At 38.1% G+C, this 55,596-nt stretch overlaps 4 protein-coding genes and 1 long non-coding RNA gene across 9 annotated transcripts; all 5 read left to right on the top strand.

Moving 5' to 3' along the window:
• Positions 1–9,509: 9,509 nt before the first annotated feature.
• On the top strand, positions 9,510–11,533 carry LOC144704656 (uncharacterized). The gene is made up of 3 exons (XR_013581883.1): positions 9,510–9,658; positions 10,740–10,813; positions 11,394–11,533. It is a non-coding gene; the product is annotated as an uncharacterized LOC144704656 (long non-coding RNA).
• An 833-nt stretch (positions 11,534–12,366) lies between these two features.
• On the top strand, positions 12,367–17,805 carry LOC144704849 (uncharacterized). 2 transcript variants are annotated; one of them, XM_078577406.1, is made up of 6 exons: positions 12,367–14,525; positions 15,649–15,727; positions 15,799–15,975; positions 16,363–16,461; positions 16,524–16,766; positions 17,254–17,805. In XM_078577406.1, exons 2-6 carry the CDS (start codon positions 15,671–15,673, stop codon positions 17,602–17,604), a joined length of 927 nt encoding a protein of 308 aa, XP_078433532.1. In that variant the 5' UTR covers positions 12,367–14,525; positions 15,649–15,670; the 3' UTR covers positions 17,605–17,805. The 2 variants fall into 2 exon arrangements, with proteins under 2 accessions (XP_078433532.1, XP_078433534.1); XM_078577408.1 differs by having other exon boundaries at positions 15,658–15,727.
• A 245-nt stretch (positions 17,806–18,050) lies between these two features.
• On the top strand, positions 18,051–21,149 carry LOC144704457 (uncharacterized). The gene is made up of 5 exons (XM_078576885.1): positions 18,051–18,071; positions 18,113–18,224; positions 20,379–20,449; positions 20,529–20,774; positions 20,866–21,149. Exons 1-5 carry the CDS (start codon positions 18,051–18,053, stop codon positions 20,911–20,913), a joined length of 498 nt encoding a protein of 165 aa, XP_078433011.1. The 3' UTR covers positions 20,914–21,149.
• A 3,922-nt stretch (positions 21,150–25,071) lies between these two features.
• Positions 25,072–29,418, top strand: LOC144704132 (uncharacterized). The gene is made up of 6 exons (XM_078576394.1): positions 25,072–26,236; positions 27,340–27,402; positions 27,498–27,674; positions 28,064–28,162; positions 28,225–28,467; positions 28,928–29,418. Exons 2-6 carry the CDS (start codon positions 27,349–27,351, stop codon positions 29,273–29,275), a joined length of 921 nt encoding a protein of 306 aa, XP_078432520.1. The 5' UTR covers positions 25,072–26,236; positions 27,340–27,348; the 3' UTR covers positions 29,276–29,418.
• Positions 29,419–29,869: 451 nt separating this feature from the next.
• On the top strand, positions 29,870–33,157 carry LOC144704131 (uncharacterized). 4 transcript variants are annotated; one of them, XM_078576391.1, is made up of 7 exons: positions 29,870–30,080; positions 31,071–31,139; positions 31,235–31,411; positions 31,990–32,088; positions 32,170–32,412; positions 32,511–32,878; positions 32,976–33,157. In XM_078576391.1, exons 2-6 carry the CDS (start codon positions 31,080–31,082, stop codon positions 32,862–32,864), a joined length of 933 nt encoding a protein of 310 aa, XP_078432517.1. In that variant the 5' UTR covers positions 29,870–30,080; positions 31,071–31,079; the 3' UTR covers positions 32,865–32,878; positions 32,976–33,157. The 4 variants fall into 4 exon arrangements, with proteins under 4 accessions (XP_078432517.1, XP_078432519.1, XP_078432518.1 ...); XM_078576393.1 differs by having other exon boundaries at positions 29,871–30,080; positions 31,044–31,139; positions 32,511–33,008; XM_078576392.1 differs by having other exon boundaries at positions 29,871–30,080; positions 31,058–31,139; positions 32,511–33,008.
• Positions 33,158–55,596: the final 22,439 nt, after the last annotated feature.

Genomic DNA, 55,596 nt, shown 5'->3' on the forward strand with positions numbered 1-55,596 from the left:
TTTTACATTCCGCTCAAGCCAAGCAACTTAGAAGTTCAAACAGGGATCAAGAAAAACGATTAAGAAATGCAACTATCAACATCCAAAATACACCAAAAGTTCAAATACAAAGAAGAAAAAAAATACCAAATAGGTTGATCTAAGATGGAGCTCCTCTCTGTCTTGCAGCTGTGATAGAGCACCATCAAGAATGAGCTCCCCCTCTCGAAATTTAGCTTTTATACTTAGGTTACATGGTAAAAATCACCATTTTACCCCCATTTAGTAATTAATTTTTATCTATCAATGTAGGCTGGATCTGAATGATCCAACCATACAGATAGAAAGAGGGGATCAAGATGAGCAAATCCATAAAAAATCATCTCAATCGGACTTGAGGATCAAAATTTTATTAATAAATGAATTTTAAACCAATTTAATTCATTGGATTTAAATTCATTTATTTATTCATTTCTTTTTTTAGCATGCCATGACGTGTCGCTCTGTCATTGGCTGGCGCATTTTGAATTCTCTTTTTTGCAGAAAAGTCCTTTAAAAAGTTTGGAATTTCTGCTGGACGCCCCCCAAAAGTAATTGTGTATATGCCCCTTGCGCACTCTCTCTCCTTTGGTTTCTCCTAAAAACATTAAAACAAATATTAAATAATTGCAATAAAACCCTAGAACAGTTTAAATGATATCTTTACGGCTGAAACCATGACTGAGAGCTGTTTTTGAGGGCATCATTACAACTAAAATTTACGAAAAGCCCCTCAAAGTTTGAAAATAATCTTAATACTCATTTTTTCCTTATAAATATATCCTTTTTTCTTCATAAAAATGCATTTCTTCCTCAAATAAATCTCAGAAAAATCCAATAACATCCTAAAAAATCCTAGAAAATTCTAGAAAATTCCTTGATTCATCCCCATACAAATAAATCTTGAAATTAAATATTAAACCTGCCATTTTCATTTAAAAATAATTATTTCAAGCTCAAATAAACCCCTTAAAATTCATAAAATTAACAGAAACTAGGAAAAAATCAGAAATCTCTTGAAAACAGTATTTTCATGTAAATATATGATAACAAACCCTTTTAATCTTGTTAAATGCATTAAATTGTGCTAAATTACTTGAAATAAAAACCGAAATTAGGGTGTTATCAAGATCCAAAAGTTTCGAATTGAAAATACATGAAATAATGTTTTAGATGTTGGATATCAGAATTCAATATCCAACATCAAAAACCGATGTCGTCATCTTCACCCTGAGATGGAGGTGGATGATGACATTGAGACGGATATCGATATCGAATATCATCACTCTATCAACCGTTATCTGATATCGATATCCGATATCCATGTATCGAAAAAAATGGATACCGAAAATTCCCTTTTCGGTATCCAATACAGCGTCCCGATTAAAGTGCACGGACACAGACGGGACGGTTTTTCATTCGTGGACAAAAAATTCATCTCGTCTAGGGGGTATGGGCAAATTTGTGGACGAAATTCGTCCGCAGGAGAAGATATATAGGTTACTTCTCCAAAATCCTTTCATGGAGAAGATATTTGACAGTTATTCTTTTATGGAGTATAAAATCCCTACATCATTCTCAATGAGTAGAAAGTACTCTACATAAAGAATATGATAATTATGATTGTATTTTTTGCTCCCACTGGTCGTCATGTATATTCTGATGGCTCCTTCTTCATTCTCAATGAGACATGAGATTTGATCACTCTATCAAAACTCATATTCTAACTTCAGAATGTTTGCTTCAATCCATAATTGGATTCTGGCAGCTTGCACACTCGGATGAATAATTTTAGGTTGTATCGTATACACCTTCATCCATTTCTTGATTCCATAATCATAGTGTACATCTATGGCGAGAACGATTCCGGTGGGCTGTATCATGGCAGATAGTGTGAACCCTTACTCCATGAATTTTTCCTTTGAACAATTTCAATTTTTCCATCAGCACCTAATCTTTATCAAAATATTACTTACTCGTAATGGGTACCATACCCTTCAGAGTGTCGACCAAGTTCAAAACTTGGTTGTGATGTGTGAACCAAATTCCAGATTCCATATGTTATCGCTCATTCCAAAAGTTGGAATAGCCTCTTCATATGTTAGAGATCACCATCTCTTAGATAGAGTATTTTAACATAACTCAAAAACATGATGTCCAACATTATGATTGAGTTATCCAGTCATTTCTACTCAACATATGAATTTCTTTCAGTATACTTCTGAACAAGTTTAGGACTAACTCCTCATCCAATGAGGTTATGATATTTATGGATCTGAAATTCCTTCCGCAGGACGATGGGATGAGACGATTTTGTCCTATTGGACGAAAAAGTTGTCCGTCTGAAAGACGAGGATGATGGACGGGCAAATGTGGGACGAGGACAATTTGGTTAATTGGATTAAATTCCCAAAATAACGTATGGTTTTTAAATAAAATATGGAAAAGCCATTATTTAATCCCTAATTAATAAATAATATAACAAATCTTAATACATGCCATTCTCATCTTAAATCATTGGATTAAATTGGCAGATTAATGTATGGATTTACAGTAAAACTTGGAAAGGGCAATATTTAATCCCTACTTAGTAAGGTTTATAATCAATTTCTATACATGCCATTCTCATCATATTAAATTCTGTTTATTTTTTAAATTCATTGGGTTTAAATAATAGTTTAACCTCTAATTAGGGTAAATTAAAATTTTCAGAATGGCAACATTAATTGGATTATATTCTCAAAGAATGTAATAAAATTATAGTGAAATGAAAAAATGTCGTTACTGCCCCCCTGCAATGTAATGATTTTTTATTACAAATTAGTCCCTTTGCTATTTAATTAATCAAATTTAATTGTGGAGTTTAATTAATCAAATTTAATTATAAATATGGAAAAAGATCTCATTGGTTCTCTCTGTAGAGTTCATCAGGAGAATGTAATAACCAACAAATTTATACAACTTCTTGGAACCTTAGAGGTAATCCGAATGATATTTAATCGGAATTTATCTGGTCATTAACTTGTAATTGGCGATTATCCCTATAAAAAGATGCCTATTTTATAGACTTTGTAAAACAGTTGCTATATTTGGACAATCAGAGCCAACCCTCAATGGAAACATTATACTTTCTAGGCCACTTCTGGAAGATCTGGTGGATGAGCGCCAAGGAAATTAGAAAAACAACCATATAGAAGATAATAGTGGTGTGGAAAATCCGAAAGTAATCTGAACCCAAGTTTTTTTACCTGTTCTTGAGAGAGAACTCCAAGAAAACCCAACTAAAGCCCTTAAATCATAACAGCTATAGATATTTTTGAAGGGAAAGTTAATTAAATTATGGAGATGTTTTTGGCGTCCATTGATTGGCAGAGAACAGAGAGAAAATGACCTTTGTCCCACAGAATTTCAGAGTTTTTTTGGGAGAGGACGGCAGGAAACCCAATCCAAGTCTCTAAATCATGATGGGTATGAAGGAAAACTAAATATTTCGTAATGAAATAACTGCATGGGTGAAAATCGAGTAGGCAATAATAGTTTTGTTCGCTTGAGTAAAAGTAACAGCAAAAGAGCATCACCAATTCACCATATGGGAAGATGTTTGAACGATGGCTAGTGAAAAGGCAAGGTGAGGTTGAGTCTTGGGAGAGGCCATGAGGTGAAGCGAGAGGACTCTTCAAAACCTGAAATTAATAATAGCCCAAAATTATTCAAGATTAGCACAACAAAAAAATGAATCAAAATAGACGACTTAAAAGGGGAACAAAATTATATGACGAGAGTGTCTCGCATGGAATCAAGTTTGCTTCATCAGGCGCTTTGATCGAGATGTGTCAAGCATGGAAGATATGAAATAAAGATACTATTTCATGGAATGAAATAGAGATACCATCTATGCATTATATGAATATGGAGATGTGTCAAGCATGGAAGATATGAAATAAAGATACCATTTATGCGTTAAATGAATATGAAGTGCTAATAGGTCAGTTTCATGTGTAGGATTTTAAACCAATAAATTTATGGTAAATGAGTGCACGTCCGTCTGCAGTCATCTAAAATGCAAAAGATAAAACGGAACTCTGTTACATGGAATGAATCAGCAAATGAAATAGAGAGAGGGTAACGAAGAATCATAACTTACATTAATCTTTTGAGTGTATCAGCAAATGAAACCTGTCCACTGCGATCATGTTGTTCCCCCTACTCTGTTACATGGAATTGAGAGATTCAGGAAAGGAAACATGCTTACGAAAAGTTGGAAAGCGATAGAACATAACGCACCAGCACTCAAGCTGTCATCATCGTTAGAGTCATCATCGGGAGTCAAAGGAGGCCCATTCTTCACGATGGAACCATGTGCGAAGCATCATGAGCATCGCAATGCTCTCTACATCCAAGCGTGATCTTCGATACATTGTGATGCATCGGCCGACTGAGAAAAGCCGCTCCACCGGTGCGCTGGTCGGACTCACGGCCAGAGATTGGAAAGCATTTTTTGTCAAATTCAGAAAGTACCGCGTCCCAACATCTTCCACTAATATAGAGGATTGTCCTCCTCCTCCCTGCATGGGATGTTTAGATACTTATCTAGCCCTTGCCTTGGCGTTGACCGTGGTCCATGGCGACTACACAGACGCGTATATTGCCGCTTGGACAAAACATATTGTGTCAAATGACGATTTTCCTACAACTCTCCCTGCTCTGAGTCACATTCATCTGCTTTTATAGTAGATGCATAGTCCAAGAGACCACCAAGATAGGAAAGCACACTTTGGCGACATGACAGATGCACAAATCTAATTTAGAGAATGGGTTCAATGTCGCCACTATAGCGACGGTATTATTGCCCCAAACTACCAATGTGTAGTGCATCAACTTGTTATGCATAGCACCACACGCATACTGCAGGGCATCCCGTCATTAAGCATCCAATGATGCCCCTGCTTTGTTCGTAGCCTGCTCAAGGTGATTCTTCAGCTCTGCGACCAATGACTCTACTTCACTAATTGGCAGTTTCTTCGCCGAATATACAAAGTCAGTTCCTTGGCACAGTGGGCCGAGGATGCCCAAGTATTCATCAATCAACATCCAATTCTCCTGACATAGGCCATAATCTTTAGTACGTCGAAAGGAACCTCACATCCCTATGGACCAGAACCTCTCTCTTTGCAATGGCACGCTCTAACATAGTGAAAGTGGAGTTCCACCGTGTTGGGCAGTCAACCTTTATCTTGTTAGAATCCGAGAGCTCAAACATTTTGTACATATCAACATATTTCTCAATACGCTGCGTGGATCCCTGAATGACATTGAAAATGGCTCTCACATGTGAAACTGCTTGTCCTAAAGGTGCAACTGTCACCGCACTATCTTCGTTGACCTGTGAATCGGTTGGGTCATTCGTGTTCAACGGTGTACCAGGGAAAAGATCTCAAACACATAGTGTATTACTTCCAGGAGGTTCTGGATTGCAAATAACCTTGAGTCTGACCTGGACTACGAGGTTCAGCACACGGGCAACGCATGGTACATGTTGGTCCATAGTGCATTGGGGGTTTACAGTCTTCAGTTGATCCACAATGGAGGCCATCATTGTTCTGTTGTTGTACGCATTGTCCGTGATGATGGCACATAGCTTTGACTCGATGTCGTATTCATATGCCACTTCCACGATGATCCTCACTAAGCTCACACCACAATGGGGTCCCTTGATCTGTCGCAGACCAAGAAGAAGCCCACAGAGCTTCCAGTGGGCAGTGACTCTTAGAAGGGCGAGGTTATTTCCGGATGTCCAAGCATCCACGGTAAGTGAGATGCTAGAGATGTCGGCAAACATCTCCACCAGCTTCCCTTGGACTTCTCTGTATATCATTTCACCGTCATCTTGACCGCATCCGGACCAGGGATGTTCCCGACCACCTATGTCCCGTAGAACCACAGTCTTTAGAAAGATTTCTTCTTCACAAGACGCTAAGGAAGATCATTGTCGCAGATGAACCTAACAATCTCTTCCTTCGTCCGTGCCTTGGTGATGCCGCGTAAGTACAACTTGTGGGAGAGTATTTCGTACTAGAGAATGGTTCTCTGCTTCATCTTGAGTCCCTTAATTACATCATGAAATTTATAGTGCATCTTCTCCACAGGTCTCCAAAATATGTTTGTGCTCTTATCTTTATTCCTTTTGATGATGACCTTACGGTGGGGTTCTCTGCTTGACATAGCATGCACTGGTACTTGTCCGGGGCAACTTCAACAAATCGATCTAAAACTTTGGACCGATTGCATCTTCCGCTACGAGTTGAGATGTTGTCATCAACCTGTATTGGGATGCACTCCGCGGACATCGACGGTGTAGCTCTAACTGTCGATTTTGGGGTATAGCAGATGTAGACTCCATTACTCTACCAAGTTAATTCACAAGACACAATCATTTGTATTATACGTGTCACTTACATTTACAATTAAAATCCATTGAACTGGAATTTAAGAAACAAATAAGAATCACAGGAAATAATGCTGTTGTATTACTCTTAGCAACTAACATTTACAATTACCATGGTTGGTTCACTAACATTTATACCAATCCTATAAAATCATAAATCTTTCAAAAAAGGGCAAGCAACTTAACACATACTTAAAAAACATTTCTGATTTTTTAACCATTTAAAGTTTTAATAATCCTAGGACAAATTCAATTAGTTTACTTAAGCACATGCCTTCATAAAGCTTTGTAGAGTCCTTTTCATGATAAATAAAGTCATAACCAATAATATTCCTAAAGTATAATAATACATGCAACTCAAAATTTCAAAACACCACAATCAATATCAAAACTAATAGTATCAAAATTAAACGATACAATTCTTGAAAGAAAATAAATCCACCAAAAGTAGATAATCAGTATTTGAACAATTTTATTCTTATGTCATAAGAACCGGCTCTTAACAAATAACTTATTTAAAACAAAACAAAAATTGACCAACATACAAACCACCAAAGAACATACAAACCATCAAAGAACGCGAACAAGAATGTGCATACCTGATTACAAAAAAATTTCAGTCCCTAAATAGACCACAAGAATGGGGAGCCAAGGCCACTCACCCGGCCGTACCCTCAGAAGGCGAAGACTGCATAAGTCAGAATGAATTAATAAATTAAATTACCACAACATCATTACATTAATTGTCGATTTTACATGGAAGTAGTTCATTCTTAAATTGTCGATTTTAATAATGAAAGATCAAAGTCCTACACATCAGTTCATCCACAACAAACATTAAACTTATATAGAATGAATTAATACGTTTAATTTTTTAGAGAAAAGTACAACGCAAAGAGAAGATAAGCGGGCTACCTCTACCTCTGGTTTATGATTTCAGGAGATAATGCATTAAATGATTTGAGAAGGTATGGCTCCTTATGTATTATCCCAGATATATGAACCACAGAAAAAGAAGAATTAAAATAGGAAAAAGAGCTCATGACTAAAATCAACCGGAGCCATTTAGCCTGCATGTCAAGTTTCATAAATTGAGAAGTGGACGAGGAATAGCAAAACGCAAAAAGCACTACATGACTAAAATCGTCAATTTTAATAATGAATGATTAAAGTCCTACACATCAGTTCATCCAGAAAGAACATTAAACTTAGATAGAATGAATTAATACGTTTAATTTTTTAGAGAAGAGTACAACGCAAAGATAAGATAAGTGGGCTATCTCTACCTCTAGTTTATGATTTCAGAAGATAATGCTCTAAATGATTTGAAAAGGTATGCCTCCTTAGAGAGCCATACCTAAGGCTGACCATTTATCAAATGAGATATAAAAGGCAGTATTATCCAAGATCTATGAACCACATGAAAAATAAGAAATAAAATAGGAAATAGGAAAAAGAGCACATGACTAAAATCAACCAGAGCCATTTAACCTGCATGTCAAGTTTCATAAATTGAAAAGGTGAGATTAGGAGATGAATTAAGGATTTGAGAAGATAATGTGTTAAATTATATTTAAAATGCTCCAACGATAGTAAATAAATAGTGTTCGCTTATATGTCCATCGGATCTACCCTATCTCTTTTTAGAAGTTAGGGTTGAATACACCGAAAATTATTCGCAAATTATTCAGCAAACTAATACAAAAGCAAGGTGTAGAATACATTGGATTACACCGCTCCATAGAATACCGATTTAAAAAAAACAAATAAAGAGAGTGTCGAACAGGTGAAAATATTTCTTTCACAACATACTGGACGTTGGAGAAGTGGTGGAGGATCGCCCACTGCTGGAAAGGGGTGGTCTTCTTCTTCCTTTAGAGAATATTAATATATTATATTTTTTCGTCCGGGACGATTTTTAACCTAGACGGGACGAAAAATCGTCTCATAATTGTTGGACGGGACGGTTTTTTGTCAGTGGACGAAAAATCGTCTCGTCCTTAGTCCATACGCTAACAATGGACTAGGGATTGTCAAACGTCATCCGTCACGTCACACATCACCATGATGGACACGTGACGGATGACGTGACGGTGACGGAATGCATATGGCGTGACAGTGACTGTGACGCGTGACGGGATGTACGTGACGTTGACGTGACGGTGACGGGATACCCCGGACGCGTGACATGACGACAGGTCCGTCACGGATGACGACCGGACGGATTAACATAGTAAAATAAATATTATAAATAATAACATAGTAAAATAAATAATATTATATTTTGAATATGCTTATTAATATAGTAAAAATAAATATTATTATTTCCGTCACCGGTGGCGGTGACAGCGTCATGATGACGCTGACGTGACGGAACGAGGAAGAAGGGACGCATGATGAGTACGTGACGGAATTTTTCAAAATCCTAAGATGTAGGACGCGACTAATTTCGTCCCCTCCTTCATCCATATCCGGGACGATCCGGAACTATAGTCCCAATACCGTCATCCGACTCTGGTATCTAGGGCTGGAGGACGGAAACGGATGACGGAAATAAACGGACGGAATGTATCGAAACGGAATTCCGGTCCGATATCCGTTTTTCACGAAAATTTTCGTCATTTTCGTCATTCGTTTCCGTTTGGTCATCAACAGGTTTCCGTCATTCCTCTGTTCTATCATTCGTCTATTGACGTAAACAGAACGGAACGGGCGCTTCGGTGACGGAAAAGAAACCACCCCCCCCCTCGTGTCTCACGGGAAACACTCTTCCCCACCCCCTTCGGCGGCTCAGCGCTATACATCCGGATCGTCCCGGACGAGGACGGTGGACGAGGACGGGATAAGCTTCGTCCACGTGACCGTCCGGTGAGTCCCCCGGGAAGAAGGATGGGACGATATGTCGTCCGCATCGTCCCGTCCTGCATACCCTGGGACAATGTTTCGATCCGTCCCAAGGCCCTGGGATGAAATTAAAATGAAAAAATGAAAAATCATCGCGCCTGCCCTAGGTTTTTAGAAATCGCATTGGCGGGACTGCGTGTCTGCGTATTGGTGTCTGGCGACTTGCCAGTGGCGAGCACATTCTTGGCTTGGAGAGGTGGAACCAACCTGCTGGAGCACGAATCGGCGAGTTCGACGTCTTCTTCAAGATCCTTCGAGCTCGTGACAGGGACGCGGAATCGTGCCGGCAAGGTACGTATGTATTGGTATTTCTATCCGATTTTTCTTTAGTTCTTTCTATCTAAAGTTTGACCTATCTATGTATCTATCTGTCGATCTTTCCTTCTATATATCTAGCTATCTATCTACCTATCTGATTTTCGTTTTATATATCTATCTATTTATGTACTTTTCTCTTTGGATCTCCCTCAAACTGTCATTTTAATTTGTTAATTTTCTCTCTCGATCTCTCTCAATCTCACGTTTTAATTTGTTAATGTTCTCTCTCGACCTCTCTCAAACTCTCTCGATCTCTCTCAATCTCTCATTTTAATTTGTTAAATTTCTCTCTCGATCTCTCTCAAACTGTCGTTTTAATTTGTTAATTTTCTCTCTCGGTCTCTCTCAATCTCACGTTTTAATTTTTTAATGTTCTCTCTCGATCTCCCTCAAACTGTCGTTTTAATTTGTTAATTTTCTCTCTCGATCTCTCTCAATCTCATCCATGTTTGTGCCTGGAAGAATGAGGATGGGTTTATCGTTGCTGATGGCGGGCCGATGATGTGTGTCTTGGAAATCAGATGAAAAGGCCAGATAATGAAGCAAAATTGTCCACAGGCGGTCAACGCTATCAGTTTGATTACGATTCCGATAATGAATCAAATTATTCATTATCGGAGATACTGACTCTCCTTGGTTCTTTTTCGACGATTTGGGGTTTAGCTTGTGGTGGACGAGGATGAATTTGTTGTCATCACCGCCATCCCCGGATCGACCCATGTTTGGGCTCGAACGAATGAGTTTTAGCAATGATTGTTCAGTATTAACCGATGGATGGTTGTGATGAGGATGACAATGATTTCATCATATAATGGGGAAACTGTCATGATAGTATGTGAAGACGTCGGCTAAGCATTTGTAGACATCTTGTTTCATTGATGAAGTCAATTTCCATAGAGTATTTCAATATATTTGGCTTCTGAATTCTCATTATTATTCTGTTTGAATGAGTACTTTGCTAGAAATCTAATTTTTTGAATAAATACGTGACCACATATAACTCCATCCAAAATGAATTGCAATAAACATCTGAGTATATCATCATTATCTGCAGGTCGGTGCAGGCGTAGGGGTTGGCTGCGGCGTGTCCTTTCTTCTAAGAAGCGGTGCTTGATTACTACGTGTCCGGTACTGTTTCTACTTCTTCTATGTGTGCACATTGGTTCATCTGTCCTTCTCATATTTCTGTGTGTGGATACCCTTCCCTTTCTCCTCGATCTGGGCTTCCCTTTCTATCTTTACCTCTCCGACTGTCTGAAACTTTTTTATCTACGCATCTCTCTACTTATCTACCTCTCTAAATTACTCTCTTTTATTCTTTCTCTTTCTCTCCTCGATCTGGGTTTTCCTTTCTATCTACGTCTCTCCTCGACTGTCTGAAATTTTTTTCCTCTACACATCTCTCCACTTATCTCTCTCTCTAAATTTCTCTCTTTTATTCTTTATCTCTTTCTCTCTTCGCTCTCTGGTTCGCTCTCTATCTACTTATCTCTCCATCTCTCTGAAATTCTTTCTATCCAGGTATCTCTCTACTTATCTCTCTCTCTAAATTACTCTCTTTTATTTTCTTTATCTCTATCTCTCATCAATTCTACATCTACATCTCTCTGAAATGTATCTCTCCGTCTCCCTATATCTCTTTCTATCTACGCATCTCTCTACTTATCTCCCTCTCTAACTCTCTATCTTTTATTTCTATTACCTGCAGGTTTTTTAACTCAACGTCGACTAGTTTTGCGCAAGGGCGATGGATGGGGGCACGACGTCCGCCTCATCCTTCCGTCCCAGTTCCTCAAAAATGATATTATTTTCTCTTTCACCCACACTGTTTCTGGACCTTGTTCTTTCAACATTTAATCTCTTTTAATGTGGCGAGCACTTTGAAAGTTGGGCAATTGTTCTGAATTTTAAAATTATTATGAAATTTCCTTAGCTTCGTTCTCCAGTGCGAAACGCAAATGAATGATAAATCACTGAAAACCTTGAGTGAGATTGTAATATCGTATATAATTATCAATATTACACTACTCATGACAGAAATCTAAGAGATTTCTGTATTATCGGATTTAGGTAAATTAAAACAACATGAGTTTTGATTTCTTATTTATCTAAATATTTTCGTGGAGTTGAAGTTCAATGCCACCTTTATGTAAATGAAATAGTAAATAGAGGAATGCAAATTACTATTAACATAAATTAATACTAAAAAGGGGCTGATGAGCACAATTTATTAAAAATCAGCCTATATTCGTGTTCAATCTCAATGGCATTCTCGCAGAGAAAAAAAATTATGATTAACATCAATTAATGATGAACACAATTTATTAATAATCAGACTATCTCTTCAAGAAAAAAAAAAGAATAAGCAGACTACATTCATGTTTAATCTAAATGGCATTTTCGCAGTGAAAAAAACAAAAAAAAATTCGTCCAATTCAATCGTCCACCGTCCAGACATCCCGGACGGACGAAGTTTTCGTCCAATGAGACGAAAAGTTGTCTCGTCCGGGGTTCTCCGGACGAAAGTTCGTCCCAGGTTTCGTCTAGGGACGACAGACGGACGAAAACTTCGTCCCCGGACGAAACCTTCGTCTCGTCCGCGTCCCGGATGTATACTCAGCGCTCTCCCCCTTCGGAGCTCTTCAGTCTCTCCCCTCTTCTCCAAACCCCTTCGGCGTCTGTCGCGGCTCTAAGTTTTATCTTCCCTCTTCTTCCGGAGCCCCTCTCCCCCTCTCCGTATCTCGCCCCTCTCCCTCTCTCCGTTTGTCCCTTCTCTCCCTCCCGAAGCATCTCACCTCCTCTCTCCGATCATCGCATCTATCCCTCTCCCCCCTGAATCAGATTGCAGATTTTGTGATGCATCTTGGAGTCTTGAAGAAGGAGAATAGAGAAGAAGACAAAGGCGTGCTGTATAGAAGAGATTAGGGCGTTATTGTTTTGCCAGCGCTGGGATCAGTCGCCGGCATCTGTAAAGAACCCTCAATTGCCTTCCCCAAAGAAGCCTTCCTCTCCAGATCTTGCCACAGGTCGATGCCTGCTGTGCACACGACTGCAATCCCAGGAAACAATCCGCATAAGAAGAAGAAATTGACGAGATTTGAAGAAGAAATTTGACGAAATAAGCGAGATTTGAAGAAGAAATTTGAAGAAATAAACGAGATTTGAAGAAGATAACGAAGAAGAAGGAGAGGTTTGAAGAAGAAATTTGAAGAAGAAGAAGAGGTTAGAAGAAGCAATTTGAAGAAGAAGAAGAGATTTGAAGAAGCAATTTGAAGTTGTGGAGTGAACCTCCGGCTCCGGCGAAGGAAAGAAAATTCTGACAAACATTTTCGTCAACTGATACTGTCATCCGTCGTTTCCGTCATTCGTCCGTAATTTTCGTCCTCCGTCATTCGTCACAGATGACGGATGACTAATGACGAATGACTGATATAGAACCGTTCAGTCATCCTACAATTGATGCGAACGAAAACGGATGCCGAACCAGAAGTGATGGATGACGAAATCGTCATCCGTCCTCCGGGCCTACCGGTATCGGATAGACTAGAAGGACGCCCTAATGCACTACAACTCTTTCTCTATAAATACAGGCCGACGGCCCGATTTTAGACTAGTCATGAGCCGCCACTGCGCAATCCACAAGAAAGGCTAGATCTCACCGCTCGTGTGTCGATGAAGGGTCGTTTCTCTGCGAATAAACTCTGTTTGATTGTCGTTGCTGCGGTTTACCTCTCATAATCATTCGCTGTTTTTGATTTTCAAGGATTGCCGGCGCTGTTTTTCTGATCAACTGACTTCTGGAGTCCAGTTTTTCCGGTTCCATCTTCTTTGAAGTTGCTTTGATCTTCAATGGGTGTTTAAAGCGGATTGTTTCTAGTGATCTTCATCAGGATGATGCTAGTATTCTTGGTCCGTGTTTCTGAATCTATGTGAATGACACGGTACTTCCAAATATCTGACTCTACGAATGCAATTCTGCCGATGTTCTTTTGTACTTCGAGATTACGCGAGCTGTCCGAGTTCCTAAATGTTAATTTATTCTCTTTACTCACAATCCTCATCTCTTCCCGACAGCATATGTTGTCATTTCTTTTGTTTATCGAGACAAGTACTGTATTATCTTTTTGTTCGAAAAGTTATTTGTTTTATTTTGTTGATGTTGCGGTCCCGATCATCTGTTGAGATGTGATGATTAAATTAATCGGTCCGTGTTTCAGAACCAATGTGACTGAAAATTAATACCGACGTCTGATCCAACAGATCGATCCTCACCTCAATTTCATATTTCTTTCCCGTCAATGATTTCACGATCCCGCTCATCATCACTTTGGCTAGAATTGTCAAGAACTTTTCTCGAATGCCTCTTTTCAATCATAGTTTAATTATTTTCTGATCTCTGAAGTTTCATTTCAACGGATTTCCTCGACATAGAACTTTTAACCGCCCTGACCACATCTATCTAACTTTGTAGCGAATTATTATACAAATATTTTCGATTTACATGGGAAATTTCGCTACCGAGAAGTTAAACCAATCACCAACGCAATTGAAGATTTCGAATAGAGTACTGTTGCATAATGTATAATACAATAAACGCCTGAAGAACGTTAAATCTCATTAAATAACAATCAGCCACGGCGAGTCTCACGAGGTCAACGCTATCGGGAGCAGCCACAGCCGTCCGATCGATTATGGATTTACGATCGAGCGGTTGGTCCGATGGAGTTTCGAAATAAAAGGTTCTTGAATCTCTAGCTCTCCGCCGTTCAGCGCGGAGACCCATCAGCTTCGAAGGACTGAAAGAAATCCATGATCGAGCGATCCGCATTGGCGCAGCGAGGTGTGGCCATTAAATACTCAGCGTGATTCCTTCTTTCACTGGACTCTTCTTGGTTTTCCGTTCAATTAGGCGCTTCTAATGCAGACTCTGAGTCATCTGACTTCTCCTTGCTTTTGGAATCTAATTAGCTTTATTTAGCTTTGCGCAGCGATTAATTTTGTCGTGATCTTCCGTGCTTGAGAAGATAAAGCCATTTTTCATTGGATTTATCGGACGAATTTAATTCAGCCGTAAGATCGAATTCATACCCATAATTTGGTAACATTTTAGTTGCCAGTTTCTAACGTGCTGCATGATCGCCGGTTATTTGATTAGGCACGAATTAACGAGATTGCATTATGTTCTTCCAAGAATGAATGGGATGGAATTAACTTAGTTATAGTCCCCGACAGATTAATTTAGGATTGCGTTCGTGGGTAATTTTAGGACCATTAGTCTTATATCCCTTTTCACTGGAACAAGTAACTTCCAAACGTAAGAGACCGTTTTTAGATTTGGAACGAATTATCGAGATTGCATAATGTTCTTCCAAGAATAAATGAAATGTAATTAACTTAATTATAGTCGCTGAAGAATTAATTTAGGAATGTGCTCTAGGGTAATTTTAGATCCACGAATCTTATATTCCTTTTCAGTGGAACAAGTAACTTCTTAACCTAGGAGACCAACTGTATCAGGGATTAACAAATTACTTCCAGAATGTGATTGTAGCGACCGAGCGAATTGAAACAAAGTGATGCTTTTGGAGATCAGTGATTATTCAATAAACTGTGATAGATTTATGGCCAGGGAAATAATTTTTTTGAACTAAAGTCTTGCCCGAAATCAGCAGAATTTGTGGAACTGGATTCCTACGAGAGTTCGGAATGGCCGCTACTCTTGTTAACAATAAACGTAAAAACGCCCTAATTAGATTTTGGAAACCTCTAACAGTGTCTATGGACCGGAGGTTATTCCTTCCCATCCTCTTTGAATTTTCTAGAACCTAAAATCCCCTGACTTTTGACGTGGACTGCCACTTCTTATTTTGAAGACTTTCCTACTAATTTACCGAAATTTATTTTAAAATTCACCAATATTAGAAATGTGTTTTTTTTGTTTTTTAAATTTTGCATTATTTAAGCGCAACTAGTCAGCACTTAAGCATGATGGATCATACTCATTCGAATGGTTGCCAAGTGCCTGAAGACCAGCAAACGAAGGTAATTCCAAAGCTCTATTTCTGTTCAAGTGAAGACCATTATCTTTTCCCTCTCACTCCTTTTTACAACAGATTGATGAAATCCGAAAGCTGTTGGGACCGTTGCCAGAGAAATCGTCAATCTATTGCTCTGATGAGTGTATTGCGCGATACTTAGTAGCCCGGAATTGGAATGTCAAGAAGGCACTCAAAATGCTTAGAGAAACCTTAGCTTGGAGACTCCATTACAAGCCCGAGGATATCCGCTGGGTAAAAAAAAATCTATTTCAAATTCCACAAATTAAGTTTTGAAAATACCTTTTTCTCCGAATATTTCCTTTGATACTTGCCGCCCGAAGAATTGTGTATTTCTTGTTCTTACTGGATTGTGTAATTATTCTTCCATCATACTTGTCTTTCAATCAGTATCTAGTCATTTATCTTTTTCCAATACTTTCCAGTCTTATCCACCAGTGAAACACTTGTCACCAACTAACCAGTTGTGTTATTCTTATGCTAAATGTATTATATCCCATAGTAAGGTTAAAAATTACTTAAATTACTTCTGTCATCTTTAGGTTCTAACCAGTGATTGGTGATTTAATTTCTTCAATCTTTTCCACTAGTTACCCACTGATCCCATATTGCTTGGTGTAGGAAGATGTTGCCGAAGAGGGGGAAACAGGGAAGATCTACAGAACGAGCTTAAAAGATAGGTACGGAAGGAGTATTCTCGTCATGAGGCCGGGGTACCAGGTTCGTCGCATTTGTACTTTAAACTTATTCTTTTTCCTTCGTCTCATTGATATAGTTTGCAGAATACAAAATCAGTCAAAGGGCAAATTAGGTACCTGGTTTATTGCATGGAGAACGCAATTATGAATTGTGAGCCGGGCCAGTCTCAGATGGTTTGGTGGATTGATTATGATCGATACAAGGTGTCTAATATCTCCTTTAAGGCGACCAAGGAGACTGCATACGTGCTGCAAGAACATTACCCAGAGAGGCTCGGCGTTGCCATTCTGTTCAATCCCCCCAAATACTTCGAGCCTTTTTGGAAGGTGTGATTACTCTCTCTTCCTCTCGCTCTATATATATTATAAACGTATAAATAGTTATTCCCAAGCCTTTGAAGTTGTTAATGGGCTTCCACAACAAGGCGCTGATTATCCGTTTTCCACTTTTCATCTCCAATTTCCTTGTGGCTTCAAGAACAATCTTTCTTGAACCCTTTTTCTCTCTTCTTCTTGCTCTGATTCCTAAGGCTTTAATAACCACATTCCATGATCGTTCCCTTTCTCTCTTCCTCTGATTTCTATGAATTTACTAACCATCTTCATTGATTCATCTCTCTCTCTCAGTCTAATTCATTTCCCTCTCTCCTTATTCCTTGAGCCATTATAATATTTGATGGGCTTTTATCTGTAGCAACCATTCATCTATCTCTCTAGCATAAACCCCCCTCTGGATCAGTAAAATCTAGGATCATCACGATCTGATTGCTGATTAATTTCTGATTGCGAAGGCAGTTTCTTTCTGCAATTGCAGTTGGCCAGGCCCTTACTAGACGTAAAGACCCGGGAGAAGGTGAAATTCGTCTATTCAGACGACCCTACCACCACAGAGATCGTTCAAGACTTGGTGGGTATCGACAGTTTTGACTCCTTTGATGAATACGCCGCTCGTCTCCGCTTCGATTTTGATGAATACTCCGCAAGGATGCGAGAGGACGATATCAAAGTTTCCTTGTTTTGGAAAACAAAACAAGTCAACGGGTCTGTTCTTCCAAGTTTCTCTGACTTTGATGAGGATTCAGAGGAATCCTCCAGGAGAAATGGAGTGGTTGGCTCGGAGATCAAGTCTGAAGGAGAAATTGTTGAAATTAATGGACACGGGTGAAACCGTCTAGGAAGGTACCCAAACGTGAATTAAAAACATTAGCGACCGCTTTAAGAATTTACTTGTGTACTTCAAGTATTGCTGTATTTTATGTGTATGCACCCTTCCAATTTGATCATATTTATCTGTTGTAGATTTTTTTATCCAAATTTCCTTCTTAGTTATTCTTGGTCAACGATAAGGTGTCATATTAATTGTGTGTCAGCAATCCAATCGTGAATCTCCCGATAAGCAAAAACGCTTGTAGCCACTTAATTAAAATATTCCTGGGTTTTAACGAGCACTTTACTTTCTGGTTTCATTGTGATTTGTGACGTTCAATGTGTTCATATAGTTTATTAAACGCCAAAGAGTCGGATATTCCCTTGATAATTTAAGTTCGTCGACTAAGAAAACAGCAATTGGGTGTCTCCAGCAAGGTCAACAGAATCGGGCAAGGCGGTCTGATGACAGCCGTCCGATCAATTGTGGGTTCACGATCATGTGATCGTAAAGTAAAGTAATATAGTTCCGAAATAAAAGCTTCAAGCATCTCAAAATCACTCCAGCGATCAGCGTGGAGGTCGATCCAGTTCGAAGGGCTGACTCTGGTGCCGAGCGATCCGCCATCGACGCAGAAGGTGCGTATTTAAACACATATATATCTTTTTCTCTTTCTTCCGTTCTTGGTTATCCGCTCTATCCGGCGATTTTAACGAAGACTCTGCAAGCAATTCCCGATATACTTTGATTCTCGAGTTCAATTAGATCTTGTAGGTTTCGTTCTTTTGATAATTCTTGTGTTTGGGGATTTTAATCATGATTTAAGGTTGTCGAAATGAAAAAGTGACGATTGTCGTCCATGGGAATTATCGTGGCAATTCAATATAGCTGGTCGGTCCTATTCAAACCCATTTTGGGCAGATAGGATTTATTACTTTTTGCATGCTGCCTATTGCCCTTTTTTGGATTTGGTAAAGAATTAAGGGGGTTTTTATGGTGGCTCGATGACAGTCTTTTAACGATCCTCTTATGGATCAGCGAAAACAAGTTGCTTCTAGCACAGACTGAAAAGGGTGATGGATCAATTTTGGTACGAGTTCATGGGTAATTGTTGGTTATCTGTGTAGGTGTAATCCTTTTATGTTACTCTTAAGTGGAGTGACTTAGTCTCATCTACAGGGTGATTCAGAGGAGTCTATGATAACTAGATATCAGACATGATCATACTTAATAAACGAGTTGAAAAAGGGCTAACTGAATACTGAAGTAAAATTTGTAAAATATTTCATACTGGTCATTCCAAAAAAATTTAGACGGATTCAAACCTAGCAATGCAAATTTTACTACACCACAACCGCCTTTTCCAAGACGCAATTATGTTTCAACCATAGTTCGGGATAACTTAGAGGCTGGTTTGCTACTAAACAACATGCTCTAGACCATTTAACACGCAAAGGAGATGGATATTATCTATCTAGATTTCAAAGTTCTTTAACCGTCGTTCGAGAGTGAAAGATAAAATGTACCAATATTACTCTTAAAATTGTTGGCATGAAGTTTTAATTTTTATTTTGTCGATTTCACTACTAATGTCGCGAGAAAAAGCCTGATTTTATGTAGACATCTTGGCCTATTTTTTTTGAATTTTGTATTATTGTTAGCGCAACTTATCAGGGATTGAACATGAATCCGAGAGATCACCATTCTAATGGTTGCTCATTGACTGAGAACAGCAAGCCAAGGTGAGTCCAAGACATTATATGTATCATTAAATGAATATAATGACTTCATCTTGATGCCTTCTTTCTCTTTTCCGTCTCTTTCCATTTTACCACTGATTATCGAGATCAGAAAGCTTTTGGGACCACTGCAGGAGAAATCATCAATTATTTCCCCGATGATTGTATTGCACGATATTTGGTGGCCCGGAATTGGAATGTCAACAAAGCGATCAAAATGTTAGAGAAACCTTAGCTTGGAGACTCCATTACAAGCCCGAGGAAATCCACTGGGTAAAAAAAATATTTTCCAAATTTCACAAATCATGATTCAAAAAATACCCCTATCCGTAGAGTAGTTCTTTGTACAAAATTATTTCAACAGATTCATCTGGGAAAACCTTTACCATTCTGGCTGTGTTCTCAACAGTTGGTCAAGAAATGAACAAAGCAAATCTTATTGCATCATGCTGGCCCTGATATTTGTTTTCAACAAATGTTCTGGGTTGGCTAAGCAGAGCTGCGAGCCACCACACTCCCTGGTTTTGGGTCTAAGCTTTGTAGCCAACTAATTGGTTTCAAGATTTTTTTCCCAAACTTCGATTATCCTTCTATCATATTTGGGTCTCAACAGGAGGCTCGGGATTTGATAGTGTCCTGCCTTGATCTGTACTTGAGACGACAAAGAATCAAACAGGTACTCCAAACCAAAAATCCAGAAGATGATCTAGTCTTGATTCAAATTGCAACCAGAGAAAAAGAAAGAAGAAGAATTGAGCAAGAGTAGGAATAAGCCTTGTGCGATTAGGAGATCTGCTGTCCCAGCCTCAGCTGCTCTCGGCTCTCTGGATGGGGAATAGTTCTTGAGTTCTTGAATGAACCAAGAACTCCTGCCAGACTAGCATTTATCGGATCACGGCACGGCCCCATTTATGTTCATGTGCTGCTGCCAACCTGTTTTGCTGAATCTTTCTCCTCTGATAGGTTCTGGTAAAGAACCTAGCAGGATCATTTTTCTCAGTTTTTTTCCTATATTTTCCTCCTCCGTTTGTTGATCCCCCTTGGCTGATGCAGGAAGAAATCGCAGAGGAAGCAAAAACAGGGAAGCTTTTAAGAACAAAATTAAAGGACAGGTACGGAAGGAGGTTAGTCTCTATAAACTATTATAATTCAGTATCTTTCATTGTGCCATTGCCGATAGTGTGAATGTGGTATGGTTTATAGAATACAAAATCAGTCAAGGGGCAAATTAGATACCTGGTTTATTGCATGGAAAATGCAATTATGAATCTCTGCAGCCCGGCCAGTCACAGATTATTCTGTTGGATTGATCATGATCGATTCAAGCTGTCTGATATCTCCTATAAAGCCACCATGGAGACTGCGCATGTGCTGCAAGAACATTACCCAGAGAGGCTCGGTATCGGTATTCTGTACAATCCCCCCAAAGTCTTTGAGCACTTCTGGAAGGTGTGATTATTCTGTCTTTCGATCCTTCTCTCGCTATAAATACTCTTAATGCTTAATCTTCATCATGATTAACGAAGCCCTTGTTTACCAGCAAATAGGGATCGGCATGCGTCATTCGTCACGTCACGTGTCATTGTGAGGGAAACGTGACGGATGACGCGAGGGTGACGGTGACGGTTTTAGGGTCCGTGACGGTGACGGATGCCGAAGTGGTCGTGACGGGAACGTGATGATGATGGGGTGTCCATGAGGCGTGGCCCGCCACGGATGATGGCCGTGATGGAATTTTTGAAAAGTTCAAATAGATAGAAAATACATATAAAAATCATTATTTTTAATCTTTCTGACGGCTGAGATTTTGCCACATGACATGGACATTTTGATTTCCTGGCATTTTGTAGAGAAGTCCCTGTTTTTTTCTCGCCCAAACTGACACCACCTATAAATAATTGGAGATGCCCCCTCATTAAGGTTTTATTCACGTCACTGGTGACAGTGACGCCGTCACGGTGACGGGCATGTGACGGGACGCCCTATGGAGGGACGCTGACGGGAACGTGATGGTTTTTTTTTGCATATGCTGGGACATGTGATGGGACGGTGACATGATGAAAGTTTCGTCACGTCACCATCCGTCACGTTTTGTCATCCATTCTGTCACGTCTGGAGCATCACGTCCCATTCGTGGCGTTCCCTATCAGCAAATTTGAGCTATTCAGGTGTATGTGTATTCCTACTCATTCTTCAATGTTATGCCATTATAACCTTTCTTTGTGACTTTATTTTTAGACAAATAAAGCCCAGATATGATGGAAAAGGTGAATACTATCAAAGGAGACCAAAATGATCTTAAAACATAAAGAGCAGTTTAGGGTGTTTACGCCCCAACTCCCCGTTTAGTTCATATCATCTTTATTTCTCAATACTTCATACCCACCGTGAATAATTCTCTCACACATGATTTAGCTCCATCATGATATAGATATATATTAATGTGATATTGTCAATGGTCAGTAATACTACTAGTTTTTGAGTTTTCTCCGAAATTTATGTCCTATTTCTATTCCTTTGAAATACTTCATTCATGAAATAATTTGGTTATGATGCATAAATAAAGATTAGTTTGAATACTCCGACATCACATCATAGTGGACTAGAACATAAAAAATACTCTTAGTTGAGAGTTTTCACAGAGTTACCAGTAAAAAAAAAGGGTTAATATCACGTGACAGTCCAAACCACGTCGAAAGTCTGCGATCTAACCATAGCTTTTTTTTTGGTACGGTATATCCCAAACTCACTAAGTCGTCTGCGATATATCCGGGTGATGACATGGAGTCCATCATGGCTGCCAGGTGGATCGTCGACCAGTTTTTGACCTGGCGGAACCCACTTGGCACCCACGCTTGACTCCACGTCATCACCGGGATATGTCGACCTGCCAAGGGTTTTCCAGTAAGAGAGAGAGGGGCATTCTAGAGAGAGAGAGAGAGAGGTGGGCTAGAGAGAGAGAGAGAATGAGAGAGAGGTTCTAGAGAGAGAAAGAGAGGTATTCTAGAGAGAGAGGCATTTTTTAGAGTGAGAAAGGGAGAGAGAGGCACTCTAGAGAGACCCGACCAAATCGTATCGCGCGAGAGAGTGCGGGAAATTTATGAACAGAGAGTGGGGGGGGGGGAGAGAGAAAGAGAGCAAGAATGCAGTCCGAGAAAGAACGTCTCCCGGGGTACGTTTCTCATTCTAAGAATGCATTCTTGCCAGAATGCAACACGAGAAGACGTTCCAGAGATCGGCGTCTTGGTATAAGTTCGTGGAAGAAGTACCAGAAAGAAATTCCTTGAAAGAACATGGAAGTCTCATCTGCGAAGATCGTCGTTCTCCTCGTAAATCTGCAACGAAGTCGAAGAGATCGTAGAAATCTCGTCTCCGAAAATCGTCGTTCTCCTTGTAAATCTGCAACGAAGTCGAAGCGATCGGAGAAATCTCGTCTCCAAATATCGCCGTTCTTCTCGTAAATCTAGAAGGAAGAGGAAGAAATTTGAGAAAGCTGGCTGCGAATATCGTCGTTCTTCTCGTATTTCTGTAACGAAGTGGAAGAGATCTTAGCTCAGGTGGCGAAGAGTGACGTTCTTCTCGCCAATCTACAACGGAGCAGAAGATATCTGAGTTATTCTGAGGCAGAGATCGTCGTTCTCCTCAGAAATCTACGATGAAGCCGAAGAGACCTGAGCAATGCTGCAGCGAAGATCGTCGTCCTCATCACGAATATACAACGAAAATGAAGAGACCTGAGCAATGCGGCTGCGCGGATCGTCGTCTTCATCGCAAATCTACTCCAAAGCGGAAGAGTGATCCAAGAAATCATCGTTGTCCTCATCGCAAATCTACTCCGAATTGGAAGAGTGATCTGAGAAATGCGGCCGCGAAGATCGTCGTGCTCATCGCAAATTAACACCGAAGAAGAAAAGTGATCTCAGAAATGCAGCAGCGAAGATCGTCATGCTCATCGCAAATTAACACTGAAGTGGAAGATTGATCCGAGCAATGCGTCAGCAAAGATCATCGTCCTCATCGCAAATTTACAAAAAAGTGGACGATCGATCTGAGCAATCATGCTGCGAAGATCGTCGTCCTCATCGCAAATCTACAACGAAGAGGAAGATTGATCCGAGCAATGCGTTAGCGAAGGCGTTCACATTCCCCATCGCCACGTCATCTCCGCCGCCCTCCGCCCCGACATCCCATAACTGCTGCCGCGCCGCCCGAGCGCCGCCAACCTCCCCCCTCATCAGCATCCTCCACAGGACGGCAGACGGCGCCGAGCCGGCAGCCACCTCTGCTGCCGCCGGTGCGTCACCGGCGCGGCAGAGCGCGTCGACCACACAGCTGTAGTGCGCTGCGCCCGGGTCGAGGCGATGCTCCGACCGCATCCTCTGCAGCAGCCGCAGCGCCTCGTCCATGCGCCCGGCGTGGCTGCAGGCCATCAGCGCCGCCAGGAAGGTGACCGGATTCGGCCACGTCATCTCCCCGAACAGCGCCAGCACCTCGCCGGCGTGGCCGTTGACGGCGCAGCCAAAGATCAGAGCCGTCCATGTGGCGGCTTCGCGGGTCGGACAGCGGTCGAACAGAGCCCGGGCCTTGTCGATCGCGCCGCACTTGGCGTAGAGGTCGATCAGGGAGTTGGTGAGGAAGAGGTCGGGAGGGGTCGAACGGCAGATCGAGAAGGCGTGGAGGGAGGAGCTGAGGCGGAGGGCGGCAAGGTGGGCGCCTCTCTCTAGCCTGTACTCTCTCTCTAGCCCGCCTCTCTCTCTCTCTCTCTCTAGAATGCCCCTCTCTCTCTTACAAGAAAACCCTTGGCAGGTCGACATATCCCGGTGATGACGTGGAGTCCAGCGTGGGTGCCAAGTGGGTTCCGCCAGGTCAAAAACTGGTCGACGATCCACCTGGCAGCCATGATGGACTCCACGTCATCACCAGGATATATCGCAGACGACTTAGTGAGTTTGGGATATACCGTACCAAAAAAAAAGCTAATGTTAGATCTCAGACTTTCGACGTAGTTTGGACTGTCACGTGATATTAACCCAAAAAAAAAAAGAGTACCTCAACGATTCTGGCAAATAGATGTACTTGTGATATAAAATGAAATTTATGATCCTGAAATTGGATTTATATCGTAGAACAACATAAAAAAATTACACTTCAAATCTTAATTTTGAAACATACAAACATTAATGAAGTACAATGAATCGGAACATTTCCTATGAAGCAGCTGAGCATTTATAGTTGGATCTTAGCTTCATTTGATCATATATTGTCAGTAATCTTGATGGGCCAGTTTCATAATTTCAATAATATTATCCAAAACTGGGACATAATCACTGAAAGTACCCCTGAAAAGGCAAGGAAAGAAGAGCATTTAGATTAAATCTCCTTGAGGAATGTTTTTGGGATGATGTGGCTGGAGTTCTTAGAATTATGGTTTGAGCTATGTAAATGATGTACCACTTCTCTTCTGCACTCCCTTCAATTGCACAAAAAAATGTACCATCACCACTGCAACTAAGAAGAATAACTCAAGGTTTTAAAACATTACAATATCCAATAATCTATGAAAATGTCATCATTCATATTCATCTCAATAAAGTTTATTAGTTTATGAAAAGCACCCCAGTTCAAAGTTCTGTTGGGAGAATTAGCACAAGGACGCCCTAATGCACTACAACCCATCCTCTATAAATACAGGCCGACGGCTCGTTTTTGAAATGTTATTCAGTTGCCATAGCGCAAGCCTCTGAATGACAAGATTTCGCCGTATATGTGGCGGTGAAGAGTTGTTACTCTCGTGATTTGTGGAGAAACTCAGTTTGATTGTCGTTGTTGCTGTTTATCTCTTAGAATCGTTTTCTGTTTTCGTTCTCGAGATTGACGCTGCTGTCAATCTTCTCGACTGATTTCTGGAGTTCATTTTTTGGATTTCACTTTGATCGATGGTGATTTGATCTGCAGTAGGTGATTCTAGCGGATTGTAGCCATGGATCTTCATCAAGACGACGATAGTTTTCTTGGTCCGTGTTTCTGAATCTATGTGAAGGACACGGTACTTCCAAATGTCCGATTCTGCTAATTTAAATCTGCCGAGGTTCTTCTCTGTCATTCTAGATTTCGCTTGATGTCCGAGTTCATTACTTGTGATTTCTTCTGTTTACTCGCGAACTTCAACTCTACTTGACCACTTTTGTTTAAATCTTATGTTTATCATCTCAAGTTTTTTACCTTTTTTGGCTAATTTATTCGTTTTAATATCTGGTCCTGCTATCCCGATCATCTGTTGAGACGTGATGATTACAATTATCGGTCCGTGTTTCAGAACCAATGTGACTGAAATTTTTTCCGACGTCTGATCCAACAGATCGATTTCGGCCTCAATCGGATCCATCCCAATCATTCGTTAAAAGATCCCGCTCATTAGCACTGTTATTTGATTTTGTCCAGTGTTTTTCACGAAGGTCTTATCAATCGTAGTTACTCTATTATCTAGAGCTCGATTCCTCGACAGAAATTTTAACGTCCTAACCACATCCATCAAGTTGGTTATGAGTTTTAAGATTTTACTAATATGTACAATTTTCATTGTAAATTATGCTGTCGCGCAGATGAAACAGGCGTCTACACGATTGACGATTTCGAATAGAATATTGTTGTATGATTTAAAATACCAATAATACCTGAAGAACATTTAATCTCACCTAATAAGAGTCGCCACGACGAGTCCCACGAGGTCAACGCATTCTGGTGCATCCACAGTCGTCCGATCGACTTTTGATACAAGATCGAGCGGTGGGTCTGACATAGATTTGAAGAAAAAGCTCGATGCCTCTCCAGCACACTGGCGTACAGCGCGGAGGCCTACCCGGTACGAACGGTTGATCCTTGATCGAGCGATCCGCTATTAGTGCAGCGAGGTGCGGTTGATCCTCAAAGCATGTTCTTTCTATCTGTTTACTTTTCTTGGTTTTCCGTTTGATCAGGCGCTTCTAATGCAAACTCTTACCGTACTTTGCCTTTGGAGTCCAATTAGATTTATTTAGCTTCGCGCAGCGACTTATTTTGTCGTAAACTTTCATACATTAGAAGATAAGGCCAGATTTTCGTCGATTTACTTGACCAATTTAATTCTGCCGGAGAATCGAATTCAGACCCATAGTTGGACTACATTTGCGTTGCAGTTTCGTAGACGCTGCGCAATCGCCGTTTTTGTGATTTAGAACAAATTAACGAGACATTGTTCTGTTCACAATTAAATGAAATGTTATTTGTTATTTCATCCTAATGCATTCAATGTGGAATCCGCTCAGGAGTAGTTTTTATCCATGAATCTTAAATCCCTTTTCGGCGGCAGAAGTAACTTGAAAACCTAATCGCCGTTTCTTGATTTGGAACAAATTAACGAGATTAAATTACGTTTTTCCAAGAACAAGTGGAATGTTATCAGTTTACTGTAGTCGCTAAAGTATTAACTTAGGAATGCTCTCATGGGTAACTTAGATCCACGAATCTTATATATCTGTCCAGGAACAAGTAACTTCAAAACCTAAGAGACCAACAGGACGCGGGATCAATTAATTACTTCCATAATATGAGTGTAGCGACCAAACGAATTGAACAAAACGGTTCTTTTACTGGTGGATTAAAATGCGATGTGGTAATTCAATAAACTGCTATTTATATTTAGGAATATAAAAATTTATATAACTTTAAGCCATTTCAAAAATTCAGCGGAATTAGTGGAACTATATTCCTAAGAGAGTTCGGAATGGCTGATATTCTTGTGTGAGAAACTGTTTAACTTCCTAACTGGATATTGGATCTTTGAAAAAACTCATTGGGCCTAGTGACTGAAGAACAGCAAGCCTTCCTAGTTCCTACCCTCATTGGAAATTCGAGAAAGTTTAACGCGCCGACTTTTGACGTGGACTGACACATTACTTTGACGACTTCTCTACTTATTTACCGAAACTTATTTAAAGTTCAACTATTTTACATAATTTTAAGCACATTTTGACAGGAATTAGGCATGGATCACACTCATTCTAATGGAGGCCCTGTGACTGAAGAACATCAAGCCAAGGTGAATCCAAGACACTACTTCGATCATCAGATGAAAATAATGCCTTCAAATTAATTCCTTCGTTATCTTTTCCCTCTCACTCCTTTTTACAACAGATTGATGAAATCCGAAAGCTGTTGGGACCGTTGCCAGATAAATCGTCAATCTATTGCTCTGATGAGTGTATTGCGCGATACTTAGTAGCCCGGAATTGGAATGTCAAGAAGGCACTCAAAATGCTTAGAGAAACCTTAGCTTGGAGACTCCATTACAAGCCCGAGGAAATCCGCTGGGTAAAAGAAATTCATCGCCGAATTCCACAAATTCAGTTTTGAAATTACAGTTTTTTCCGAATACCTCCTTTACTGCTTGCCGCCATCAATTTGATTGTCTATTTCTTGTTCTTACTGGATTGTGTTATTATTCTTCTATCATACTTGGTTTTAATCAGTATCTAGCAATTGATCCTTTCTCAATCTTTTCCAGTCTTATCCACCAGTGAAACACTTGTCACCAACTAACCAGTTGTGTTATTTTTATACTAAATGTATTATTTCCCAGAGTAAGGTTAAAAAATACTTAAATTACTTCTGTCGTCTGAAGGTTCTAACTAGTGAATGGTGATTTATGTTTCTTCAATCTTTTCCACTAATACCCACTGATCCCCTATTGCCTGGTGTAGGAAGATATTGCTGAAGAGGGGGAAACAGGGAAGATCTACAGAACGAGCTTAAAAGATAGGCACGGAAGGAGTATTCTCGTCTTGAGGCCGGGGTACCAGGTTCGTAGCACTTGTTCTCTTTTATTATTTATTTTTCCCTTGATTATTGATATGGTTTGCAGAATACAAAATCAGTCGAGGGGCAAATTAAGTATCTGGTTTATTGCATGGAGAACGCAATTATGAATTGTGAGCCGGGCCAGTCTCCGATGGTTTGGTGGATTGATTATGATCGATACAAGGTGTCTAATATCTCCTTTAAGGCGACCAAGGAGACTGCATACGTGCTGCAAGAACATTACCCAGAGAGGCTCGGCGTTGCCATTCTGTTCAATCCCCCCAAATACTTCGAGCCTTTTTGGAAGGTGTGATTACTCTCTCTTCCTCTCGCTCTAAATATGTTATAAACGTATAAATGGTTATTCCCAAGCCTCTGAAGTTGTTTATTGGCTTCCACAACAATGTATTGATTATCCCTTCTCCACTTTTTATCTCCAATTTCCTAATGGTTATAAGAACAATCTTTCTCGATCCATTTGTCTCTCTTATTCTTGCTCATCCTTAGGCTTTTACAACCATTTTCCATGACCGTTTTCCTTTCTCCCTTCGGATTCTATGGATTTAATAGCCATCTTCATTGATTTATCTCTCTCAGAGTCTAATTCTTTTCCCTCTCTCCTTACTAGATGGACGGTTCTCTGTAGCAACCATTCATCTATCTCTTCAACATAGATCCCCCTCTGCATAATTAAAACCTAGGATCATCATGATCTGATGCCAGATTATTTTCTGATTAATTTAATCAGTATCTTTCTGCGATTCCAGGTGGCCAGGCACGTATTAGACGTAAAGACCCGGGAGAAGGTGAAGTTCGTCTATTCAGACGACCCTTCCACCACAAAGATCGTTCAAGACTTGGTGGGTATCGACAGTTTTGACTCCTTTGATGAATACGCCGCTCGTCTCCGCTTCGATTTTGATGAATACTCCGCAAGGATGCGAGAGGACGATACCAAAGTTTCCTTGTTTTGGAAAACAAAACAAGTCAACGGGTCTGTTCTTCCAAGTTTCTCTGACTTTGATGAGGATTTAGAAGACTCGTCCAGGAGAAATGGAGTTGGCTCTGAGATCAAGCCTGAAGAAGAAATTGTTGGAATTAATGGACACAGGTGAAGTCGTCTACGAAGGTACCCAAACGTGAAGTAAAAACACCAGCGACCGCTTTAACGATTTACGTGTGTACTATAAGTATTGCTGTATTTTATGTGTAAGCACTCTTGAAATTTGATCATTTAATCCGAAAATAATTTCACTCATCTGTTGTACATTTTTTTAAACCATTTTCCTTAGTTATTCTTGGTCAACGATTAGGTATCACATTCATTGTGTGGCAGGAATCCATGCGTGGAGCTTGTGGCCACTTATTAAAATATTCCTGCAATCTGACGAATTTAATCATCAACTTATTGCGATTATCGGATGTCAATTCTATTTTAACCATTTTCCTTCGTAGTTATTCTTGGTCAACAATTAAGTTTATATTAATTGTGTGGCAGGAACCGCACGTGAAGTCTAGCCGCTAAGTTAATAGAAACTCGTAGCGACTTGCATTAATTGCTTACGTGATCTCGCAATTTGATGAATTTAATTACAAAACAGTGAAAAACATCTGATGTAGAATTTTCTCTTGGCCACTGTTCAAATAACTTACTAAACGCCAAAGAATCGGATATTGCCTTGATAATTTAAGTTCGTCGACTAAGAAAACAACAATTGGGTCAACAGAATCGGGCAGGGCGGTCTGATGATTGCCGTCCGATCAATTGCGGGTTCACGATCATGTGATCGTAAAGTAAAGTAATATAGTTCCGAAATAAAAGCTTCAAGCATCTCAAAATCACTCCAGCGATCAGCGTGGAGGTCGATCCAGTTCGAAGGGCTGACTCTGGTGCCGAGCGATCCGCCATCGACGCAGAAGGTGCGTATTTAAACACATATATATCTTTTTCTCTTTCTTCCGTTCTTGGTTATCCGCTCTATCCGGCGATTTTAACGAAGACTCTGCAAGCAATTCCCGATATACTTTGATTCTCGAGTTCAATTAGATCTTGTAGGTTTCGTTCTTTTGATAATTCTTGTGTTTGGGGATTTTAATCATGATTTAAGGTTGTCGAAATGAAAAAGTGACGATTGTCGTCCATGGGAATTATCGTGGCAATTCAATATAGCTGGTCGGTCCTATTCAAACCCATTTTGGGCAGATAGGATTTATTACTTTTTGCATGCTGCCTATTGCCCTTTTTTGGATTTGGTAAAGAATTAAGGGGGTTTTTATGGTGGCTCGATGACAGTCTTTTAACGATCCTCTTATGGATCAGCGAAAACAAGTTGCTTCTAGCACAGACTGAAAAGGGTGATGGATCAATTTTGGTACGAGTTCATGGGTAATTGTTGGTTATCTGTGTAGGTGTAATCCTTTTATGTTACTCTTAAGTGGAGTAAACATCTCTTCTCCCTTGGACCTTCTCTCTACTTTCAGTCTATGATAACTAGATATCAGACATGATCATACTAAATAAACGAGTTGAAAAAGGGCTAACTGAATACTGAAGTAAAATTTGTAAAATATTTCATACTGGTCATTCCAAAAAAATTTAGACGGATTCAAACCTAGCAATGCAAATTCTACTACACCACAACCGTCTTTTAACTTAGAGGCCGGTTTGCTACTTAACGACATGCTCTAGACCATTTAACATTTAAAGGAGATGGATATTATCTATCTAGATTTCAGAGTTCTTTAACCGTCATTGGAGACTTAAAGATAAAATGTACCAATATTCCGCTTAAAATTATTGGCATGAAGTTTTAACATTTATTTTGTCGATTTCACTACTAATGTCACGAGAAAAAGCTTGATCTTCTTATTTAGACATCTTAGCTTATTATTTTTAGCGCAACTTATCAGCAATTGAAGATGAGTCCGAGTGATCGCCATTCCAATGGTTGCTCATTGACTGAAGAACAGCAAGCCAAGGCGAGTCCAAGACATTATATGAATCATTAGATGAATTTATTGACTTCAACTTGATGCCTTCATTCTCTTTTCCGTCTCTTTCCATTTTACCCCAGATTATCGAGATCAGAAAGCTTTTGGGACCACTGCCGGAGAAATCATCAATTTATTGCTCCGATGATTGTATTGCACGATATTTGGTAGCGCGGAATTGGAATGTCCACAAGGCACTCAAAATGCTTAGAGAAACCTTAGCTTGGAGACTCCATTACAAGCCTGAGGAAATCCGCTGGGTAACTTTTTTTTTTTCAAATTTCACGAATGCTGATTCGAAAAATACCCATATCCAGAGAATAGTTCTTTAGCTCAAAATTAGTTCATCAGTTGGTCACGAAATGAACAAAACAAATCTTATTGCATCATGCTGGCCCTGATATTTGTTTTCAACAAATGTTCTGGGTTGGCTAAAGCAGAGCTGCAGGCCACCACACTCCCTGGTTTAGAGTCTAACCTTTGAAGCCAACTAATTGGTTTCAAGGATTTTCTCCCAAACTTTAATTATCTTTCTATCATATTTGGGTCTCAACAAGAGGGCATCAATCTGTACTTGAGACGACAAAGAATCAAACAGATATTCTAAACCAAAAATCTAGAAAATGATCTAGTCTTGATTCGAATTGCAACCAGAGAAAAAGAAAGAAAAATAATTGAGCAAGAGTAGGAATAAGCCTTGTGCGATTAGAAGATCTGCTGTCCCAGCCTCAGCTGCTCTCGGCTCTCTGGATGGGGACTAGTTCTTGAGTTCTTGAATGGACCGTTTTAATCAGATCGCGGCACGACCCCATTTGTTGATCCCCCTTGGATGATGCAGGAAGAAGTCGCTGAGGAAGCAAGAACAGGGAAGCTTTTCGGAACAAAATTAAAGGACAGGTATGGAAGAAGTATTCTTGTCATGCGACCCGGGTACGAGGTTAGTCTCTATATAAACTATTTTAATTCAGTATCTTTCATTGTGCCATTGCTGATAGTGCGAATGTGATATCGTTTATAGAATACAAAATCAGTCAAGGGGCAAATTAGATACCTGGTTTATTGCATGGAAAACGCAATTATGAATCTGGAACCGGGCCAGTCACAAATGGTTTGGTGGATTGATCATGATCGGTACAAACTGTCTAATATCTCCTTTAAAGCCACGAAGGAGACTGCGCACGTGCTGCAAGAGCATTACCCAGAGAGGCTCGGTGTTGGTATTCTGTACAATCCCCCCAAAGTCTTTGATCACTTCTGGAAGGTGTGATTATTCTGTCATTCATCCATCTGTTTTAGATAAATCTTCCTCTCTCTAAATTAATTTCAGATTCTTAAGGTTATTAATTCCTTTGATTGTAGCTGGTCAGGCCATTACTAGACCCAAAGACCCGGGACAAGGTGAACTTAGTCTACTCAGACGACCCTTCCACCACTAGGATTGTCCAAGATATATTGGGCGTCGATAGTCTCAACTCCTTTGACGACTACGTCTCTCGTCTTACCTTCGATTTCAACGAATACGCCGCCAGGATGCGAGAAGACGACATCAAAGTTTCCTTGTTCTGGAACAGAAAACAAGTCAATGGGTATGTTCTCTCGGCGCCAAGATTAACTGATAATGAAAAGGAGGCAGAGAAGTCTAAGAGGAATGGAGTTGTCGTCTCGGAGATCGAGTCTGAGGAAGAAATTGCTGAAATGAATGGACATCGGTGAAGTCGTATTCATGTGTAAGCCACAAGCCTCTTTATCCAATATCTTAGTATATTCTATATCTGTGCAGTTGTAATATGCTTTCAAGGTTTCACTGTCTAATTGCTTTCACAGATTAAGTGTCATATGCAAAAGATGGTTCTTCTCTATGGTCGGTAAGTAGACATGGTCGTTCTGTTCTTTTTGTGCGAATTGTTCGTTCTGTTCAGTTTTCCGAGCAGAACAAAAATAAATTCGAACAGAACATCATATAGACCCGTGTGCGGTTTTTATATTCACTGTGTGAATTTTGTTCTTGTTTTGTGCAAATGTGCGAATGTGCGAAGTTTGTTCGTTTTTTTTAAAAGAACAGAACAAAGAACAAGGCCCTGTGCAGTTATTTTGTGCGAATTTTTTGTTCATTTAAAACGAACAGAACCGAACAACCATGTCTATCGGTAAGTATCTTCTCACCGTTTGAATGCTTAATGAGAAGGGAGACCAATTTAAGGAGAAACTCATATATTTATGTCTCATTAAGTCATTTTAATTTTAACACAAATTTTCATATAAGTTCTTACACTTTGAGTGGGACACAACATCTTAATAGTCTACAGATTGAGTCCATTTGCATCTTACTAGTTTTCATTTTAATTTTAATAGCTATTCATTGAATAACTCAATTAATGAACTGTATCTGACACACATATATATATACATTAGTTAATCATGGACCAATTTTAATCAAATCTATAAATTGTTACAACAGAATGAGAGGAAGAATAGCTACACATGCTCAAATGAATCCCTAGTGTGCGCTCTTCAGGGTAAGAATTAAGTAAATTTATTTATGCAAATGCGTGAGTGGTTTTTACTTATTAACCAGTTTAATTCATGTCATGCTTTTATAAGAGATCCTTAGACCTGTGTTACTGAAGACAACTTGTGGATGGATGATTATGCCTTGAGTCCATAATATTGGGATTCTAAACATTTTTAACTCGGATGAAATAACAATTTCATGAAGGCGGGATCCCATCCTTGGTATAAGTGAAGACTTCAAGGAACATTATTTTTCTAATGTCTAATTTTATAATATATATGAACATGAAATACATGTCAGATCAAAATGGTCCTCTTTCTATCCTTCACTCCCTTTGAACCTAGTATGAAATAAATCTCTCCATACCATGTTGGATGTTGTCATTTGATACAACAGTTCCCTAAAACGCAACCTCATTGTTGTTTATTCATACTCCTATAACATTGTGAGGAGCCTCCCCCATTCCATATGTTCCATGCATGCACCTCCCTTGAACTTCAACATGCTCCAGATTGCCAGGGTAAATGCCCAAGGTGAATGGACACTCAAAGAAAAGGTGAGAACCATGTTCCTCACCTTATATACACATGAGGCGCAATGTCGATGCAATAGAGAACATGTGTCAGAACTCGCCTTAGCAAGAACAATCCAAAAATACTTGACTTAAAGTAACCTTTTGCTTCCATAAAATCTTACTCCTCTTCCAGCAGGCCCACTCAAATCTTTTTAACTGCATCTTGAAACAAAAAGAACGAGCCTCCACACCCTAGCAGATCCAGATCTTCTCCCAAATCCTAATCTAAGGCCAAAAGTGTAACAAATATTACTGCATGCTCAATAGTTTTTCTAACCTCTAATATGAAAGAGCACTCTCCAAAATTGAGTTCCATGTGTAGTCCTAACAATCTTAAATTCATATGCATGCTCAATAGTTTTTCTTTTGCGAACGCTGCCTGCATTGTACCTTAGGACACAATGTACCCCTGTTTTTTGCCTTAGCGAAGTAATGCTCCTTATCCCAATCTGGCTTCAAACAACTCTGAGATATGGGGACAAAAGTATGTCTCATGCCCAGGTAAAAAAAGAGGTCCCCATCTAAGTGGGGCTGTGCACCACTCCTAACAATTCATGTACCACAACTGTCTCGGAAGACTTTTATGACCATATCCTCCTTAAACCCCATTATTTTGCCTTCCCATTTTGTCAACGATGTCATATTCATGGCCCACATGTGTAGCACCCCAAGCCCCCCTTGTTCCACCAGTTAGTAAACCACCTCCCAAGAGATCTTAGATGATCCGATATCTTAACGCACCTCAGGACCTTTCCAATATAATTGCATCATTGTGACCTCTAGGTGTCTTCCGATACCCGTTAGTAACTTGAAAATCGATATGGAAAATATCGGAATTGTCAATAGTTGATCTACTCATTATCCATCTGTCAATAATAGGGATGAAAATACAGGTGAATGGGTATATGAGGAAGCAGATGAACAATAAAAACATGACGGGAAGAAGAGGAGGAACATGAATAACAAGACCAAAGGCATAAAGAATAACATCTTGAAATAGAATGTGATGTACTGTTCACTATCGAAAGCTACATCCATTCATTGCCAATTTTTTTCTCTCGCCTGAATCTCAGATCATCAAAAATGTTTTTTCCTTTTAGTCCTTATTAGAAAGAGATATTGTACCAAATCACAGAACAACACAACACAACACTTGCCTTTGCACAGTATGTAGTTTGAAAAATTGCACTGCCGAGAAAAACTTCCACATCTAAAAGCATGGTGTGACTACATCCTCCCTATTAGAAATTTTAATTTGAAGCCAGATTTATGACTAAATTATGAAATTTTCTTGCTCCAATGGTAATTTTCTGCATTTAAAAATGTGGGAGAAACAAAGTCGTGAAACCAACTTTGCAATAAAAGTTTGTTCACACTGCCATTGACAATCTCATAAATGAATTTTGAAGTACATGATCTAATCCTATTAGAAATAATCCCAAGTTATATTTTGAATTTTTCTATTAAATAATTTCACTTTCTATATTTCCTTTACTTTGCTTTGCCTTATGTGTATGGTTCTAGTATTTTCTTGCTTTCAGAAATTTCTTTTGAAAATAATCTTAGTACTAGGAGGTAACACCATCAACCAGAATGATGAAAATGCATTAAGAACAATGGAAACTTGCTCAGTTCGCAGTTCTTTCAAATTTGTCTATGTTAATTTCTTATGCATCAAGGATCATGCATAAAGGGGGGTTATTTATGGTCTGAAGAAATTTCCAATTTTCTTGAAAAATCAAGGGGGTTTATTTAAGGGTTTAGATTAAAAAATCCCACCTTAAAAAATGCATTCAATCCTTTATCCGATGAGTGTGATTTTAGATGTTAGACTCTTTTAGTGGATAATATTTTACAAAGTTTCAATGAGATTTACCTAGTACTAAGGAAACCTCATGAAACAAGTTGGGTATAAAAAATCAAAGGGTTGAAATGCTCTAATAGGTAGTGAAGAGAATGAGTGAAAATAATGAAGGAAATTTCCACCCTCACATGATGGATTTGTGATCATGCTTATATGTCTAGTTTGTTCATGTGGGCAGGGATATGCAGTTCTTCAAGACCTAAAGGAAAATCTCTTTTCCTTAAACCTCCTAGATACTATATATTTCACACCTATCTATGTTTACTCGCTTTACACTTTTACCATGTCTTGCCATGTAAAGAGTTTCATTCAATGAGACTGGACATTACAAAAGAGAAAATGAGAAAAAAATCAACACAAATTACACTTATCTTCAGAGAACTTAAAATACTTGATGTACATTTTGTTTTCATGGGATGAATACTTAAACTTAGATTGAAAATTCATAATCTGACCAAGATGACCATCAGCGTATTCCTAACTTTCTAGTGTTATACTGCAAAAGTGAAATCAAACCTTGTAAAATCGTCCATCATAGATAGGTAAGCATGACTTAGGAAAAGAATAGATGACATAAATTCTTAGAAATATGTTCCCCTTTTATATTTGATCCAGATGAACACAAAAAATCCCTGGCCAGGGTAGTGAGGATATTGGAGAAGGCATTCTCAAATGATCCCCATTACGCATCAGTACTAATTGAATGATGGATTACAGTTTGATGATAAACCATACCCTAAAAAGTTCGAGAGTCGTGAAGATAATGGATTATAAAAATACAGTAATCGATGACGATAAAGGTTCCATGAGAGAGTTTGACACTACTCGACATCTTCTAGAGCACGAGGTTTAGCTTGGCACCCCACAAGCTGGAAACTTAACTTATCAATTTGGTTAAATTGATCCGTATTTAATTAATCTATATGTTGATATAGTTAATTAATAATGTTGGTCAATAATTGTAATTGGGCCACTAAATTTATTAACTAGAGCGATACATGGGCCTAAAGGGTCACATGCATAAAGTCATAAGGGTATTGGTGGATATGTTTTACTTTTAGGGTTTTTTGAGAAAACCTTAAGTGAAATATACAGAGGGAAAGGATCTTATTTTAAGCACCCATGCAATCCAGATTTGTGAGCCCGCCCCTTTCTCCACTCTCTTCTCCACTCATTCAATGAGAGTGTCTTCATGGTGAGAAGATCTTCTAGATTTTCAAGAAGAGTTGAAGAAGAAGACGAGTTCCCTAAAAGGTAGATTCAATGTTTTATTTTGGACATGCTTCTGCATCCATAGAAACATATTTTCCATGGATGAACCAAGGCATCGAAACCAACAGGTTTGCTCCTATTTCACTTGTTTGACTATGTTCTTTCAAAATATACAGTTGCTTCTAAAATTTTATTGCTAAAACTATTAAATGTTGAAATGGTACTTCACTGACTTTTTTGTATCAAAATAAGTATCAACTAGTCCTTGACTTCATACTGCCTCCATTTAGATTCCATAAGGTTTTTTTAAATATAGTGCCATGATATGAGATTATTTTCACAAGATCCAGACATAAGTACAATTGTAACATGAAAAACTAAGTAAAAGTGTATATCTTGGAAATTAAGGCACATTTCATGAACTAAAATGGGTACACCAAGAGGTGTATGCAGTATTCTTTGGGGGGAAGGGACAGACATATACATATAGAAAGAAAGATAGATGGATAGATAGAGAGAAAGAGATGGAAAGAGAGAGAGAAAGAAAGATAGTGAGCCAGTTTGTGTGAGAGAAAGTGGTGTGTGTTGATAAACTCAAAATTAGGGGTGAAATAATGCCATTAAGAATTTGAGTTTAATCAGTATAATTTATAACCTATACTCGTAAAATAATTAATTAGCCAGTGATGAGTAAGGGTCATCTCAACAGGGAATAAATGTTGGGGAAGAAACTCTCAATTGGGTGAAATCACGAAGATGAGAATAATTCTGTATATTGCACAAGCTAGTGAATGGATGGCGTGAAACAATAGGAGAGAATATGCTGAGAGGTGGCTAATTAGGGTTTTAGGGGTAAGGCTTTACAATATATAAGGACGTAGAGATGAGGAGGAACGAAGAAGAGGGTTTAAGGTATAGTGGTCTGGATAGTTAGAATGAGATAGATGATGATTAAGATGGGAGAGAATGATGTAGTTGAAAAGGATAGGTGATGAGGTCGTGATGGTGTATGAGGGGAAGTGAAATGGATGAGAGTGGATGAATGATGGAAATGGATGAAGGTGATGGATGGTCAACCTAACTAAGTCAGTTGGAGAAAACTCAATGTAATGCAAGAGGCTAACCTTGATCCCTATATTCCACCAGGATCAAGGCATCTACCAACTGCAGATCAATAAACCTCTCCAAGCACTAGAGTCACCAAGGAACAATTGATGGACCTTCAAAACTTCACTTTCTTTCAATCTGCTTCTCTAGGAGGAAGTGAGCTTAAAGATGTTTTTTTACACATATAGGGGTTCAATTTATAGATCCAAATGTATGCATGGATAGACAACGGAAAGACAAATCTTCCTTTCAAATTTTAGCTTAGTCCAAGTTTTGGATTGTCAAATATCAAGCGTTGAAGTTGGATGATTCCTAATATTTGATTTAATTCAAATATTTCTCTCTCCTCATCCTCGTCAACACCGTCATGTCGTCACAATTTTGTCTCATATGAGCAATAAATGCAATGATTGGTTGAGATTCAGCCTTGTCATCTGCAATCGACGGCTGTCATTGCGCCACGTGGCACCCTGGAGAAAAAATACAAAATAGGGCATAATTGTCTATTAATTAAATAAAATGTTTAATAATTTCTGTCATAGCTGACATGGCAGCACATCTACGCGCGCCACGTCAGCCATTCTCCCTTTCTATCGAATGAAATTAGGACATGTGTGTACCATGTGCACACATATGCCCCATGTGTACACGTGGTATCATGTACCCCTGACACTAGGGTTCGCCCAACCGATATCCGTCCGATATCTGGTATTGGACAACCGATATCTGATATCCGGGAAAAAAATGGGACAGTGCCGGATATCAGATATCGGGCGATATCCGTCTTTGAGGGGTAGACGGATATCGGTATCGGATATCGGGGGTGAGGACGAATCGGGTATCGGATACCGGATATCGGATTTCGATCTCCGGATATCAAAATCTGGTATCGATCGATAAAAATAATATACACTTCATATTATACCTGTTAGTTTTATTCGCGTTGTATGGTTTTGATTTATATTCAATGTCGGTTAATATATAGAGTGCAAATTTTTTTTTTCTTCCATATGGGATGACAGGATTCAAAGTTAATGAAAACTCAGAATCCCATTATCCCACATGGAAGATATTAGAAAAGTTTCTCTATATACATTAAATGAGGCCGACAACATATTTAATATCAAAATAATATCTATATCAATTACTGCTACATTTTAAGACCCTTATATGTATTAATTATTTAATATATGAGTACACCGTCCAATAAATAGAAACAAAGATTTCTATTTCCTTCCATATGGGATAAAGGGATTCTGAGTTAAACACAAAACCCAAATCATGTTATCCCATATGGAAGAAATTAAAAATACACTACTGTATATATTAAAAGAGATGTGTGATCAATTAGAAAGCTCTTCTGTTGCTCTCGTGCCCACGTTTATCATTGTGTAATGTTTAATATGTAATAATTAATATTATTTTAATTATAATTCGATGTGGATATCGGTTTTTGATATCCGCATCCGATATCCAATATCGTCATCTGCCCTGTTGAGACGGAGATGGATGCCGACATCGAGACGGATATCGGTATCGGATCTCGAAAAAAATGGATACCAGAAAATGCCTTTCCGGTATCCAATTCAGCATCCGTCCCGATACCGGCACCGGTACCGGTATCGGGACGGGCGAACACTACCTGACACATTGCACGACTGTTATTGTTAACCGGTCAAAAAAGAAGAAAGAAATAATTAAATTACAGAAAATGGAGCCTTGGTCCACGAGTCACATATATTGCCAAAAAAAAGAGTCATTTTTTGTGATTGGGGCATGTCACCTGTGCCAAAAAAAGGTAAAAGAAATTCATAAACAGTAAAGGCAAAGATGGCATCGCTAATTGCGATGCCATAACTGCTTAGCTAAATGATTGGCTGATGCCTGTCATTAAACGAATTAATGATTGGGCATCGCCAATCCTTATGGCTAATTGTGATTCGTCGTGGTTCAACAAATCAAACGGTGACACATGGCGTTATGTTTTAAAATTTCTAAAATTTATATTTAATGAAATAAAGGCCCAAAAATACAAATAAGTATATATTTTGACTTAGAAAAATCATATATGTATGAATTTAATGTTGAAAAATTCCATAAAAAATTTATTCTGTGTCAGGAAATTATATTCTTTCCGAATTTGATGTCAGAAAAATTTCCAAAAATACATTTAAATACCAAAAAATTATAACAACATTCTAAAAATAAAGTTAATATTTTTTATCTTGATAGCATGCAAATATAATTAATTCAATCTGAATAAACATGTAAATATGATCATATTAAGCTACTAAAAATGCAAGTTATCCAAGTAAACATGTAAATATGGTCTTATTATGGTACAATGAGAGAAGGGCTCACTTTTAGATTTATAACCGATAACGTGATATTGGATAACTGACATAATATTAATGAAAATCAAGAGATTTGTGATGCTGGTACTGGATATCTGATAGATATGAGATACTTTCGTGATGTTGGAAATTGAGATGGATACAAAGAGGGTAAATACAATAGAGGATGATAGTACATGATACTATAATCAATACTTGTGCCAAATATGATTCGGATCTTCGATATTGAGATCAAGATGTCCGAAGATGATATTTGGTTTTTATTATAAACAGACCTTGTCCCATTTGGAATAAATTATATAAAAATATTATATATATATTGTTTAGAAACCTCTAGTGTATCACATTTCTACTAGACATGATTAATCCCCACTTGTAACCTTTGGGAAGCCACTCAAGTTGAACCTAGAGTATGTATATGATTCTACAGTGGTGCTCGAGCTAGGCCTAGTTATTCCATGTTGACTTTGATTGTGAATTATTTTGCCTTGGTTCTTTAATATGCTATGTTTTTTGATTCTTCTGTCCATTGTTGACTTAACGACCCTTTGTTTTGGTAATTCCTCCAATGATTAAAGTAAATATTTATGTATTTCGAGGGCATGTTTGACATGATCAAAGTGAAATTTGTGGAGAAAGAAAAAACAAAATTGTTACAAAATTTTAAAAATTCAACCAGTGGAAAGGTGATTTGACCATTAGTCTTTTAATTAAAACCCTTAAATTTTAAGTATTTCTATCATTTAAATCGCAATTTTGTGACCATCTAGGCCTATCCATTACTCGAGTTAATGACTCAATTGGATGGATAGAATAGATCAAAAAATATTAGTTATCTATATCAACGTATAAATTAGGTAATCAAGGATCGATTTCACTCAATCGATATGTTGAGTTTTCAACATGTGGGGTTCCAAGCTACACCCCATTCTCTCAAAGACATAAAGGAGGATATAGGCTCTCTCATGAAACATTTACCATCATTGGTTAAGATAAATGTATAATTTCACATTAATTGATACTCTCAGAATGACTTAGAATATGGTCAAATATCAAACCCTAAGCTGTCATCCCAGTTAGTATTGATGCATTCGGAAATCATTAAATATTTTTTTTGCTTAAGATGTCTCTGATTAAACTAAGGGTGGAGAATTCTATCTAAACCGCTCAATCAACTTTGTGAACTTCTTGCTGCATCTGAGATAAGATGGTTTGAAACTCCATGATTAGGAACTTGTAGGTCACAGTCCAGACATGTGTTTCCATTCTAAATGTCTTTGGTGCTTAAGTTTCAGGACCACTTACACAAAAGTGACGCGAATCAACCTGTTTAAAGGTTAGGTATAATACTCTTTCAGTTATCATAAAGATAAATTCAGTCAATTTTTTCCTAGGGAGCACCCATTATATTTCCTTAATGTCTCCACACTAGTGGTTATTAAATCAACCACACTCATCATAAGAGTGGGACAAAAACAACATGAATATATTTCATATTTTGATGTCGGTAACTTCAGTATCATTCAAAATGGAATATTTCTAGCACTTGAAAAATAAAAATCTTTGAATTATAATCTCACCACAAACCTTTTAGTCATGATATATATATATTCATGGACTTAATTATAAGTATCACATATAAATTATAAGAATATATTGTCTTTACAAATATTTAGTGAGGTGTAATGTGTGCATTGCTTTCAGGTCACATGATAGCATGCAAATATAATTAATTCAATCTGAATAAACATGTAAATATGATCATATTAAGCTACTAAAAATGCAAGTTATCCAAGTAAACATGTAAATATGGTCTTATTATGGTACAATGAGAGAAGGGCTCACTTTTAGATTTATAACCGATAACGTGATATTGGATAACTGACATAATATTAATGAAAATCAAGAGATTTGTGATGCTGGTACTGGATATCTGATAGATATGAGATACTTTCGTGATGTTGGAAATTGAGATGGATACAAAGAGGGTAAATACAATAGAGGATGATAGTACATGATACTATAATCAATACTTGTGCCAAATATGATTCGGATCTTCGATATTGAGATCAAGATGTCCAAAGATGATATTTGGTTTTTATTATAAACAGACCTTGTCCCATTTGGAATAAATTATATAAAAATATTATATATATTGTTTATAAACCTCTAGTGTATCACATTTCTACTAGACATGATTAATCCCCACTTGTAACCTTTGGGGAGCCACTCAAGTTGAACCTAGAGTATGTATATGATTCTACAGTGGTGCTCGAGCTAGGCCTAGTTATTCCATGTTGACTTTGATTGTGAATTATTTTGCCTTGGTTCTTTAATATGCTATGTTTTTTGATTCTTCTGTCCATTGTTGACTTAACGACCCTTTGTTTTGGTAATTCCTCCAATGATTAAAGTAAATATTTATGTATTTCGAGGGCATGTTTGACATGATCAAAGTGAAATTTGTGGAGAAAGAAAAAACAAAATTGTTACAAAATTTTAAAAATTCAACCAGTGGAAAGGTGATTTGACCATTAGTCTTTTAATTAAAACCCTTAAAATTTAAGTATTTCTATCATTTAAATCGCAATTTTGTGACCATCTAGGCCTATCCATTACTCGAGTTAATGACTCAATTGGATGGATAGAATAGATCAAAAAAATATTAGTTATCTATATCAACGTATAAATTAGGTAATCAAGGATCGATTTCACTCAATCGATATGTTGAGTTTTCAACATGTGGGGTTCCAAGCTACACCCCATTCTCTCAAAGACATAAAGGAGGATATAGGCTCTCTCATGAAACATTTACCATCATTGGTTAAGATAAATGTATAATTTCACATTAATTGATACTCTCAGAATGACTTAGAATATGGTCAAATATCAAACCCTAAGCTGTCATCCCAGTTAGTATTGATGCATTCGGAAATCATTAAATATTTTTTTTGCTTAAGATGTCTCTGATTAAACTAAGGGTGGAGAATTCTATCTAAACCGCTCAATCAACTTTGTGAACTTCTTGCTGCATCTGAGATAAGATGGTTTGAAACTCCATGATTAGGAACTTGTAGGTCACAGTCCAGACATGTGTTTCCATTCTAAATGTCTTTGGTGCTTAAGTTTCAGGACCACTTACACAAAAGTGACGCGAATCAACCTGTTTAATGGTTAGGTATAATACTCTTTCAGTTATCATAAAGATAAATTCAGTCAATTTTTTCCTAGGGAGCACCCATTATATTTCCTTAATGTCTCCACACTAGTGGTTATTAAATCAACCACACTCATCATAAGAGTGGGACAAAAACAACATGAATATATTTCATATTTTGATGTCGTACTTCAGTATCATTCAAAATGGAATATTTCTAGCACTTGCTTGAAAAATAACAATCTTTGAATTATAATCTCACCACAAACCTTTTAGTCATGATATATATATATATTCATGGACTTAATTATAAGTATCACATATAAATTATAAGAATATATTGTCTTTACAAATATTTAGTGAGGTGTAATGTGTGCATTGCTTTCAGGTCACATATTTTTACATCGGATAATACAGATATAAGCAAATGAAATATCATAGTATTGTGGGCTTGAGGACGAAACATATTGAGTCTTTTGTAGAAATATAAAGTCCTTGACAATTTCCTCCGACATGTTATCACCCAAGTGTGTCCCTTAACATCTCTACTACAAGTAAAATTATGATTTTGGACTTAAAATTTAGATCTCCGCATCCCCTTTTCTGTATAATCCTACAATGTTTGCCAAACTGATTATATTATGTCATGTTCAATCATATTTCGCATTGGCGTGAGATGGGTGGTGACCCGGAGATAGTGTGAGATGGGTTGATGCGAGGGAGTTTGATTTCAAATAAAATCCAGATATCAAAAAATAGATATTTGCAACTGAATATTTAATATTATCATCTGGTCATTTAGGTGAAGGAAAATGCCAATATTGGGCCAGATAATGATATCGAGTATTGGTTGTGTAGAAACCGATATTTGATATAATCATCTGATAGTTGAAATCATATTTAAGTTATATTGTGTCATGTTCAATCATATTTCCTATAGTTTAAAATTTATTTAAATTTATGTAAACTATTCAAATCCATAAATTACCTGACACAATATGACTGAAATACGATCGAAAACTGCTAAATGTATAATAAATGGACATAAATTTATGTAAATTTAAATAAATTAAAGAGAGCGGAAATACACCATTTGAAAGGGACAATGGAAGAAAAAGGAGAATGAGAATAGTTTCAGTTGCTCCTTCTAAAGCAAGAGACAAAGTAAGAGTTATAGAGAGAATGTGACGAATAGAAAGAGGGATCTAGAATGGTGGAGATGAATTGAGAGAGATGAGATAAAGGGAGGGAGGGAGGGGGAAAAGGCAAAGACAAAGAGAGAAAGAGAGAAAGGGAGAGATAGATAGAAAGATAAACAGATAGAGATAAAAATAGAAAGGGAGAGAGGGAAAAGGCAATCTATTATAAGGATGAGGGGAAATAAAGGTCAGAGATAAAAAGGGAGACATGGAAGCTAAATAGAGATAAATTGAGAGAAATAAGGGAATTGAGTTTGATAGAAAGTTTAACATTTAAAACATAATTACAGAAAATTCTAAGATCACTCCACAAACTCAAGTCACAATTGTCATTTTTTGCTCTAGAAACAAAATGAAAAGGTTTAAGTGCACTTGCATATGAAGCAAGACAAATAAAATGTACCACCTTGGATGAGTATGAAGGTTCATGTTACATCCCATAGAAAGTCTTCTGAGTGCTCTTCTTGGTCAATATGTTAGATGTAGTAACAATTAGTCTATGTAGGAACTATAATTGCTTTAATGAAATAAACCAGTTGAACATGGCTTACCAAGTCATAAAGTGTCCTCATCTTTGGTGTTCTCAAAGTATTGGTATTGAAGATGGAACTATGCATGCAACATTATCACCATTTCAATGCTCTCTATGTCAAGGTACGATATGCGATCTGTGTTGATGCCTTGTCAAATGAAGAATAGTTGTTCCAGTGGTGTTTTTCTTGGGCTCATGATAAGAATCTGGAGAGCACTTTTGGACAACTTCAGAAAGTATTGTGTGTCAAAGTATCTTCATCCTTCCACCATCTCAAGGAAGTATCTTCGTCCTCACTTTTCAAGATGTTGAGGTACTTTCCTTGCTTTTTCCTGGGCGTTGAGCGTGGTGGATGACGATGAGCCCATTGCATGAAATGAATCATTGAGGTGACGCAGTGTGGTGGTCATCAACCTTGTAACACTTGTCCCTTGACATGTTCATCATCGCCGATGCCTTTGGCTGATGTAGACTCCAAGACACTGCCAAGATAAGAGGTCACATTCTGGTGGAATGATGGGTCCATTGCCTTTAATTTTGAAAATAGATCTAATATAGCCGCACTAGCAAAGGCTTGACTGTGCCAAAGGAAGATCACATAATGCATAAGATTCGCATGCATTTCATTGCACGTGGTCCTTAACAAATCCCTTTGCTCTAATGGCACTAGTTCACCTGAATTATGCATCATGTCTACAAGGTGGGTCTTGAGCGCGGCAACTAATGCCACAACCTTGGTGGTCAGTTATTTCTTTGTTGCAAAATCCTGATCCATTGCGTAATGGGAAGAGGAGGATCACAAATTCATAAATCATGATCCATTTGGTCTTACAAATGCCATAGTCCTTCACTAGTTCTAAGTGAACCATAGAGTCATAATGTTGAGCACTTCTCTCTTGACAAGATCGCCCTTTGACATGTTAGGCATGGAGTTCAAATGAATTAGGCAGTCTACCCATGTTTTGGTTCAATTTGTCATTTCAAACTTTTTCCCCAAAAGTCTACATATTTCTCCATTTGTAGCATGGAGACCTCCAAATAGTCATGTGTGTTCTGTTCTATTTGTGCGGTTTTGTGCGAATTGTGCGAATTCACACAGAACATTGCACAAACCCCTGTGCGGTTCAGATTGTGCGAATTGTGCAAAATTTTAATACATTTTTTAAAAACTCCCCTCGATTTTTTCCCGCTCTCTCGTCGCTCTCCAGTCCCCTCTCTATCTGTCTCTCTAGTCTCTACTCTCTAGTCCCTATGGTGTCTGACAGACTATCAAAAACAGTCATTCTCGCTGCTCTAGCTGCCGGATCTGATGAGGAGCATAGTGGAGGCAGAAATAGGAAGTTCAAGTTTATCGCATTTCTAAGGTTGTTGGTACAATTTTTATTTTTGATTTCAGTTTGTGTTAGAATATTATTTTCTGAGTGATGTATTTCTTTCTTGGCACCCTATTCATCTCCAAACGAGGTTTATTATCATTTTTTGTGATTTTAATCATTATTTTTTTATCTCGAATTCTATCTGACCTCTCGTGTTTTCAATTTTTTGATTTGCTTTGGTCTTCAATTTCTCTCTGCAGAAGGCAGATCAGGCATCCATGGAGAAGAACACGGCGACCGTAGTCACCTTGAATGCTGAGATCCAGCTTACAAAGGCCCACTTGCTTGAGGAGGTTCCCAAGATGCATAAGCTTGCCGTCAAAAAGGTTGTTCTTATTTTAGAAATATTGTCGGCCTTTGTCTAGTTTGATTTTCAAATAAATCAATGAGATGGGCCTCCATTATTCCCCATATATTTATATCTATTCGGACGATTACTTCTTTGTGCTCTTAAGATATCGATCTATACACTAGTCTTTTCCTAAATGTAATCGTGGATATAAAAAAATGAAGATTCCGATCGAAGACACTTTCGAAACTTTCACACCCTAAATGTTTTCGAGACAAAATACTTTCCCAAATGTTTTGGTGTTTAAGAAAAATGTTTGAGAACTTCAATGTCTTCCCATAACAAATCATCACGTAATTTTCTCTACGTTCATTTGCGGTTTGCGCGATGAACTTAGTGTTTAGGGTATGGTTCAATTTGCGTTCTTTTTACTGATTCGTGGACAGATTTAAAAAGACTGATTTCATGCCAATTTGGATAAAGATATATTATTTTCTGTGTGATGTTTTTCTTTCTTTTCACCCTATTCGACTCCAAACAGACTTTAATCATTATTTTTTATCTATATTATGATTATCATATAAGTGTGCTAGAATGACTTTGAATGATTAAATTCATCTGATATACTGGCGTGGTATTCTGAATTTTACACATATAGATGCATTCTGATTATCATATAAGTGTGTTAGAATGACTTTGAATGCTTAAATTCATCTGATATTCTGCATTATAATTATCACGTTTTAGAGTGATATTCTGGTTTTTCTAGAGTTTACAGAATTTTGGCACAGTTTTTGGTGTCAGATACAAGAAGAAATTAGTTTAAGTTCATCAGATATCTTGAATGATTAAATCCATCAGATACAGATACGTTGAGTAATTTTGCTAAGTGGATTGAGTAATTTTTTTATCTTTTTATAACTCGGTCGAAATGTAGAATGAATGGGGAGAGGCTAATAAGGGGGGGAGAGGATATGGTATGTTTTACTTTAGGAAAGTCTGTTAGATTTATGCTACATGCACTATTTGTAATCTCGAGTACAATTTTATTTAATTTTATTTTCTGTTTGATACAATAACAGAGAGTCGCAGTTATTGAGGTGGGTCCATGTTAATTTCTTCATTAAGATGTCGTGTGCAGAACTCCACTGGTAGTGGGTAGAAATCAGAAGCGGGAGACAAGAGAGGGAGAGAGAATCTGCGGGAGGTCCGCCGCCCTTGGAGTTGGTCAAAGTAAAACAATCAAAATAAAAAGTTAATTTATAATGAGGGGTTCCTGCCCTCAAATAGGCAGCGAAACCCTTCATACGAATGGTATTGAAACCCCATCTCCATAGCATGAAAGAAGGGATTCTTGATGAGCTACTGACAGAGGGAAGCAAAGTTTTTCGGCTAGAAAATTTGCAGTCATATTTAACTTTTCACAATGCGAAATTTAAAAGTTAGTGAATACCATTGGATTGGGGGAAGGCCTCTGTTCACTAGTCTTGCTTTAAAGTGTTCCAGCATACCATCATCCCTGATCTTCACCGCGTAGACCCACTTGGGGCCCACATACTTTTGCATGGTGGTGACACCACCAATTCTCATGCTCCATTTTTTTTTCGAATCACTCCATCTCAACCTATGTTGCATTCCTCCTTTTTAACTTTAATCCTTTGGTTCTCCTAATACAGGGAGCTCTTATTGTTACTTATCATTGTTCTGTTGTCATTCTGTTTTTGCAGCATTTGGACTGACCACTTGGTGTATTTATTAAAAAAACTCTCCACTGAGTTTTCTGTCTTCATTGAAGGTGTTTTATAAGTTGCGTAGATATGTGAAAAATGAGACACATATGGGAGAATCTTTTTGTAAGTTATTGTCATATAGTTCATTTATTTCGCTTCTATATCTATCTGGAGGAGGAAAAATTTATATTTCTAGATTATAGTTGTCATATATTATATATATATATATATCAATTTACCACTCAGCTTTAACATTCCTACATTATAGCTTCACTTCAAACTTTGTCTCAAATTAGTTTGATATTGGATGAATTATCAGATAAATTCATATTTTCAATTGTAAGTTAATATGCCTAAAGCACCTCTCTCTCATGCTTATGGTGCCTATGAAAACTCTACATTGTCCGAGAAGAGTGTTGGCCAAAGTGAAAAGAAGAAAAAGAGAAAGAATAAATGAGTTGCACGGATACACTTCACAGAGATTGCACCGAAGGTTTTCACATGCAATCTTTGTGCGACATATAATTGGGGTCGTGTTGTAACAATAGAGCAAAATAAGTATAGTTGCAGTACGGTCCTATGGCGACATATGCAAAATGTACATCGTAAAAAGTATAATGAGTTGAAGGCACAAGAAGACAGCTCTTCTAACCAACCATTGGTAGCGACATCTTTGACCAAAGAGTGAATGAAAAAATGTACTTTACTGGTCGCAAGTCGGAGATGACAAAAGAAGAGCTTGTACATTTCATTTGTCAGTCGGCCTCACTATGGAACATTGTGTGTAAAGAATACTTCATACGACTGCTTCAATACATCACACAAGAGGAGATATCAAAACCATCGACAAGGGTTGTGAAGGAAAAAGCTTTCAAGCTTTATATTGAGTTGAAGGGCAGCATCCGTGACCGACTGGAGAGTGTTGATAGAGTGGCCATCACTCTAGATTGTTGGACTACTGCGAATTGAATCTCATTCATAGGTCTCACAGTTCATTTGGTAGACATAGAATGGAAAATGTGTGAATGTGTCCTAGTTATATGCTAGTTGGAGGGATCACACACTGGGGAGTGCTTGACCTAGGTTGTGTTGGAGGTTCTTGCAGAATTTATATCGAGCGTGAAGATATGTGATATTACGACAGATAATGATTCGAACAACACAACAATGATTGCAATATCAGAACAGGAGTTGTGGCTAGTGAACGCCCATTTCACTATTAACAAACATGTCTTGTGTATTGCGCATGTGATCAACTTAGTTATGCAGATCGGATTGAAGGTGCTCCATGTCATCAACGATGGGCTCGAGTCAAGTTTTGTTGATGAAGTAGACCTCACAAATGTTGATGGTGTGTTGGATGCAGATGAGTCCGATCCTCCTGTTATTTCCTTAGGGGATGTTGTTCGGCGCCTAAGAGAAGTGGTCAGCACAATATGAGGATGTCGAGGCAAGAGGGGAAGTATTTCTCATATTACAAACAATTAAATATGAGAAACATGAGGAGGATCTCACAAAAATTGCCCTACTAGGTGGAGCTCCACTTACAAAATGCACACTGGTGCATTGAGAAGAAAATAGTTATTGATATGATGATGTCATCCGCTCTTTGATAACGCACTTTACTTGCGTAGAATAGGACCTAGTAGAAAAATTTGTTGACTTACTCAAACCACTCTAGCGTGGTACCTCAATTGCTATTCAAATCAAGGCACCGACGTGAAATGAGGGTATAGTCTTTATTAAGGGATTGATGTGGCATCTTGAGCAATTTACTGTGGGAATCTCAAACTCATCCTTGCTTATAGTTGGACACGTTATCTTTGCTAGACAAAGGAATGCCTTAGCTAATGTATGTTCTAGTATGCAGGTGAAGCTATAGAAATATGTGTACGTGCTAACACAAAATAAGGCTTTCACTATTGGCTCTCTACTTGATTCATCTATGAAACTTCGCTTGATTGATCCATAGGCTAAAGAACGAGGTTCTATCTACTGTCCGCAATATCATGGAGTCATATTCAGTATGAACAGACCTTGGGAATCAATTCACCAAATGATATGCTCTATCTATGAGGCATGATTTCCTACAAATGGAGCTTGAAGAACTACTAGATACGTCTGAGCTACCACAAAGAGTTCATTCTATTGAAGAGCTCAACATATACGCAATGGCCCCCCCAGCATTCAATACGGAGGTGTTGCATTGGTGGAAGACGAAGGGTATCATATAATGTGCATTGTTAGATTCAAAATCTCTTACTTGCCTTATTGAATATCTGATTTTTTTTATTCCCATAACAGGTCAGGTTTCTTACCCCGTATTAGCATTGGTGGCGATGGAATTTCTAGCATTTCAAGCGACGAGTGCCACGTGTGAGTGTCTATTCTCAGAAGGGCGTCGTGTAATCAACTACAGGTGATCGAGGCTCACAACAAAGAGCGTCGAAGTCCTGATGATGTTGAAGTCATGGTACATCAACAATGATTTGAGAGTTGAAGAGGACGATGCTGGTGATGATGATGATGAGCTATTTGCCATTCGTGTGTATGCACCCCTGGTTACTCTCAATTTTTGTCTTAGTCTAATGACATATACTCTGTAATTGTTCCTTAACTGGTGTATTGAACTATCCATTTATTTACACATTGATTTTAAAGTATTATTTCTTATGGACAATTAATTACATTCAACCATCTAAGGTTTCTGATCTTATTACCATCCTTGGTGAACAAAAATCATGATGATGGTGATGGTAAAATCTTTCATTTTTTCATTGTGCGGTTTAGTTGTCCAACACACTACTGGCGATGAATATGGAAGAAGACCGCGAGCTAGATGCGAGACTCCTCTAGCATTCCTGTGGAAGACTAATCCTCCATCTAGTGTCAAGACTACTCTATAATTATTGTGTCTTGAATGATTGTTCACTCATCTTTCTCACAGATTTGGATCTGTATTTTTGAAATTTAAATGGGTCGTGACCCTCATGTCTCTTTTTCCTTTTCCATTAATGCTTTTTGGTTAGGAATAGTGACAATCCTAACCCAGTAGATGGGGCAGTGGAAGAATGATAGAAGAAGAGGATGCATACGTGGAAAACCATGACGTCAATTATTGAGGTTGAAGTCACGTCAAGAGCACCAGTTTCGCACAACGTCACAATTCGATAAGGAGAACTAAAAAAATTTTATTTTTTGTAATGATAACCCTACTATCCTACCTAATGCATGGTGGGCCTAGACGTTGATGATAAACTCTCCAATTTTCAGCTATTATGTCTCTTTTTTAAAAAAAAATATGTTTTATTGCTTTCAGATGGTCACATGTGGATTCTACCAAGGATGACATGTGACCTTGCACTCGTCAGGATTTTAAAAAATCACCTAGCAACGTTGAGTTCAAAAATCTTCAAACACTTCAGGAAGAATGAACCAATATTTCCGCAATTCTCTTGATATCTCTACTTTTTTGTTTTATTTGAATTATATTTTCTTGGAATAAATATATCCATTGATCATCGTTGAAATTTCACAATTCTTTTTGGATGTGATATTTTGTCATGTTATTTCCTTTCCGGGAGGGTTTTTCAGGTGCTCTCTCAGACCCAGAAAACTTCCCTTTGAATCAGTTATTTCTATGCTTTCAGAAATTCCAAGCATTTGGGTTTTCTAAAGGTGGGAAGAAATATCACATCAAAGGCTGCTCAGGTCAGGGAGGGTTTTCTCAAGTGTTCAAAGCTTATGTGGACAACAACCCTGAGTTGATTGTCGCACTAAGGTCAAAATCATCTAATACATTGCGTTGGGTATAGTAATAGAAAATGGCGCACCCAATGTGTCAATATTTTTATGTGCAGATACAAAGACCTGCTTTTCCTTGGGAATTTTATACGTATCGCCTGCTTGATATGAAGATACCAGATGTTGAAGTATGTACTTTTTCTTTAGATCAACTCTTATGAGCTTAAAGAAGTTAGAACTTTAATTTAGGAACGATTACTTGTTTATTCAGAGATCAAGCTTAGGAACTGCTCATGGAATCTATGTTTACTCTGACTGGAGTGTACTCGTGACTGACTACTTTTCTCATGGAACCCTTCAAGTAAATTGTGGACTTGACTTGTAATATTCATTAGAAAGGCTACAGATTTTACATTTACTCCTGACTTTATTGATTCATCATGATTTTTCTGTAGGATGCTATGAATTCCTATTTATTGTTGCAAAAACATATGGAGGATTCTAGCAACGTTGATTCTAGTTCTTGTATTTTATGTGATTTTTTGTTCATTGTCGATGATTTTGAGTCAACCTTCTTTCACTCTTCTCTTATTCATTATCGATGATTTGAGCGAGAGGGATTCCGCTGCCTGATCCCGATGATTATTTTTCAATCTTTCCACTGCATTGTTTTCTTTCTCATCAATGAACAAATTCTTTGTTTTAGATGATTCATATTCTTTTTTTCACAGGATTTTACTCTTGTTCAATGACTTGATTCTTTCGTCTCATGATTTTTAAATGCATTGCGAATGACTCAAATTATTTCTGTTCCCTGATTTGACATTAATTTCTTGGGAAAAACTTTGATTTGATCAGTCTTACAAGAGTTTCTCTCTCAATTAAATACCTTAAATGGGAACAACACTGTTGTATCAGTTCTTTAATCAAGAACGATCAATGGATTGGTTATTTTCAATACTTTTCTAATTTTAATCTCCAGGGATTAATCTGTGGCTTGATTTTTACCTTTAATCTTATGAAACTGTTTTCTCTAATTTGTAGTATCTTCCTGTGTGGAAATATTGATGGTCGTTGTTTGGCGCTAAGGTGTTGGTTTGTGGTGGGATGAACTGAGATGAGGAGGTCAGTGCCTTTTATCTAAGTGTCATAGATATTGGGACATAGTCTTTTTTATATGCTAATTGTTCATGCTTGCAGAATAAAAATGTGTGAGAAACAGCACAAAAAATCTCTTTTAAAATGAAAATTCAAAATCTATATGTGCCTTTGAAAGCTACCCACTTCATCAGGTCTTTAGGATTTCATACCCCATTTCTTAATCTTTCTTATGGTTCGTTTTCTTCATCTGGTCATTAATCCTTCTTATTGTCTGCCTTGTTTCATTTTCAGATCCCATCTACAGAGATTTTTACAAACGATGAGGGTGATTCAAGTAACGATGATCGTCACCTCCAGCACCCAGATTATTCTGGGTTATAGCCTGCGATGGGGCATCTGCATTAGATTCTTTAGCCCTCGTGGGATGGCCTCACTTACCTTAATTGAGAGTTGATTTTTTTTTCAGAAGACACATTCCAGGAACTTTACTATGTATTAGATTATTATGGTTCCTAATACAGGAATTTTACTTTAGCCCTCTTGAGGATAATTTTTTGTATGACATATAATGGTGATTATTTAAAATATGTTTATGCATTACATGTGGTCTTGTAATGCCACCTCACACGTGCATGCATGTATTTCTTTATGTTAAAATGCAGTATGCCTAAATAACACATAAATGAAAATTATTTAAATCCAACAACAGTATATATGATCGTAGAAGTACTTGAGAATAGACATCACTAAATAATTGGAAGAGGATTTATCAAACATTTTCATTTTTACTCCATTGGCCTTTAACCAAAGTCCAAGGATCAAGGCTCTGATTCTATGCTTCCTTAATAAGTCAATTTTAACTTTTATGTCAATCTCATCAGGATACCCAGCAATTCATAATTGATAGTAGGGACTCATAAACATGAAGTCATGAACATATGCCAACCATAACATTATCACGTAGACGATACATGCCCATTAAAGACTTGTTATTAGGATCATTTGAATTACTAATATTATTTATTTAATGTTAATGTTATTCAACATCCACTCTTAGTAACAAAAAAAAATACTATAAACATTTTTTCCTAGAGAATTAGTGAATTATGCAAATTTAGTGCAATTTTGTACGGATTTTAATAATTGTGCAAATTTTGTGTGAATTTTGATGCATTGTGCAAATTTTGTTCTCGTAGTGCAAATTTTATTCGGATTGTGCGAATTGTTCTAATTGTGTAAATTTTGTTTGGACTGTGCAAATTTGTGAGAATTTTACTACATGTGCGAATTTTGTGCAATTTGTGCGAATTTTGTTTGGATTGTGCAAATTTGTGAGAATTTCACTACATGAGCGAATTTTGTGCAATTTGTGCAAATTTTGTTTGGATTGTGCGTATTGCTCAAACTTCTGTTCTAATTTTCGCACAAAAAGAGAACATAACAACGAACAGGGCCCTGTGTAGTTCTTTTATGCAAAAAATTTTGTTCGTTTTAAACGAACAGAACATAAGTTTCAGAATGAGAGCTGAGAGGGGCACAACCAAATAGATCCAAGAGCTGACATAAATTTTACTGTCCCTGACATAAATTTCGGACAAAGCTATATAATTGGCACACAAGACAGAACAAAAGTAATCGAGAAGGATGGAGTTAGAGTAGCGTGTGTGGTGCAGTGCGAAATTTCGCATCACTTG

Source organism: Wolffia australiana, chromosome 6 (assembly GCF_029677425.1).
Source record: "Wolffia australiana isolate 7733 chromosome 6, ASM2967742v1".
NCBI classification, from domain to species: domain Eukaryota; kingdom Viridiplantae; phylum Streptophyta; class Magnoliopsida; order Alismatales; family Araceae; genus Wolffia; species Wolffia australiana.

Bases quoted from the DNA above. Each gene is read 5' to 3' on its own strand.
- LOC144704132 (XM_078576394.1), top strand. From the start codon at position 27,349: ATGGATCACACTCATTCTAATGGAGGCCCTGTGACTGAAGAACATCAA. The intron at 27,675-28,063 runs GTAAAAGAAATT...TGCCTGGTGTAG, and splicing joins AGCCCGAGGAAATCCGCTGG to GAAGATATTGCTGAAGAGGG. The intron at 28,468-28,927 runs GTGTGATTACTC...CTGCGATTCCAG, and splicing joins ACTTCGAGCCTTTTTGGAAG to GTGGCCAGGCACGTATTAGA.
- LOC144704849 (XM_078577406.1), top strand. From the start codon at position 15,671: ATGATGGATCATACTCATTCGAATGGTTGCCAAGTGCCTGAAGACCAG. The intron at 15,728-15,798 runs GTAATTCCAAAG...TTTTTACAACAG, and splicing joins CTGAAGACCAGCAAACGAAG to ATTGATGAAATCCGAAAGCT. The intron at 15,976-16,362 runs GTAAAAAAAAAT...TGCTTGGTGTAG, and splicing joins AGCCCGAGGATATCCGCTGG to GAAGATGTTGCCGAAGAGGG.
- LOC144704457 (XM_078576885.1), top strand. From the start codon at position 18,051: ATGACAGCCGTCCGATCAATT. The intron at 18,225-20,378 runs GTGCGTATTTAA...TGGCTGATGCAG, and splicing joins ATCCGCCATCGACGCAGAAG to GAAGAAATCGCAGAGGAAGC. The intron at 20,775-20,865 runs GTGTGATTATTC...CTTGTTTACCAG, and splicing joins TCTTTGAGCACTTCTGGAAG to CAAATAGGGATCGGCATGCG.
- LOC144704131 (XM_078576391.1), top strand. From the start codon at position 31,080: ATGAGTCCGAGTGATCGCCATTCCAATGGTTGCTCATTGACTGAAGAA. The intron at 31,140-31,234 runs GCGAGTCCAAGA...ATTTTACCCCAG, and splicing joins CTGAAGAACAGCAAGCCAAG to ATTATCGAGATCAGAAAGCT. The intron at 32,413-32,510 runs GTGTGATTATTC...CTTTGATTGTAG, and splicing joins TCTTTGATCACTTCTGGAAG to CTGGTCAGGCCATTACTAGA.